This window comes from Lemur catta, chromosome 24 (assembly GCF_020740605.2).
Source record: "Lemur catta isolate mLemCat1 chromosome 24, mLemCat1.pri, whole genome shotgun sequence".
Classification (NCBI taxonomy): domain Eukaryota; kingdom Metazoa; phylum Chordata; class Mammalia; order Primates; family Lemuridae; genus Lemur; species Lemur catta.
The window spans coordinates 1539029-1610142 of record NC_059151.1 but is presented as its reverse complement, the minus strand read 5'-3'; the positions used below and the strand labels follow the sequence as shown (position 1 = coordinate 1610142).

The 71114-nt window shown below is 45.1% G+C and overlaps 1 protein-coding gene and 2 long non-coding RNA genes across 6 annotated transcripts; 1 reads left to right on the top strand and 2 right to left on the bottom strand.

Annotated features, from left to right (window-relative positions):
• Positions 1 to 18590: 18590 nt before the first annotated feature.
• LOC123627377 lies at positions 18591 to 20285 on the bottom strand. Its single transcript, XR_006731258.1, has 2 exons — positions 19465 to 20285; positions 18591 to 18787 (listed from the first exon to the last, which is right to left on the bottom strand). It is a non-coding gene; the product is annotated as an uncharacterized LOC123627377 (long non-coding RNA).
• Positions 20286 to 32255: 11970 nt separating this feature from the next.
• Positions 32256 to 34624, bottom strand: LOC123627376. Its single transcript, XR_006731257.1, has 2 exons — positions 32901 to 34624; positions 32256 to 32764 (listed from the first exon to the last, which is right to left on the bottom strand). It is a non-coding gene; the product is annotated as an uncharacterized LOC123627376 (long non-coding RNA).
• An 876-nt stretch (positions 34625 to 35500) lies between these two features.
• RASGEF1B (RasGEF domain family member 1B) lies at positions 35501 to 67280 on the top strand. 4 transcript variants are annotated; one of them, XM_045536919.1, is made up of 14 exons: positions 35501 to 35615; positions 46942 to 47124; positions 48799 to 48921; positions 49294 to 49431; positions 54646 to 54858; positions 55332 to 55406; positions 56752 to 56847; positions 56965 to 57067; positions 59737 to 59816; positions 60909 to 61004; positions 62707 to 62802; positions 63192 to 63315; positions 64400 to 64472; positions 65869 to 67280. In XM_045536919.1, the coding sequence occupies exons 2-14, from the start codon at positions 46948 to 46950 to the stop codon at positions 65891 to 65893; spliced, it is 1419 nt and encodes a 472-aa protein (XP_045392875.1). In that variant the 5' UTR covers positions 35501 to 35615; positions 46942 to 46947; the 3' UTR covers positions 65894 to 67280. The 4 variants fall into 4 exon arrangements, with proteins under 4 accessions (XP_045392875.1, XP_045392873.1, XP_045392874.1 ...); XM_045536917.1 differs by having other exon boundaries at positions 54643 to 54858; XM_045536918.1 differs by having other exon boundaries at positions 35511 to 35593; positions 54643 to 54858.
• The last annotated feature ends 3834 nt before the right edge of the window (positions 67281 to 71114 follow it).

Below are 71114 nucleotides of genomic sequence, written 5' to 3'. Positions count from 1 at the left end.
TATATAAAAGTGACATCTATTAAAAACATACCAAAAAAGAAAAAAAAAGAAAAGAAAAGAAAGAAAACCCAGCCTCCAGGGTGAAGGTTAACAACTGAACTGTCATTTAGTGTTGGTGATTTGCTTTCCCCCAAGCTCAGAACTTGCAGGGAATTAGTTTATGATCCAGGCAGCTCTCTCGGCGGGGGCGGGGGGCCCGGCTAGCCCTAATTATTGCATTTGTTTCACGTCCCCACTTAAACAGCCAACCTTTCCCTAATGGGTCTGGGCAGCCGCAGCTTGAACTGGCTGAGCTGTTCTTTCTCTCAATGGCCTTTTGTGTGCGGATAATGACCCCACTCTCGTGAACAGGGTTTCTCCCCCCACACGCTGCAGCTAAATGCATCATTGAGAAAAACAAAGCAAAGAGAAACTGCGGTAAAATGGCACATAATGGCCTCCCGGGGTGGGGACAGGCTGGGCTCTCAGACTTTCACACTTTCCTTCTTGGAAAGTTTCATGCAGAATAATATTTTGCGCCCTGTGGGATGTGGGCCGAGCTCTGGTCGTGGTTTGAGAGACAAGCTGTCACAGGGCTGAAAGCTGTCACAGGGCTGAGGGTCGCCTGAGTCTCCAGAGCAGAAACACGGCTCTGCTTCTTCATCCAGTTGATGGATGTGAATTTCTTCTTGGTCGACTCCAGACTCCAGAGGGCCTTTGGCCATTCTTGCCCTTGTGCTACGATTCTGTTGTGATCTCTGAATTTGCCACATTCATGGCGCTGGGGAGCCCTTGTGACACCCATCTCCTGACACCGCTTGGTGTATCAAGATTTAGAATAACTCAAAGAGTGGGACTGGCACGTTCCTAACACGGAGAAACGACAAATGCCTGAGGTGGTGGATACCCCGGTTACCCGGATTTGATTCGTGCACATGGGATGCCTGTATCTAAACATCACGCGTATCCTAAAATATATACAGCTATTATGTAGCCATAATAATTAAAAATGTTTAAAAATTCTGAACTATCAGAATAAATGTTTGTTTCCATAATAATAGCAAGAGTGATGGGCGTCAAAGTTTACAAAACTTTAAGGTGGATTTTGACTCACCTGTTTTACATTTCAAAATAATTAAGGGCGTATCGAGGTATCTCGGTAGTCCCCATGGTTTCTGTTCTCTCCATCTGACTTAAAACAAGGCAATTTTAAGGTCTACAGACCACGTGCGTCCGTGTCAGGCAGCCTCCCTGCCTAGTCTAATTCACATCCGTCCTCAGCTCCTTCTTTTTATTCTCCTCCTTTAGGTGAGAGCACTTTGTAAATTATTAGACGGTCAGTATTTATACAATTTAGTCAGTATTTATACAACGTCTAATAATTGACATACATGATCACTAACCCTTCTCACCTGTACCGAATTCCCTCCACTGCGCCGTATTTACTTGGTCCTGACGAATTCCAGCCATTTCGTTTCTTCTACCTCATCCCCGGGGTATTTTAATAGTTTCCTTTAATGAAGTAATGACCCACAATGGGTTAATAAAGCGCAGTTACGGATGCTGGGTGCAGCTCTTTGAAGATCTGCAAGGTGATTTGTTCAGTCCTCGTTCTGGGTGCCTCATCTTAAAAAAGGGATTAAAAAAAAAACTTATCTTTTTTACTCAAACCCGTGAAGATATAGGTGTGGCATGCGTGTGATGTGTGCGTTGAATATTTGTATGTCCTCTGCACAGCAAGGTAGGAAGGACTGGCACCGCAACACGGACAGAGGAAGCTGAGATTACTTCCGACTAACGACTTTGGAAAGAAAGACAAATATTAGCAATTACTGTATGTCGATTGAACATGAATTGAATACGATCATTTCTGTTTCACTACAAGAAATTTTGAACAGGCCTTAAACGTGTTACGCTTTTAGAAAATGCTGTTCCTTTTAAAAATCAAAGAAAAAATGAAGTTTGGAGCAAATTCAGAAGATCAAACTCATTCCCAAGGAAGGTGTAGGCAGCTGTTTAAATCTACTCCTGGTCTTCCCGGGAAACTTTCGAGGCAAGTGCAGCTTTTCCCCAATAGCTTTAGGCTGGGCTGCTGGAGGAGAGTGGTACCAAAGAAAAATCCTGGCTGACTTATAAAATTTGATTTTGCACATGCACGAAGTGCCTTTTGACTCTGTCGAACTCATAGTTTATATGTGATCTGGTCTCTATGACCCATCTGAGAAGCTGGAAGGTGATGACAGTTTCCAGTGCTAGGAAGGCTGATATGTTTTAGAGTGACATTCCCCTTCCTAAGTGCTCTTTGTTGGTCTATAAATGTGTCACCATAAGTTGAACCATTTGCTAGCGACCGGGATCGATGCAGATAAGCTCGGAATACCTTCAGAGCAAAAGCTATGCTGCCGTGAAGGCTAAAAGAAAGAAGGGTCACGGACGAGGGGTAGCACAGTCACCATCAGATCGTCACCCATGAAATAGTGTCACCGTACATCACTTTACCATGTGGAATTCATTCATTCACGTTTTCACAACTCTTTACTGAGCACCTCTTGTTGGCTAGACATGGTCTTAGGGTCCAGGATATAGAAGACAAACAATACAGGTGATCACTCCCCTTGGGAGGTCCCATTCCAACAGAAGAGATGGAATTGTAAGCAGATGAATTATAAATAACGAAATAATAGCGCTCACCTATTTGTTCCAAGTAAGTTCCCGCCACTGTTCTAAGTGATTTAAATGCATTAGCTCGTTTAAGCTCACAGCAACTCCGTGAGGTATTATTATTATTCCTTTTCTACAAATGATTGAACTAGGGCACAGGGAGATTTTTGTACTTGTACAAGGTAACACAGTAGTTAGTGACGGAGGCGGCATTCAAATCCAGATCCCTGTTCTCCACAACGGCCTCTGACACCATATTCTAAAAGAGAGGTATAAAAAAGGGATCAGGGATCCCTGGGGATGCATTAGCATTGTTTTAAAACCTTTCTTTTATTCTTATCTCCCATAGGTAACTGCTGATAAGAGTTTGGTGACTTGCCTTTTATCTTTGTATACAATGAGTTTTGCTGCTTTAAAAAAAACATAGTTGTGACTATATTGCATAGACACCTTGAACATCCTTAATCCAAAAAGCCAAAATCAGAAATGCTCCAAAATCCCAAACTTTGTGAGTGCCAACATAATGTCACAAGTGGAAAATTCCACCCCTGACCTCATGGGGTCACGGTCGAAATGCAGTCAAAAGTTTGTTTCATGCACAAAATTATTTAAATATTGTATAAAATTACCTTCAGGCTGAGTCTATAAGGTATATGTGAAACATAAATTTTATGCTTAGACTTGGGTTCTATCTTTAAGATATCTCATTATGTATATGCAAACACTACAAAATTCAAAAAAAACCTGAAGTTGGAAGCACTTCTGGTCCCAAGTATTTCAAGGAATATTCGGCCTGTACAATTTTTAACCTGCCATTTTGAAATCTGTCCGTAGGCCTCAAATATTAGTACGTATTGACAGAGAAAGTCCTTGAAAATCATTGCTTAAGGATTCTTCTAGCCCAAGAGATGCTATTTTTTAGGTACATTAAAAATAAGATAAACTCATTGGAGAATTAGTTATTTACTTGTATGAAGTATCTATTATGATAATAAGCAATTTATCTTTAAGAATCACCATGAAGGTTCACTTATGTATTGAAATGACCGCAAGCATCAGATATCAAAATGACATTTAAAACTTCTACATCTTCTTGTTATTTAACTTATGCAAGTTACATTGGTGTGTGAGAGTTGCAAATGCATTTATGATTTTAGAAGTTTCCCCAAATGTTCATCAAGAACTCAGAATAATGCTATTAAGAAAAACTGAGGGGAAGGGTGTAAAATCATAATTAGAGCCAATCTTTCCACAAAGCTTGTGTCTGTTGAAACTTTAATGATGGTGTCAACAGGAGTACACCGCTCCCCGCGGGTTACACGTCTCGCCTATTAAAAAGGCACGAGAAACTCTGGCTGGAAAAGTTAGGAAGTGGGCGGGTAAATTGAGCTTCAGACCCTTAAAATGCAGCTACTGACGTTCCTATCAGAAGCCAGTTCTCACATTTGAAACTCCAACTGATCTGAGTGAATTTTTCAGCTCGCCAACTCATGAGTTTAGAAACGAAGCCCTCCTGTTGTTGCCTGACTTCGTTTCGGCTTCAGTTGTTCTTTCCAACAACACGCTGCCAGAGAAGCGGTTTCCAGAAATGCCCTGGTCGCTAACCTGCAGCTGTGTGTTGCGATCACACGTAGGTGGGCTTCTCTGGTGTCATCTAAAGCCCCCGTGACATCCTGATGTTGTTTAAAGGAGGAAAAATCAATGCCTAAGGAAGGCAGCTTCCTAGCCTGGGCAGACAAACGCAGAGTAAAATTGCACCGTCACGGAATCGTAAGAGGACTAACCCTCATCATGGCCACATTCGTTAAAACCTCGCTCTCACATTGGTTTGAAAATTCTCCAACGTAAGACAAGTTTGCTTAAATCTTTATCCAAGGCAAGCTTTCATAAAAGCAATACTCTCAGATCTAAGCACTTTACTTAGATTATCTCATTGGATCCACACAGCAACACTACGAAGTGGCTACGATAATTTCCTTCGTTTGGTAAATGAGACAGTCGAGGCACAGACATTGAAGTGAGCAGCTCACGTTTATAGTCAAGGAGGGGCAGGGCTGGAACGTGCACACGGGTGGAGCTTCCCACGGCTTTGTGTCTTGCTACTTCCTCATCTAAATTCTTCGATCGCTAATTCACTCTACTAACAGCTTATCCATCCGGCTGACAAAAAAATGAGTCCGCCAGAGTGTATCTTTGGGGAGCAGGGAATGAATGAAAATGTTTTTAAACTAGCTTTACGTTCAGTTCCCCCTGGGGGCTGGTGACTCTGTTTTCTCTCCCACTCCCATATCCACTCTCCACCCCTCCTGCCCTGCTCACCTCAGTGCTTGTCGCTTAGTAGATGCTCAGTAAATATTTGATAACTTGATGAATGACCAGTGAACTGGAATGGCCAATACATTTTCTGATGTCGATTTAATTTTGCAGAATGGGGTTGCCATTAGAGAGGAACTAGATAGGCCGAGTGACTTAACATACGTACGCCTGACTCCTCTTAACAATTACATGTAACTTTCTAAATTATTACGTTGGCTTTTACGAACCAGTCTCTCCTGAGCTTAGTGACTGTGGACCAAACCATCTGCACAGGTAAACTGGTGAGAGCAATGAGCCCATGGCTTGAAACACACACTCCAGAAAGAAGTGTTCAAGAAGCAAAAACAGCTTCACTCCCCGCCAGGCTCGTGACTCTAGCAGAGCTGCTGGCCCTAAACTTTGTCCCGGGTCCACCTGGAGAGCAATGACCTCTGCAAACTTCATTCCCTTTCTCAAGAGCTCAAAGGTCAGATTTTATTACTCAGGATAATATTCAAGGCTCTTCTTCACCTGGTCCCAAGATGCTCTTTTTGAGCCGTTTCCCCCAGTAAAGCTCTCTGCTCCGAGTAGGTCAGTTTATTAAAGACATGAGCTCTGTTCATTTCCACCTTCAAATCTTAAGCTATGTTCTTGCCATGAAAGAAGTTTTCCGGATCTGTTTGTTTTTTTAAGTGGTTTGTTTTGCTTATGCCAGTTAGAATCCTATGTATCAGAAAAGCCTAAATAAAACTCATCTTTCCCATCACCTTTCCTGGCACCTGCGGTTCATGCCGTGACGTCTAACAGCTGGTCTGTGTGTGCACTAACTGCCTCCCGGTTGCATTTTATTTGTACCTCTCGACTCTTTCAAACAGAAGGAATGTTCTTCTGAGACACAGGTGTGGTTTTCTACTCCTTTGTCGTTTCTCGTAATGCCAACCACGGAGCTGGCTGGACTGAGGTGTTCTTAGGCTACCAGGTAAACTAAATCTCCAGAAAGCATTTTCAAATTGGGAGAGTGAACAGAATGAATGCAAAATATCTTCTGTGGTGGGTGTGTGTTTGTTGTCTACAGTAATCCTCACAAAATGCTGCCAGGTGTTCGTTACTAACCTTACCTTTCAGAGACGAACAGACAGAAGTTCACAAAAGTTTAGTGACTTGTCCCGTGGCACGTGGCTGGTGTGTGGCAGAGCTGGAATTTGAAACCCATCTGCTTGATGTCAAAGCTGCTTTCCCCTCTTTTGAGTCAATAGTTTACAATGGTAACCAGCTTTAAGACTGAAGAGTATAAAATGTTAGTGTGCATCCTTAGTGGCTGATTTGATTAAAAAAGCAGTTCTGCCTATAAAATGGCATTGCTATCTTTCTTTTAAGATAAGATTAAAACTGCACAGAAGACAGCTTCTCTTATCAAATACGGTATGGAAACATGAGGGGAATCGTTAGGGGAATGAAGTCAATAGGGAAGTAAAGCCTCCTCTGGCTTCATTAACTCACAAAGAAATCCTGAGTTTAGACAAACTTCAGGCTCCCAGGCTTCTTGCAGAGGGAGCGAGAATATCAAGGTGTATATTTTTACTGCCTGGAAAAGGGTCTTTCAAAGATCCGGATATTTTTCTCCCTTTCTTTGTTGTTTAACTTTAGAAGATAAACTAAGATAGCACAAGTTTGATTTCTAATACATTCCAAAAAAAAAAAAAAAAAAAAATCTAGGCCCAACGTGCCAAGAAGACAAAATGGCAAAAAAGCAGATTTTTAAAATTCTTTTTTTTTTATTTTTTTTTTGAGACAGAGTCTCACTCTGTTGCCCGGGCTAGAGTGAGTGCCGTGGCATCAGCCTCGCTCACAGCAACCTCAAACTCCTGGGCTCAAGCGATCCTCCTGCCTCAGCCTCCCGAGTGGCTGGGACTACAGGCATGCGCCACCATGCCCAGCTAATTTTTTCTATGTATATTTTTAGTTGTCTGACTAATTTCTTTCTATTTTTAGTAGAGACGGGGTCTTGCTCTTGCTCAGGCTGGTCTCGAACTCCTGACCTTGAGCGATCCTCCCGCCTCGGCCTCCCAGAGTGCTGGGATCACAGGCTTGAGCCACCGCGCCCGGCCTAAAATTCTTTATTAAAGCCCAGGTCTTTTTTCCCCTATAAGCCTCAACTGCATTCCCCAGTCTCCCTGCTCCCGGCCCCCACCTGCCCTGGAAAGAGTGTTCCTCTCATCCTTCTTCTCTCTGTTGAGCTTTTCCTTGCTCTTCTGTCTCTCACTGAGTAAGAGGCGCGTGTGCCGTGTAGCAGGCGTGCTGCATACAGGGCCTTCCGTGTGCCCAGAGCTGTGGCCCACGGAAGGGAGGAGTCACCCTGTGTCACAGCAGGACACCCCCCCACCCCCCCCCACCCCGAGCAACCTGCAGGCGCCTTTTGTGAGATGACTACAGAAAAATACATTTTTGTGACATCTTCGTTTCTAGTTATTGCCACCGTTTCTCCTGCCCGTGAGATCCGGAAGCTCACATGCTAGGTCACAGCCCCTCACGTCCTCGAGCTGGCAGACATCATTCTGAGGCTGCTGTTAATAAGAGGAAGAGGAGGGAGGAGGGGGCGTGAAGGGGCTTTTGGGGGGGGCTGAAGCTTGCCTTATGTAGGAAAACCGTTTCCCTTTATTCTAACCCCAGGCTCGTTTTAATTTCAAGCTATTAATTTGAAAGAGCTAATCAGCTGCCACAGGCATACATACACACTTTGCCGGGACTGCAAAATACCTGCCCTTTTCTAATCAGCCCCAAAGTGATCATGATTTATATGTATAATGTGCACTTAGTCTGAAAAGCCCGGGCACTTTCTACGAGATGATTTATGGAGATTGTTCAGTAGAACTTTCTAGTTCATACTCATGGCGAGGAGGCCTTTGGAGGCTTCCCACATTTTCACGATGGAAAAAGAAAGTGAACACGTACATTTTTTTAAAACACATACTCTGGGAAGAGATTTAACAATACAAATGTATTCTGGGTGTTTATTTGGACAAGTATTTTGTTTTGAATGTTTATCATTCTCAAGGGGATACTGGTAGAAATGTCCTAGCAGCCCCTAAAGAGAAGTAAGGTTTACAGAGCATGAGCTCTTATTGCTGCTGTGATACCAAACAGTTACTGGGAAGCAGAATGGGTTTCTTCATTTAAATGAGAATTATTTGGTTTGGCTTAATGAAGCAAGAATTAACTGTTAGCTGTATCACTTAGCCCGCCGCTGTGATCTATCTGTCTTTATTAAGGAACTCTAATACGTTCTTGGCAGGTCACAGCAACCTACACATTTGAGGGGATTGGTAAGAAACAAGACCCCTGATTCCAATTGAAATGACAGCAGGAATTTGAGCAGAATGCAGTAATCTGCGTTGAAATATTGCCGCTATCCCAGTTAGGGTTTGTGTCGTGTCTTCTACCCAACTGGCCAATCAGACCGTCACTGACCTTGCAAAGTGGTGTCTTGAGCACCCCGTTAAATCCCACTCTGGAGGTCCCGTTTCCACAGTGGGGGGCTCTCACGGGAAGACACAACTCCAGCGTCAGAAAGTACCAAACCCAGCCCAGCAACCCCCTGGTGATCTGCCACTCAAGTCCATTGTAGCGTTGACCCAGCTGAGATTGTGAAATACCTTGGGAACATTATAATCCCAGGGACACATGATTGCAAAAATACCAGTTTGTACTTAAACTTGACTCATCTTTTCCAGAAAGCCTTTCTCAAACTGAAGGTATATTGAATACCACCATTGAAATATACTTACCGTCCAAAAAAGTAGATTTCTGTGGTCAAATACTTTTATTACTGAGGCCATTATAATAGAAGAGATAGGGACTCATGAGAAACAGAGGGTGTAGGAAACAACAGCGGTAAAGGAAGATTAGTTTTTCAAACAGGAATTCTGTTTGTGTGCTGCTTCAGAGTCCTGCTATTTGATTTTAGCGCCAACTTCTCTGTGATCTCATTGTACTTTACCAAAAACACCCTCTTATCATTTCTGTGTCTCAGGTTCTAAATTTTGTAACTTCCATACTATGCCTTTTCCCAGTAATAAGAGAGAATCCTCTAATTATTTTTTTTTTTTAGAACAGATCCCTGAAACATCATTTTGGTAGAATAATTTTTTTTGTTCCTTTCTATAGATCCTTATTGCTGTTTCCTAACCTAATAGTTTAACAGGGAAAGAAATCTTGTCTGGGTGTGGTGGCTCACACCTGTAATCCTAGCACTCTGGAGGCCGAGGCTGGAGGATTGCTTGAGGTCAGGAGTTCAAGACAAGCCTGAGCAAGAGTGAGATCCCATCTCTACTAAAAATAGAAAGAAATTAGCTGGACAACTAAAAAATATTTAGAAAAAGTTAGCCGGGCATGGTGGCGCATGCCTGTAGTCCCAGCTACTCTGGAGGCTGAGGCAGGAGGATCGCTGAAGCCCAGGAGTTTGAGGTTGCTGTGAGCGAGGCTGATACCACGGCACTCTAGCCCAGGCAACAGAGTGAGACTCTGTCTAAATAAATAAATAAATTTTATAGTGCCTAGAATAGATAGAAACATGAACATCTTTAAGCCACATCTATTTATGGAATTTGTTTACTATGCCGTATTGGAAATATATGGAAAGATAGGCAGAATACTGAATTAATTTGTGTTACATGTCACTAAAGTTGCCAATTTATAAATTGAATCAGACTTCAGATGCAATATTTGCCCAGTACTGTTTGGATGGTTCTAGTTTGAGCAATTATTTGCTGAAGATACGTCTGCAGAACACACAGATGCCTTGGGCAGAGGGGGTGTCAATAATTTCAACTCCCCCCACCCCCAAGCCAATTCTGAACAAATCCCGTGTGTGTTAAAGGCACGGAGCATGTTCCTTAGAGATGCCCCGTGGTTCTGGTCCAGCATTCTCTGTTCCTGTCACCGCAGCCATAGTAACTCAGGCAGTTCCGTCTTAATGTGCCTGTTCCCCATCAAAATGATGTCACTGTGCATTTCCCCCATGGGAGACCGCGCCTGTGGATAAATGAGGCACATAGATCTGCATTGTCACATGCTCTAGAAATCTCTTGGGTTTTACAAATGCTCCAAATTTACCGTTGCTGGTTTTGCTTTGTGTGAGTGTGTGGGAAGCTGCCAATCAAAACGGGCTTTCACGTTCGCTGTGGCTTTTCATATTGAAATATGATTTCCTTTCTTCCTCTGTACCAAATTCAGAAATGGAGTGGAACAAGTTAATTAAAATACCGGTTGCTTAATACTTTTTCAGCCACTGATGGTTTCCAATCAGCTCTTCTCTGGGGCATCCTTTGTCATCGTGAAGCTAAATCCGGTTCCAGTAGAAAGTTTCTTCCAAAAACAAAATAGTTTCTCCTAAGTGCTTTCTGCCCTCACTTTTAAGATCTGAAGGCGATAATTTCGTGGACTATTCATTAATGCTGTGACCCTTCTATGCTACCGTAGAACATGTGGGGGACATCACATTTTATAAGCACAGCCTAGGAAATAGCTTCATCAGCAGGGATGAACTTGTCTTTACCTCGTTTTTAAGGTTATTTTGGCCCTTGCTATCCTAAAAATAGAAACATACAGGAAGAGATTTATTTGTATGTTGGCTTCTTTGTTCTGTGTGGAATTATTTGAAGAATTTTTTTTTCTTTTTTCTTTTTCTTTTTTTTTTTTTTTGAGACAGTCTCGCTCTGTCGCCCTGGATAGAGTGCAGTGGCATCATCACAGCTCACTGCAACTTCCAACTCCTGGGCTCAAGTGACCCTCCTGCCTCAGCCTTCCCAGTAGCTGAGACTACAGGTGCACACCACCATGACCGGCTGCCTGGCTAATTTTTCTACTTTTTGTAGAAACAGGGTCTCGCTCTTGCTCAGGCTGGTCTCGAACTCCTGAGCTCAAGTAATCCTGCGTCTCAGCCTCCCAGAGTGCTAGGATTACAGGCGTGAGCCACCTCGGCTGACCGATTTGAAGAATTATTTTAAAACTATTTTATTACACAAAGAGGGAGAAAATAATCACGGGATATTCCTCTTCCAGACGTTGCTAACTGGTGGCCCACAGGCCATGTCCAGCCTGCAGTTTGCTTTCTGTTGTCTACTTATTTTTTATTAATTGAATTAGGAGCCACCTGAAAATTTCACACAGAAATATAGATTTGGAGACTCTTAAAAAACAAAATCTGCTAATTCTAGGTCTGCACGATTCCCAGGTAGGAGCTTAGTAACAACTGTCCCCTCTAGATGAGACTCAAGCCTCCAGTAGCCAGCCCCATAGGAGGGGACGGACCCCTTTATCTCGGGCATGAATCCATCATTGTCCCCTTTAGGTAGATGTGGGCCCTCAAGTTTGCCACGGTCCTTCTCCTCTCCCGATGCAAATCCCAAAAGCAAATCCTACAGTCGGCTGACCACAGACATTTGATTTTGTGATCCCTGCTCTTGACAAAGACCGTTTGGATGTCGTGATCTCTGTTAGCAATTACAAAAGAGAAACTATGATAAATGCTCTTTTGAGTTCCTTAAGTAACTTCCTTCCCAAGAAAACCAACTGTCATTGGCAGGCAGGTCCCCACCCCCGTCTCAGTCCCATGTGACCAGCACAACAACAGCCTCACGTAGGTGTTTCACAGACGAGGGGAGGGAGATCTGAGAGACTGAGCAACTTGCCTGAGGACACACAGCGCTTCCTTGGCTGAACCAAATTCTACACCCGCCTGGTTCCAAAGCCCAGCCTGTTCCATGAAACCTCCCAAGGGCTTCAGATGACGCTACGCAAGATCTTCCTCCTTTTACCACGTCCCTGTCGAGAGTAAGGAATCGGGTGGAGAGGCCTGAGAGGAAAAGAGAAATTTCGAATGATTTCCCTCATTTGCTACGTCATCGTTTTCTTCTTAGAACTGCAATAACGTCACCTATTTTGGTTTCTGAAATTGCTTGGGACAAGCCATAAAACCTGCCTTAGGTGTGGCTTCTGTGGACCCTAGGAGGTGGGCGTCCGTGTGGCTGTCACCCTCTCACCGGCTGTGGACGTCCCTCTGCGGTGGCCATACACTGTACGGAGCTCAGTTGGCAATAAAAGTGGTTTAGAGCGAACCACACATCCATAACGGTCTTTGATTCCCCGCTAGGCTTTGAAAATCTTTGTTAATTACCTGCCGGTAGGCTTGAAATTTCTTTGGCAAGTCTATCATCATTTGCTGAAGTGTCTCCAGAGTCCGACTTTGAGAGGAATTTCTCCAGACATGGAGGCTGGCCCCAAGCCCTCCTGCTGAAGAAGGTCAGTGCAGTAATTAAAGGTGACTTAAAACTTACTCCAGCGAGGACGTCCCTTAAGCCAAGGCACTCTGTGCCCACTGTGTAAAAAACGCTGTGAGCATCGGAACACGGAGGCCAAGAAGAGCACGGTACCTGGGGGAGATGACAATTTAATTGAGCCACACCCCTGGCGGGGTGCGGGGCGGAGACTTTCCTTCCGCTCTGTGCACCCCCAGACTCCTGCTTGCCCGACATGCCCGCAGCTCCCCGATGGCTTCATTCATACAGTCTCTCACCTACTCAGCTACCCATTCGGGCCTTCTCGAGCTCCTACGTCAAATGACCCTTCTCCACCCGGCCTGTATCCCTTTGCCAGGCTTGTTCTCACCTTGTCACATTTACCACTGCCCCCTTACATCATGTATTCGATTGTTTTATTTTTTGTTTATGCCTCTCCCCTAAACGCAAGCTCTCTGAGGACAAAGAGCTGGCTGTTTTCCTCACTGCTCCCCCGAACGCCTTGTGCATGGCGCATAGTATGAATTCAATAAATAGAAGTTATTGAATTCCCACTATATACTCAGGATCTGAAAATGAATAATACATGATTCCCACCTTTCAGGCAAAGGCATCCTAGAGTTTTTAGAGAGGCGGATATAGACACAAATGCAACTCGTACTGTAAGAACGTGACTTGTGTTCGTGACTTTAGCAAAAGTGATTTAACTGAGCAGCTGTTGCACTCCTGGCTGTGATGGTTAAGTTTAATCGTCACCCTGACTGCGCCATGGGGTGCCCAGACATTTGGCCAGGCATTGTTCTGGGTGTGGCTGTGGGAATGCTTTTGGGCTAGATGAACATTGGAATCGCGAGGCTGGGGGAGGCAGGCTGTACTCACTAATCTGGGTGGGCCTCACCTAATCTGTTGAAGGCCTGACTAGCACACCAAGGTGGACCCTCCGTGGAGTAGGAGGGGTCTCCCGTCTGACTGCCTTGAGCTGGAACATCCATCTTTCCTCGTCTTCAGAACCAGGTGGAAACACCAGCTCTTCGTGGGTCCTGAGCCTGCTGGCTTGGGGACTGGAGCTACATGTCGGCTCTCCTAGGTCTCTAGCTTGCCGAGTGCAGATGTGGGGACTTGTCAGCTTCCATGATTGCATGGGCCAATTCCTTACACTACACGTGTGTGTGTGTGTGTGTGTGTGTGTGTGTGTGCGTGAGTTTCCTATTGCTTCTGTTTCTCCGAACCCTGGCAAACACAGTGGGCCTGCAGACTTTCAGGAGTGTCAGGCCCTTGCTTCTCCAAGAGGCAGATGCCAAATGGCATTAGATGTGCAAGAGGTCGACTGCGGGAAGAGCCTGTGAAGGATAAAGACTAAAATGAAAAGGAGCAGGAGTAGGTGAGGGGAACCCGCAGCCCGTGCTTCGGTTCGGAGACCTGTGAAGGGAGAGAAGGAAGGAAGGACCGGGTAGGAAGAGCTTCAGACGGAAGCGCAGTTCCGAGAGAGCCGTGGCCGGCCTGGTGGGAAGTCCCTGAGACAAAGGGGCCCGTTGGAGGAAAGCCCCTGTGGGCAGGAAGGGCCCAGCTCCGTCTGGCACCCCCACTGCAGCCAGTCACTGGCTGGGGCGGCCTGGGGAGCATGGCCCGGGAGGGGACGCTGTAGCAGGTCCCAGTCCGGCAGCGGAGACTGTCAATCAGCTACGTGTGTGCAGTAGGCTCTCTGGAAGGGAGATCCGAGCAGGGCACCTTCGTGACCCCAGCCTGGGGGCTGGGGTGTGCTTTCCTAAGTTTTGGCAATCACAGAATCTCTACGTGCAAGGGACAATATGGTTTTAAAGTGGGGTAGGGGATCCCTGGGGACTTAGCTTGATGCACAAGCTCTTACTTAGATCGTGTGTCCACCAAGGCCAATCTTGGAGCCATCTCTGCTGGCGAGCGAGAGTGGGCCAGGCTGGGGAAGGGTGGTGGGAATCTGGGGAAACGAAGGGCGTGGAGGCTGGACTCCGTCAACTCTGCCCAGCCCGGGACATGAGAGTAGCAGGCACCTGGCATCCCAAGTGTGGGAGGAGGACCTGGCTTTTGGAACCGATCACGGGCCAGCTTCGGTCCCCAGACTCCACTGGACAGACCCCATGTGAGACGCTGAGGCTCTCAGCCACGCCCTGGACGCATTTCCGCGGAGCCACGAGGGGTCTGTCGGAGATCAGCTCTGTCTAGCTGAAGCAGAGAATCTCCTGCGGGTGGGCGGGAAAAGACGAGACCGCCTGTTCTTCCAGCAGAACAAATAGTGCTCGTTTAGTTAAGTGATTATAAATCTAGTTCTTTCTTTCATCCCTCCTTCAGGATCAGAATTTACTAGCGATTCAGAATGTCCGTGTGGGCTGGGCTTCCCCCGTAAACATTTCCCTTCTTTAATGTATTTCCCCTGCTCTGCAAATGAAGAGAACTGCCACTTACGGCCTGTGATAAACAACCCTGTCAATTAACTCTGATGGCATCACAGCGAGGAGAGGTTGGCAGGTGCTAGGTGGGAGCTTGGAGGTGCTTTGTTAGCAGGGCTGGACCCGGGGCTGGACCCGGGGCTCTGGCCGTCAGGGCAGGGGTCCGCCCACCACGGCAGCCTCACCTCGGTCTCTGCACCCTGATTTTTATTTTAAGCGCTTTAAGTGAGCCAGAGATTTTTCATCACCCTGCAAAGCATGATTTGCCCTTTTCTAGGAAATCACTTTTTTCTCTGCTAAGAGTTCTGTGACCTAACTTAATTTTAGGAACTAAAAAAAAGCCCCGCTGGGCGGCAGGAGGCTGTAAAAGTGCCATCGCCATGAACACCGACAGCGGCTGAAGCCCGACATAAACCCTGTGAGGAGAGAAAAGGACAGAGGAGTGACGAGCCCGAGTCGCCCAGCTTTGTCACCAGGAGAACTAACACTTGTTCACTGACGTGGAAGGTTCTGGCAGCCGCTTGCGCGTAGACTCGGAGGCTTCTCTGAACTGGAAGGGACCTTGACAACTGTCTAGGAGGAAGCAGACCCCAGGAGGAAGGCGTCCTGTGAGCGTGGTCACAGGGCCCAGGCGGGACCGGAACCCACGCCCTCCCACCCCCGGTCAGCTGGTGCTCTGGGCCAGGACACTTTGGAGAATCCAAGGAGGAAGTGAAGAGAAGCAAGTGCGAATCAGGAAGTCATGTCCCGAGTCAGCGTGCTTTGCCCTGATAGTCACTGCCGAGCTGTCACCCTGCTGCTGTCCCACGGGCTTCACTGAACTCAGCACTTCTTCACGTTGGACTGTCGTCACCTTTCACCAGGCCGTGTCGCAGCCGTGACCCCGAGTCTTGGTGGCCGACAGCACAGAGGCTGTGGGTTGGCTCTGACAGGTGAGGTCGGCTGCAGATGGCTTCTTCCACCCAGCGTCCGGGGTGAGTGAGAAGACCCCATGTGACATATGTCATTCTTGCATCAGACAGGGAAGGGCACATGGCCTGGAAAGCGTTTGCTCGGGGAATGTGTCACTTCCACTCCAGTGCCACTGGGACACAGCAAGTCATACGACAGTAGTGGGGGACAGGACAGGGTACTGAATGTTTGCGTCCCCCCAGAAAGCACAGTTGAAGTCCCAATCCCCAGTGTGGATATTGGAAGGTGGGGCCTTTGGGAGGCAGTTAGGTCACGGGGTGGAGGCCTCGTACGGGGGACTCGTGCTCTTGTTAACGGCCCACAGAGCTCTCTCACCCTCCGTCCGCCACGTCCGGGTGCAGTGAGAAGTCAGCGGTCTGCAACCCACACGAGGGTCCCCGCCAGGGCCCAGCTACGCCGGCCCTGTGACCTTAGACTCCTCCCAGACTCCAGCACGGTGAGACATAAACGTGTGAGCCGCCCCGTGTGTGGTAATCGGTGACAGCAGCCGGAACTCACTGAGATGTGTGTGTGTGTGTGTGTTTAACGTGACAGGTAACAAACCGTTTGAAAGAAAATAGTAACCTACCCCAATGGGAATTGCCATTTCACATGCTCATTCGATCTTCCCAACAAAGCCTAGGAGGCAGGTAGAAATATCCTCTGATGTCCAAAGTTGAGACAGCAAACAAGAGGCAGAGCTGGCGTCTGAACCCAGGCGGTCTGCCTGGAGACCCCCCTGGCCCACGGGCTGCCCTCCCCCGCCCCCACCCAGCGGTAGAGTCGAGTCAGCCTCATGCCCAGCACCAAGACTGCAGCCATCTGCCGTTTTTCCCTGCATTGTCACGTTCATTTATTCATTCAAAAAATAGATATTGGGCATCTGTGGAGATGCCGTGAAATGCAGGCAGAGAGTGGACACAAAGATAAGTCAGAAAGACACGAGGGCTCTGTTCTCATGAACCTAGTGCAGATAGTGTAACTCAGGTGCGTGGCATAAGGTGACACATCGTAGACGCCATGAACCCACAGTGCTAACCATTTGACAAGCCTTAGCTTAGTTAATCCTCACCGTAAGCCTGTAAGAAGATACGGTTATCATGACTATTTTATAAGAGACTGAGATTTAGTTAACTAAACTGAATCCAGCCTAAGCAGCTAGTGGGGGGCAAAACTCAAATTCAGGTCCCCTTGACGCCAAAGCCCACAGTCTTAAAACATTCAGGGTTTGGAGGGGCAAACCCAGAGGTGGCACTTAACTTAGTTTAAGGATTCTAACTCCCTCCACCCACCCAAGCTCAGACACCTCCACACCCACCCCCAGCCTGGGCCCGACTCTCCTTACTGCTTACGGGGAATGAGTTCAGCCTGCAGGGAGCTGCCCGTCTGAGCCCTCTGTGCTTTCTTTCTTTCTTTCTTTCTTTCTTTCTTTCTTTCTTCTTTCCTTTTTTTTTGGATTGCAGCAGATTTTGCTGCTTCTGCTCAGACACTGATCTGTCAGCCGAATCACAGTGACAGGCAGCTCTTTTGGCCCAGGAAGGCCGTCACTGTTCTTCCAGGTTTATTAGACCCTTTCTCCGGTCGGTAATCTTGACCAAGCTTCCCGGAGCTGGGAGTTATGTGATTGCAACGCACCAGTGCAGGGGGGAGGACCCAGGTTGGTTTTGGGGCCTCCACCGCGTACTACCTGTGTCATTTTGGGGAAAGTTCCTGTCCTTTTTGAGCTTCTTTCTCCTCCTCATTTGAAGATCAGAGCTAATGCCCTGAGGCTGAGACCCAGCAACAGTCTGTGGGAGGAATCTCTGTGCAACCACCCACTGCTCCCGATGGCTCTGCCTGTCCCCCCAGTGCCCAGACAGAGGGACGGGAGAGACCTGGGCTCGAAGCCCCTGGAAGACGTCAAGGGAGTCACGAGCCACAGAAAAAGCCCAAGGAAAACGTCTTGCCTGACTCTTTCATTAGACAACCTTGAACTTCTGTAAAACCTAATTCTTCTTCTGTTTCCCAAGTGCACATTGAGTCGTTTTTCACTCGAGAAAAGCGTCCCGTTCTTAAGAAGAACTCTGCCCCTTTTATTTGGATGTGAACGGTAGCCTGACCTACATGGTTTACAGGTTTCTGATCCAAAACCAGCTCTGCTTAGACTGGAATGGAGGCAGCTCTCTGACTCACTTCACAGTTTAATTTCAAGCGTATTAATAGCTTTTCCATTTCTCAGCGAACAGATTCTGGCAACAAAGACTCCCAGGGTGTTCTTTCCTGATCATTTTCTGTAGGCTGATCCGAGAAACTGGCTTTCAAAACTCCACGGCACCAAGATGGCATCGGCCAGCCAGTATCTGGGAAGAATCTGATATTATCAGACAAAAGTGGGATGCACATTGTTCTGTGCCTGAGTCAGGGGAGCCCGAGTTGGCTTCTTATTCTGAGTCAATCCCTTTAAAATATTAACTCATCCCGCTGAGCACAGACCTGTCTTTTTATTAACATTCACTCCTCACTCACACCGCCTCACAAGCGGGCGTGCTCTTGTTTTCCCTTTATCTTCCTTTAATGTACGATCCGGGCCTGTCGAAGGAGACACCAAATGCCAGAGCAGCCAAGCGCAAAATCGGCATTTACCGTGGGCTCTGCCACATTTTCCGACCAGAAGGATGGCGGCATTGCGTGGGGGGGGGGGGGGATCTCTTTGCGTGTGGCTTTGTGCAGCCGGCCTGCCAGGCATTAGGATTCCAGCCCTGATACCTGTGCCAGACTGTTAATGTCTTAATGCTTATTCAAGTGTCAGGGCGTGCTGGCAGATGTCAGGGAGAATGGGGGGCTGTCAATAAGGAAATTACTTACAGTCACAGGGTGATCGCAGTCTGTCAGGTAGCGTTGGAGAGGGTGTCATGCTGAAAAGAAGGTGGCAGAGAGAAAGAGGATGGCAGCAAACAGCGAGGGGGGGTGGGTGGGGGGGAGGTCTTTTAAAAAAATGGTTTGGAGATATTTTATTTTCCTTTTATTCTCAGAGCTAAACTACAGATGCAGCAGTCATAGGTCAAGAAATAAACAAGCAGGTATTTCCTATTCCTGGAGACCTTCAGCGTAAAAGCTGGGTGATGAGGGGGCTTTTGTTTCCTGACAGCAGACAAATAATTCCAGCTCTTTCCCGGGCAGGCGGCCGGAGTCGGTTCCCTGGTCCTGCGGAAACACATACAGTTTTCCGTGCGTGCCATTTTCCATCCGACAACTGCCTACTGTGTGCTAGGCATGCTAAATAACATTTTTAAAACACATTTTTTTTTTTAAAATTCTAGGAAGGAAAAGGTTTTTAAGAGTGAGAATTTGGATGAAGTAGTAGCTCATCTATGCAACTTTAACGGCACCTGCCATCCTCTTTGCTTGCTTGGGGGGGTGGGGGAGGCTTGGAGAAAGAGGCTTCCAGGCAATCTTCCCTTTCAAAGCCTCTCTTCGTTCCGCATTGGTCAGGGTGATTCTATTTATTGACTCCTGATGGCTGCAAAACTCTATTCCTGTCTCATTTTTTTCCCCTGGTCTTTATACTCTCTACCCCATCCCTCTAGGGAGATGCTTCTCAACTTATGAAGGGGTTATGTACTGATTAACCCATCATGAGTCAAAGATATCATAAACAGAGAATGCATTAACACTCTGATAAACCCACTGTAAAGTTGAAAAACTCTAAGTTGACCCATCGTAAGCCGGGGACTGTCTATGTATGCGTGTGCTTGGAAGAGAGGGAGCAAGAATACTGTTCTCATTAGTCGTTAGTCGAAAGTCAGATGCAATGGTCTAATTACAAGAAAAAACGCACGCATAATTACAAGAAAAAATGCACGCATAGTTACAAAACTTACCTTTTAGATGAAAGGTCGGCCCCTCTGAATGACCCTGGGAACATGAGACATCTCCAGTGTTTATCCGTGAGATGAGAAAAACATGCTTACATTTAAAGGGAACATGGCAATTCCATTTGTGGTCAATGGTGGCTTTTTAGGGCTGTCTATTCTTAATGATGTCCCACATCCCCTGTTGTGACACAGCTCCCTTTCATATTTCAGAATTTCTCCCAGAAGGACTCAAAGAGAGGATGTTAGGCACATTTGTTAGTTCGTTTTAGACGAGTCGAGGAAAAGCAAATATTTCACTGATGGAAACTCCAGAGCTAAAGCTGCCCGAGAGTCCAGGGATCAGGGACGGGAACTTTTTCCCAGATTGCAGGAGTTGGGCAGCTCCTGGAAGATGCGGCTGCGGTGCCCTGTGTCCATGGGGACAGAGCCAGCTGGGGCCAGCGGGGGGTGAAAGCTAAAGTGCAGACGTAGCCGGGCCAGGTTGCGGGGGGGGGCCCCTCGCTCACTGCCCTTCCTGTCCTGCAGGGCTCCTCTCTCCTCCCGCAGCTGGACAGGAGGGGATTTTGGGGTCTGGATCAGAACCTGCTGGTGTCCACATCCGCACAGCCCCCTGCCCGGGGGCGTCCTGCCCACCCGCGGGCAGGGCTGTGTGCTCAGGGATTTCCAGGGCCCACACCTCCGCCAGCTTCACACCCAGCAGGGAGGAGCCTCCAGTCTTTTGAAGTATCCTCTGGGCCTTTGAAGTGCTCACCCCAAGGGGGAATAAGCAAATTTCTGGCAGAAAAAAATGTAGCAGGACTTAACTGATCCCCAGGGCAATTCTCTGGAGACGCCTCAGGTTTCAGGAAAAAGTAAATAAGTTTCTATGACGACAGCTCACAAGGCTTTCCTTCTTCTCCTCGCGAAGCTGGAGCAGAGAGCAACCAGGCTGGAAATTCTCTGTGATGCAATGTGGGCTGTGAGGTTTCTTCCTTCCTTGGAGCTGCAGGTTCTCCAGCCCAGTCCCACTGCCCTGGTGCACCAGGGGACAGGAACCCGGCCGGGTCCTATGCTGCAGTGTTAAGCTCTGGGTGAAAGGTGGAGCGTATTCGTCAATCAATCCAGGAATAACACTGACACGAATACTTAAAAACACAGGCAAGCACGCTATCCGTGGACGTAATTAAGATGACAAAATTCGAGAAATGTCAGAAAAACAACAGAGCGTGACGTTCCCCACATGCGTTTATTTTTCCCACTTGGTTATTCACAACATATTGCTCATTTCACTGAATAACTCAATTTTTTAAAAAATGAAAACCCTTTGGAATCACTCTTTTTTACACATGAAAATAGTATTTTCAAAATATCTTCTTTTCCTTCTCATCCTTTCTCACGTTATGATTGCTGTTATTCTCAGTCTTCTTCTTTCTTTTGTCTTGTTCTCTAACTGGGTACTGGCCAAGGGGCGATGAGAAAAAATAATATAATCTATATAAATAGCAAAAATATATTCCTATATAAATATAAAAATAAAATGTATATAACAAAGCCAATGATTATCATTTATTAAGTACTTATGAAGTGCTGGGATAACCTCTTTGCATTTATTATTTTACCAAGACTTTATGACAGTCCATTGGCCTTATTTTATAGGTAGGGATTGAGGTTTAGCAATGTTAACCAACTCAAGAGCCCTGGATTAGTAATTCCAGTTCAAAGGTCACTTCCTCAGGCATTACCACCCGCAATTAGGACATATACTTCTTTAAATGCTCTTATAATCCTATCATATTTAACATCCTGTACCTTTCCTTCATAGTTCTTGTGAGTTATAATTCTACATTCATTTGTAATTATTTGATTTAAGTGTATCTCCCCACTATACTGTAAGTTCTAGGATCACAGAAACCTGTTTATGTTTCGCGATCTCTGTGCTTGTTACATAGTAGCATTATTGAATGAATGTACACATTGAATGAATGAATGGTGCAATGATTTAATTAATAAATGAAGCCTTATCTGTCCAGCTTCAGAATTTGAGAGTTGTGGTTTAGCCAGCAAAGTTGCTTTTTAAGCTAAATCTTACATGAGGGAATATGCAAAGTTATGTATATAATAATCTGTATAAATAACAAACTAACGTATTGTATATATAAATACAGAAATAGTATATATATAACAAAGCCAACGTGTACAAAGTCGTATGTGTGACATTAGTGCTAGCTGAGCTAGTGGGGTCTGAATCCAGCTCCACCACCTTTTAGCTGTTTGATCTTGGACATGTGATTTAACGTTTCTGTGTCTCAGTGTGTTCATTTGCAGAATAAAGATAACAATAGAACCCAGTTCACGCAGTTATGAGGGTTGAATGCATGGGCAACCTCACAGAACAGCGCATGGGTACTTAGAATGTTCTGTGTGTATGTTATTATCATTATTCAGAAACTTCGTTGGGACAGAGAAATAAAAGTCATAGGCTAATGTCATTCAAAGAGTCCCATGGGATAGCACATATTCATGGACTCTGTTCTGGTCCTCAAGGTGTCTGTCTTAAAGAAGTGGTCCCATCTTTTTACACCCAAATGGAAAACACCCAGTGTGAATCCATTTTGAAATTTTTGCTAATATTTGATCCTACACGTTCAGAAAGGAAATATTTAGGGGAACACAATGTGCTTAAATTTTGGACGTATATTACAAATATTCCCTAAAAAAAAAACCTCTATAACACTCTCCCATTGGGCTCACATCCTCTCCGATCTTTATCAAGAACTGTGAGGCCGGGCACCGTGGCTCACGCCTGTCATCCTAGCACTCTGGGAGGCCGAGGCAGGTGGATCGCTCGAGGTCAGGAGTTCGAGACCAGCCTGAGCAAGAGCGAGACCCTGTCTCTACTAAAAATAGAAAGAACTTATCTGGCCAACTAAAATGTATATAGAAAAAATTAGCCGGGCATGGTGGCGCATGCCAGTAGTCCCAGCTACTCGGGAGGCTGAGGCAGGAGGATTGCTTGAGCCCAGGAGTCTGAGGTTGCTGTGAGCTAGGCTGACGCCACAACACTCACTCTAGCCCGGGCAACAAAGTGACACTCTGTCTCAAAAAAAAAAAAAAAAAAAAAAAAAAAAGAACTGTGGAATGAGGTGGCATGACAGAGGTGCCTGACTAGAGCCACCCAGTCCGAGAGGTGGTCACAGCTCTGCCACCTGTGAGCTGTTTCTCCTCTTGTTTCCCCAACCAGAAAGTGACGGCATCCATGAGACTGAAGGTTAAATGAGAGGAAGCTCTAAGGCCGCTGGTGCATCCTCCCTGCTTACAGTCCTTCTGACAACTGTCCCAACCAGGACGGGACCTGCACTCTGCTGTCCTTTTGTGCCTTCTCTGACCACTTCCTCAGTGTCCCTCCAGTCTTCCCGTGACCAGAGACCTCAGGCTGGCCCTCCTCCTCCTCCTCCTCCACATTTTCCACGAGCTCTCAAGGCCGGAGTAGGCACAGCGAAGCAGAAGAAAAATGAGACATTCAGTCAAAACATCGGCGTAGAATTTGTCTTACTTCTGCTTCCAACTGGCTACTTGATTGTGAGCAAGTGACTCACCCGGGCCAGGTCCAATCACCTGTAAAGTGCTCCTCTGTAGAAGTGGGACTCCATGAAGCACGTTTTGGAATCATGTTTTGCTCCCTCTGCCCTCTTTATATCGTTACTGCTGTTATGACATAATCGCTGTAGTGCTATTTTGAATGTATGCTTTCCAAAACCTTTTACATTTATTGTGGTATTTGGTCACCGTGTCAAAATGGCGAGGGACTCAAGTTAGGCTCTGTCCCTCCACTTCCAGATGAGAAAATTGAGTTAAGACAGAGAGGGGATGTTAGACTTGGCAAAATCACAGAGTTATTGTGTCTGTTAGACGTGAATGGTCCACCTATTGTACGCGTTGCACCAGGCGAAGTGCCAATGCTACGGCGACAGGCTCATACTTTTTGTAATAGAACACACACAAAGGTAAGTGATAACCCAAAATAGTAGATGCTCAGAGACAAATACAATTACTTTTTACTGTATTGATTTGTCTGTGAAGAAGGAATACCCCCTTTTTTTTTCTTAAGTGGAGTTTCCCCATCCTTGTGTAAGATACCTTCCGCTTCTCTGGCGGCTCCCCTGGAGAGCTCAGTGGGAGAAAAAGGTGAATTTTACTCTGACCCTGTTCCATCAGTGTTAGGTAAGCACAAGCCTCGGGGTGGGCATCTTCAATGATCTGTTTGGGCTTCCTAAGTAGTACGTGTTTCAATGTAATCTAAAACTGTGACATTCTGTAGAACCACAAAAATCAAGACTGGAAATTATCACGGGAAGTTTTCTTCTGAATTTTTTTTTTCCTGAGTCCTTCCTTGTTTCAGGACTGGGGTGTAGGAGAAGTATGCAGGTTTCAGTTTCATTTGTAGTGAAACTGGGAAGGCATAGAATTGATTCTGAAACTCCACAGTAAGAATAAGGGCTATGAGAATCTCTGGAATGGTTTCTACTTAAAAAAAAAAAAACAAAAAAAAAAACATTTCCAAGGACTTTTGATAGGGCTTTTACAAAATATTTAAATTTTTAAATATGTGCTGTATTCACACAGTTCAAATGTGATAAAGCGTGAATGGTGCCTGGTGAAGTTTCCTTCCTCTCTTTCTCACCGGCTGTCTTCCACCAACCACGGTTCCACCCCCTCTCCCAAGTAGCTAACCACTGACCAGTTCCTTGTTCATCTGCCCCAATTTTTTTATGTATAAAATAATACAGTATAAATATATATTCCTTCTTGTTTCCTTCTTTGACATATATCGTAGCCTACTCTACATAATATTTTGCATCTTTTTTCACTGAGCAATATATGAGCATTCCATATCAGAACACAGTTTCCTTATTAGTTTCTATTATATCTGCAAAGCGTTTGATTCTTGACTGTATCAAAATTTGTTTACCCAGCTCTCTAAAGAGAGATATTTAGTTGTTTGTAATCTTTTACCACGAGGAAATGAGTAACTTTGTTCATGTGTTCTTTCACATAATGAATGGAGTGTATCCCTGGGGTAATTTTCCGTAGCTGGCATTGCTTAATCAAAACATGTGTACATTTGTAATCCTCCACAATACAGCAGATTTTCACCAATCTCAGGAGTTAAAGAAAAATATATTTCAGAATAGTTTTAATTTACAATTTTGTTATTATGAGTGAGAGTGACCACTTTTCATCTGGATAAAAGCCTTTTTCAGATACAAACTGAGCTAATATAGTTCTGTTGGATTATTCATGATTTTCACTCAGTAGCAGTACAGTAAATAAGCATATATTCACCATTTCCTGCGTTTGCTATGGTTTAGGCTTCTGTTTTAGGAGAAAGCAGCCATTCTTATCTCCTTTTTATTTGGACTTACAGGGTGGCCAAGTGTCCTTTTTATTCTGTTTTTAAGATGTGGCCAGAGTTGAACTCGAACAAGTAGAAGCACAACCGTACCCCAAGTCCTACTCTTTCAGTAGCCCTTCTCCTCCTTGGTTGAAGTTTGCTCGGCGCCTGTGAAAGAAACAACAATCACAACTAAGACAAACTCCCAATCTTTCTTCCTCCTTAAGTAATCCCGGAATCATTTTACTAGTCATTAGAATAAGAACTGGAAGAACTGGTCAGGTGAAAAGAGAATTGTCCACAACAGAATGAATCTAACGCCATAACTAAATGATCGTTCCCTTTCTTCTTTCTTAGAAGTTTGAAAGTGATTCTTTTTCCATGGATACGCAGTTTTCAGAAATTTGGAAAATAGTGGCCTATCGTGATTTCTTTCCGTGAGCATGCTATGAAATTAACCTGTCGGTTTCCTAGCAACACCATTTAGTAAAAGAGTAAATGTCAGAGTGTGAACGGAGGATGAGGTGGCCTATCTGCTGAATGTTAGTTAATTAACAATTAATTAATTTGACATGTATCATTGAGCAGTAGTTATGAGCCAGACGTCTGCTTAACACGGAGAATACACAGCAGTGAATAAAAAAGCCGTGCCCTTTGCCCTCTCAGAGTTTGTGTTCTAACCCAGCCACTCTTTACCCTAGTTACATAGGAGAGTTACCTGGGGCGCTTTATAAAAATACCAAAGCCTTTGCCCAGGCCAAGAATCCCTAGGGGTATAACTCAGGAACAAACACTTTTCGAAACTCCCCAGATGGTTCCAAGTGAAGCCAGAATTGAAATCACCGGTCCAGCCGTGCCCCAGAGACAGTGAGGAAACCACAAAATATTTCAAAGAGGAAGTGGTCATGGAAATTTTGAAATGATGTCACACGAACCACACAGTACTGACTTTGAAGCATTTTTGCTACTATGTTTAACTGAAAAGCAACCATGGCTTAAGATCGGCATTCCAGTTTCTAGGGAACAAAAAGGATAGAGGAAGAGGCTAAATGGCACCTTGAGGGGAAATGCCAGACAAACCCAGAAACCGGTACTTTCTCCAAGGCGGATGGACTGGTTTCTTCCAAAAGGGCAAAGTCAAGAACAGCAGAAAAGGGTCGGTAGTGGGGTGGGGGTGGATGTAGGTGAAAAGATAATAGAGAAATACCAACAAAATAGAACACGTTAATCTTGATTGCATCCTGGTTCAAAATATCCTTGGGGGCAATTTAGGAAATTTAAATAGGTACTAGAAATGAGATAATATGAGGGAATATTGTTGATTTTTCTTGGGTGATAATGCATCATCTGCGTATAAGAATATCCTTATTTGTAGGGGACGTTGAAGGCGGGTATCTGCAACTTTCACATGGTTTTCGGCAACACTAAATGAAGTCACTCATGTAGATAAGCAAATACAGTCACACTTTTTACAGGAGTCTGAAAGAGGCTGAGGTATTAAGGATAAAAGAGGATCCCGAACAGTGATGATAATTATATTTAATTAACTACCATTTACTGAGCGAGTTCTGTGTTCCAGATATTGTGTTAATGACTTTCTATGCATGATTTAATTTCATTTTTAAACCAAGCATTATTATTTTAATCTTACAAATGAGAAAACTGAAGCTCAGACTGATGAAACAACTTGTTCAAGTTCACACCGAGCTGGGATTTGAACCCAGTTCTTCCTGTTTCTAGTGTGGATGACCTTGATCATGATGAAGCCTTGTTTCACTCATTTATTTATCCTGAAGATCAGTATGATAACACAGACATTGAGCTCCGGAGAAAAGATGCCCACGGTCTCTGACGTCACGGAGTTGGGGCAAGTCTGTCCCTTCTGCGCCTCCCCAAGCCTCGTGGCTACTGAGGTGTCCGGAGGGAGCCAGTCTAAAAACTAACCATTAAAAACAATCCTAATACGAAGTAGCATGTGACAACTAGAAGACAGCTCTAAAACCATGTGTTCATAGCCCAATACCTCCACTGTGCAGAACACGAAGAATTTCAGATGTCACCTTCTCCCCCGACAAGCCAGCGTCACATGATCCTATTTATTTGTCCCAGCACTGACTGAGTCCCTGTGAAACAGTGTCTCTCCACAGGTGAGACAATGAGTCCCTCCCATTGTTTGCTCTCAACAGGTTGTCCTGCTTGGCTTTCCCTCCCCCCTTCTGTGCTCTGGAGTGAGTTCTGCTGGCCTTTTTGCAAATGCCCTATTTCAATATGCTGTTTGCTTCTCTGTAAAAGAATTACGGTTTATCGGGTTCAAACTTTCCCTTTTCCCTGACGTATCGGCTGTTACTCCTAGACTTGCAGCGAAAATTTTTACCATTATGTAGTTTGCAGATCTTAAAAGAGAAAGGAAGGAAGGAGGGAGGGAGGAAGGGAGGACCCAGAAACTTCTGTAGAAATGTATGAGGCCTAAGAGGCACCTTGACAGATGAGATGTTCTTTGAATTTATGTCACTGTGATAAACTTTTAAGGCCTTGTTCTGCCGGTATATAGGTTTTGTTTTGTTTTGTTTCTCACCAATGGAAAGACACAGAACTAATTCACGTTCATTGTTATTTTGTTGTGTATTCTGAATCAAAAGACGGCGATGTGTCTGCCATTAGCCTTCGTGTGAGAGCAGGGACCAACCCAAATCGCTTCTATTTAGTGACGTTTTCAAACAGTATGTCCTAGTTTTGGGGGGAAAAATACAGCTTGGTAGTGTTTCGGAATTTAGAAACGTTAAGTTCCTGACTGCCTTTTGTAACAGCTGGTGTTTGACTTTGGAACTTAGGAAGGTAGGACATTTAAAAACGAGTCTGTTGTGAGTTCTTAAAAATACAACAAAAAGAACTCAGGACAAATGTTTTATTTATCCGTGGAACTGTATCCAGATTGAGACATTTTATTTTGCCCTTGGCTGTAGATTTCTTGCCGTGAGAGGTGTTAAATGCATACATACCTCTGTAGAGAAAGCATCCGTCTCTCTTAGACTTGTTTCCTCACGTACTGAGGGGATAACCTCTTAAATCATCGAGTAATAAATAGTCTAGGTCAGAGAGTTTCTCTTCTCTCCACCACTGCAAGCAACATCTCCCCACCCAAACACATGCCCAGATGTGCTCCTTGACGCTCACGGCAGACCCAGAGAGGATGGACCACAGGGAGACACGTCGGACATTCAGCCTCTGTTTCCTTTTAGGGCTTGACCGCTCTCCGGAGACGGCTAACTGGAGACACTTAGGTGGATAATTGCAGATTCTAAAATTATCACCGGTTCATTCCAGGCCCTGGAAACATCGATCCCAGGCTAATGGTGTTAGTCTGTGGGAGACTGGACTTTGAAGCAGGTTTCAGTCGAGCATCAAAGCTCATTTGTGTAACCACCACGTACAGTCCTCTGGACTGTTGATTGATAACTACACTTTATAAATGTGATTAATCATTGAGAAGAAAAAGGTAAAGCATAACATTATCAGTACATATTGCCTTAAAATGTAACCTTTAAATATAGAAGCTTACGGTTATATAGTTTAGGTATATGGAAATATCCAATTTTAAGTAAAAATTTCTTTTTTTAAAAAATAAATATACAAAAAAAAATTTACAAAAAAAAAAAAAAGTATATAGGCTGGGCACAGTGGCTCACATCTGGAATCCCAGCACTTTGGGAGATTGAGGGGAGGATCACATGCAACATATTGAGACTCTGTCTCTACAAAAAAATAAAAATTTAGCCAGGCATGGTGGTGCATGCCTGTAGTCCCAACTACTCAGGAGGCTGAGGCAGGAGAATGGCTTGAACCCAGGAGTTCAAGGCTACAGTGAGCTGTAATTGAGTCACTGCACTCCAGCCTGGGTGACAGAGTAAGGCCCTGTCTTTAAAAAAAAAAAAAAAGTATAAACACCTGACTACCCACCACCTACCACAGATGATAATAATGAACATTTTGTCCTATCTGTTTTATGTCTGTCTTTATGAAAAAAATAAAATACTACGATAAAGTTGAAGTCCCTTTGTCTCCCATTCCCTGTCCCACCCCTGCCCCTTCCCAGAGACAGAGAGAGCCATTCTAATTCTCTGCAGAAATACGGTTACATTAGATGATCTGTTCCATTTGTTTTTGTGCAAAAAATATATTTGGCATTATGCTTTTTCATAACCATATCTAACCCTAACCCTAACCCTTAGGTACATGCTTGCATGATGAAAGTGGTAAATACTAATTAGAGAAGTTTCCTTGATTCACATAATTTCTTGAATATAATTTATAAAATCTGATTAATAGTCTAGACTATGGTTACTTTAATGATAAAGCAACTAAAAGGTTTACTATGTTACTACCTTGAATATTACATAAGATAATAAATAGTATTAGCAACATTTAGAGAATTCTAATAAAACACATTAGTAATATCTGGAGAATTCTCCTTGATTATTTCATCAAGAGGTATTTAAGAGAGAACATTTGTCATCAATATTTGAAAACAAATTGTGCTTCTGTAATGTCAAAGCGGCACTATGGATCCATGCCTGCAGGAATAATTAGGAAGTAAAATCATGTAGTGTTTGAAATACTGGGCTTATTATCTGGGCTCTTTGGTTAGTGTAACTTTGCCATTACCTTGTTGGTTCAGGATAGATTATTTACTATCTCTGGGACTCAATTTCCTCATTTCAAAAATGCTTTGGTTGGTGGCATGGGGGTGGGGAAAGATTAAAAGAGATGATCATTAATATTTTTCCCAGCTCTAAAATTTTATTATTCTATTATTCAATTTCTCCTTTCTCTATTCCTACTCAATGTGTTAGACATAGATTAGCAATTTGTCAAAACCGAGGGGATCGTCTATGAAAGTAATCGCACTTAACATCAAAGGCTATACGAGTCTGAAATAGGAAAACCTGTTCTTAATTCATTATAAGATCAACTCGTTTGGAAGAAGCCAGACAAAAACTACTAGAGAGAGAAAGATTACAAATAGAGAAATATACTTACATTTACTATAAGGATATTACAGGAGGAAGAATATTTATCTAAATAAATTCAGGTTAAACATAAATTTTTACTCAAAAAATGATACTTCTAATCAAATTGATGCATGTTTAATATTGCTAAATATTTCTGTTAGTGCAGACAAGTGACTATGAACTGCATAATCAATGACAAGGACGACTGTCTCGTGACCTTGTGATCAGCCCAAGTCATCATATTTCTCATTATCAGTATTCTTCCTGAGGATGTTGCACATAATTACTTTGTAAGAGTAAATAAGTATTGACAAATGAGTAAAATAATAATGCTTCTTAAAGGAAAAATAATAAAGCTGCCTCTCAACAGCTCTTGTCTATAAATGAAGACTTAGTAATTTTTTACGTCTTCTTAGGGGACTTTCAAACCTCCTACATCCATGGTGGAATTTCCCGTGCAGTCGTTATATTCTTTTGTACAACTTTGGGGCCGGGGAGATAAAAAGTGACAGTGACAAAGAGTCACATGGACATGTGAAAGAGACTTCCTGAAATTATCTTCTCCAGTCAGTCCCCTTCTATTTAGGAGGATCTTCTCAGCGAGCTTAAATGGATGGCTGTCTGTGCTATTTTTAGTGATCCCAGAAGAGGAAAACATATGACTTCTGTAATGACCACTGTCAGAATTGCATGACCCTCCCAGACCCAATGTTCTCCCTAAATGAGATAATGGATGTGAAAGAACATTGTAAACTATAACAAATGGCGGCATTATTATGGAAATGACCATTCCAACGGTGACCCAATCATTTGTTTTACCACAGAGACTCCTTCTACGTGGCAGGGTTCATTTTATAGTGATGAAGGGGACTGATGGCATCGAGCAGGAGGAACTCAGGGTCTTGAATATCTAAACCTGTATGTCCTGCCTTGGTCATTCTTCTCATCGGGTTTCAGGGACATGTATGTCCAGAGGCGGACGCCAAACACGCACACACTTTGTATTACTATGAAGTTCCAACATGGTGCCCTAGTAAGCTGGATGGGCCCACGGGCAGACTTCTACTCAGGCTAGAAGCAGGAAGAGGGTGTGAAACCAAAGCGCGCCAAGAGGTCTCCTTCCCACTTTCGCTCTTGGCCCTCAGACGATGAGGAAAGGGAAGTCAAGAAAAAGCAGAGTCAAGAGCAAGCGGAAAATAAGGGATTTTCTCTAAGGTCTGGAGCTGGGCTGGTCCAAGTGGCCTAAGACCCCACTGTTTTGTCCAGCTACTAGAGAGGCAGTGTGCATCGTACTTATCCAAAGTGGGCTTATTCCTTGGCCTTGAAGGTAAGAGGGCCTACGCTGTGGTCCGGATCAGCTGTTGCTAGGTAACGTGACCCAGGCCTTTGCTTTCTTCCATTTACAAACGGGGGCTAAGATTGCATGTCCTCAAACTGCCCGCCTCCATATTCCAGAGTGGCATTGAGGAAATACATGGAAGAGAAAATAGGGAAGTGTTTTGGGGAGTTATTTGGCCATTTCACAAAGCCCTTTGAGATTCAGAAAGAGGGACTTCAATGCTGAGAAAGGCCGCCATTCCACTTTGGACATCTTCAGTGTTTTTCTTACATTGAAGCTGTGATCCATTCCCTTATACTTTTCCCTCCTTAGACCTATCTGGCGTCTGGTGCCTCCTTCCTCTTTAATATGATAAGTTTTACATATTGGAAGACAGTTATGCTTTGTGAGATTTTCATGTGAGTATCAAGTATTTTAAGGAAATTATAAACCATAAATAATAGTATTAAACTTGTGTCTTTAAAAAAAAAAAAAAACTTGTGTCTTTGAGACAAATAACATTGCTTTGCAAGGATACAACCGGCCTCTAGTTTAATTTAAATACACACATCTACTAGTTTTAAACATTATTTCGGAAATGTTACAGTGAGCGATTGAATCAATTTTATGAGGTAGGACGACAGGAGAATTGGAATCAGAGATATATGGGTTTAATTCATAGCTTCTCCAGCTGAGTGACCTTCGCAAGTTATTTACCTTCCCAAACCTCATTTCATCATCTCAGAAATGGAAATAATAGTGCTAAACTCTCAGGGTTTTGTTTAGGATTAAAGATAATGCAAGTCAAAAATGTAACACAGATGATGGTGAAACACTCAACCGTGGGTAAAAAGAGTGAACGACATCAACATACATCAACAGGGATAGACGGTCAAAAGCATAAGCTGGAGGGAAAACAGAGAGACACAGAATGAGACAGGTTACACAATAACATTTGGGTAAATACACTCATGCAGCGCTCACAGAAAACAATGCCATCATTGTTCACGAAAGGTGCACTGAAAACCTCACGCCAAATGCTGTGTGGTGAAAACTGGAATTTTAGGTGGTTTTTTTTTTTTTTTTTTTTTTTTTTTTAGCATTAGTAACTTTTTATTCTCAAATTGATAAAAGCATTTAACATATACTTTACAGTATACTTTACAAATTAAGTGATATACATTTTGCTTATAAAGTGACTTAAAGTATTTCAAGCATTATATAATTCAATTTGTACAAAAAGTAAATTTCCAAATAAAGCTTTGGTTAGTAGAACTGATTATGTACTGTCAAATCCATTTTCCAAAGTTGTTCAAGAAAAAAACCCCATCCATTAGCATAGGTATTTCTCGTACAATCAAAGCTTTTTACTATTTAGAAAGGGGAAATATTACAATAATTAATTTTAATTTTCAAGTCTGGATCAGCCTTTTTTCTTCTCATTAATATGTGGTTGCAGGGTAGCACACCATCACTTTTGAAAAACAAATTATGTACAAAATCATTTTTTACTTTATTCTTAGGAGGGAATAAAATAAAAGAAAGAGGGTGTTACGTGGATCAGTCATGACGATTGCTCTAATTTCGTGCACCTGAGCTACAAGAGGGCTGGAAAAGAAAAATAATGCTTAGCACAGATACTGCCACATAGCACAAATGCAAGACGGGGGCTACTGTTTGATACTGGGGTGAGGAACTACCTAGCAAGGCTGCATTTGCACCAGCTTGGCGTCATTGAACTTACCAACATTTACAGAGATAAACATTGAGCCAATGGAGTCGGGAGACAATAAAGCAACTATGAAAAGTAGAAAACGGAAAGAATATTTTTTCATGATAGAGAATAATTCAGACATGACAGTAACAGCAGGTATTTACTGAGTGCTTACCACGGGCTGGGCATTCATTCATTCATTCATTCAACCAACACAGATTTATTTAGAGCTTATTGTGTGTCGGACACCATGGTACCCGTCGTAAATGCAGCGGGAAAACAACTACAGTGACAACAGCAGCGAACTCTGCTCTTGTGTAACTTACACTCCAGTGGGGGGAGGAGCAATAATAAGTGAAATATACAGTATGTCGAGTGGCGATAAGTCCTACGGAGGAAACAACAATGAAGCAGCGAAGGGCTACAGGGAGTGGAGGCGACTGCGGTTTTAAATACGGAGGTCGGAGGAGCCTTCTCTGAGGGACATTGTTTCCAACTCATGTCATGTATCATCTTTTGGTCTTTTCAATACACTATGAAGAAGTTACTTTGATTAACTGTGATGCTGGTGTTCAGATGAGTAAACTGCCCGGAGTTCTTCAGTGTCTTTTCTAAGGTTTTCTAGGTGGCTACGTGACAGAGACAGGATTGGGGTTTGGGATGCCTGGCTGCAGAGTTGTCCCTTTATGTGACAATACTGCTCATACAGGGAGCTAGAAAGGGCCCCGAGGGACCTGCCAGAACAGGGAGTGGAAATGTGGTTTGGAAGAGCATTGGATCAAAGCATATTATCATGGTATCCATTCTACATCTTGAGAATCTAAAATAAACGTCCTCTTTGGCAGATGTAGGGGGGCAATACTTTAGAAAGTAAACCTGGGCAAAATCTTCTGGGCTGGTGTGTACATCCAGAGGTTACAAAGGATATGTCAGGTATTTCCATTAAGAAATCTTGATTTAATCCCACCCTTTTAATTTCTTGCGACAAGAGCAGAACCTCAAGAGCATAAGTCACTTGCCCAACATCATGTGGTTTGTTTGTTACAGAACCGGGATGGAAAACTGAGTTTGAAACCCCCCCCCAATCAGCACAACCACAACAGCTAGGCTGCCCCCACCAAGCTCCCTTGGTTTGTGGCTTCTCACTGAAAGTGCAGAGAAGCTAAGCTTAAGCCAAAGGCTCAAATCGCTTAGAGTGAATTACAGAGCCGGGGAAGTCCCGTTGATAGAAGGGAAGGAGGGAGTATGGTAAAGAGGAAGAATAGGAAGGAAATGAGAGGAGGAATCAGCTAAGAATAGGCAAAGTGAGCTTCAAGGTGACTCCACCCCAGAAGGGAGGTGAGCGGTAAAGGCCAGGAACCAAAAAGATTCCTCCCTCTCAATAATCCTAATTACAGTCCTATAGGACAGGTATGAACAGTGTTGTTTTCTACATGAGAAAACTGAAGCTCAGAAAAGCCACTTTACCTACTCAAGGCCACACAGCCGGCCAGAGAGCCTCCTGGCTAGACATTTTTTCTTTCCATGAGCGTCTTCTTTTCCTTATTGGCTTCCATCATTTCTTCCCTCCAGCCTTTATGTGTACCAGGTGAACCACTGAGGTTTTTACCTTCTTTCTAAAACAGGGGTCGAGCATCCCAGAGAGGATGAGTCTGTGGTTGCCACGACAACACAGCCCTGACTGGGGACTCACGGGCCTCCCTGTCCTGCCTCCAGAATGACATTCCGTAGAACAGCTTCCTCCCCTTCGCGCGCCTTCTGAAATCCATCATTTTACGTTTTGCTGGAGTGATGATGTGCTGGACGTTTGTCCTCCACGAGGCCGCGAGCTTCCTGACGGCAGGGCCAGCCTCCTGTGCCACCGGTGTGCCCCGGCGTGTCGCACGAGGCCTGGCCCCCGGCTCTCGCAGGGTTCGCCGAGCAGGTGTTCCCGGCTCCTCTCGGCCCCTTCTGAGAGTCCCCCGGGCAGCCCTTTAGCGCGTCACGCCAGTGGATGCTGCGTACCGAGTCGGGCCGGTCTGCACAGGTAGCACGCAGGTGTGTGCACACGCACACGTGACCGCACCGCAGCCCGGCAGGTGCACGCAGGGGACGCGCCCAGCCCTGCACCGGCCTCCGCAGCGGGGGCGGGCACCGGGCGGGCGGGCGCGCTGCGGGGTCCCCGGGCCGCAGGGACCTGCGCGGGCGTCTCGGGCGGGGGCGGGGCGGGGAGAGGGGGGCGGGGCGTTCCGGGAGGGGGGGCGGGGGACAAGGGGGCGGGGCGTCCTGGGCGGCGGGGGAGGAGCGGGGAGAGGGGGGCGGGGCGTTCCGGGAGGGGGGGCGGGGGACAAGGGGGCGGGGCGTCCTGGGCGGCGGGGGAGGAGCGGGGAGAGGGGGGCGGGGGAGAAGGGGGCGGGGCGTCCTGAGCGGCGGGGGAGGGGCAGGGAGAAGGGGGCGGGGGCCCTTCCGGGCGGCGGGGGAGGAGCGGGGAGAAGGGGGCGGGGCGTCCCAGGCGGCGGGGCGGGGCGGGGCCGCGAGCTGCGCGGCGATTGGTCCGCGCCCGCGGGTGGGCGTGGCCGGGGCGGGGCGGCGCTCGCGGCCGGGGTGTGCGCGGCGCCGCGGCCGGACTTCAGTATAAACAAGGCGCCGGGCGGGCGGCGGCGGCCGCGCTCTTCTTCCTGCTTCCCGCGCGCTCGGCTCCCCGTCCCGCGGGCGCGTTCGTGGGGCGCGGCAGACGCCGGGAGGTGAGGACCTGGGCCGTCCGCGGTAGGTGCCCCCGGCCGGGCAGTGGTGCCGGGAGGGACCCGGAGCCGCGCGGGACCGAGCCGGGCTCCAGGCTGCGCCGCCTGCGGTGCGCTCCGGGCCGGCGGAGACCCGAGCGGCGGCGGTGAGCGCCCGCGGAGAGCCGGGTGACGCCGGGCCCGGGGACGTCCCCGGCTCCCCAGGTGCGGGGCCGCGCTGCGGGGACCGGGCGGGGCAGGCTGGGGGTCCCCCATCCCGCGGCCCGGCCTTGCGTTGGGGGAGCTCGGTAGCTTGGTAGGATCTGTCCGAGTTCTGACAGATCGTCCTTTCCCGTCTTTGCTTCCCTCTCTGTGCGTGCGTGGGTCGTTTGCTTCCACTCTGGACTGGTTGTCGCGCGTGTGTGTGTGTGTGTGTGTTGGGGGTTGTTGTGTCGTCGGCGCCGCGTGGCCTAAGGTCTGACTCTTAGGAAGGGACAAGGGAACAGAGTCCCGCGCTCACCGCCGACGAGGTGATGTTCTGTCACCTGGCAAACCTGGGAGACACCGAGTCGCCTGGCTTTGTGCCCGAGCTCAGGTGAGTCGCCTCAGGCCTCCCGCGCGGGTGAAACTGACACGAGCCTTGCGAAAGGTCGGCGCGAAGGGGGCTCCTCTTTCCGGGGGGCCTTGGGGACAGCTGTGCGGGAGAGCAGGGCCGAACGCGGGGCTGGGTGCACCCGTGTGCGTGCGTGTGTGCGTGTGCGTATGTGTGTGTGTGTGTGTGTGTGCGTGTGTGTGCATGCGTGTGTGTGCGTGCGTGTGTGCGTGTGCATGTGTGTGTGTGCGTGTGTGTGTGCGTGTGTGTGTGCGTGTGTGTGCGTGTGCGTGTGTGTGCATGTGTGTGTGCATGTGTGTGTGCATGCGTGTGTGCGTGTGCATGTGTGTGTGTGCGTGTGTGTGTGTGTGCCATTTAAGTATTGCTGCCCACCTGACCCCAACCAAACCGGCGCAGTTATAGCGAAAGTCAGGTACCCAAGTCCCCTGACAGCGCAGAGCGCGCCGCAGCGTGGGGACCTGCGCGGGAAGTCGGTCAGGGCAGCGGTTGTCTCCTCGCACCGCATTAATAGCATGTCCATCTGCGCCGATGAACTCCGTGGACAAAGTGTGTATAAATGAACATGCACAGAAATCTGTGTGTGTGTGTTTGGGCCGAAAGCGTCTCCAGGGAGTCCTTCGTCAGCAGCGCCATGTGATGACTGTCAGGAACTGCCGGGGTGTGCGGGTCTATATTTAGCCCGGGTGACCGCTCATGGCCGTGGGAGGGTCTCTGAACTGGGCGCTAAAGGGGAAGAGTCCAGAGATCGGGATGTTGCCCTCCTGAACAATGTCTGGGACAGTCAGACTCAGATGGGGTGAATAATTGTTCTTTCCTCCTGAAAGCAGTGGCCAGTGCTTGGCCCGGGATGGCTACGAGGACGATTACAGTTAAGCAGAGTCTAGACCTGATTGGAGATTTGGCAGGAAATAACTGGTCAAGTGAGGTTTAGTGCACATACAAAATTGATTTCTAAAAAAAAGGAACGAAAATAAAAATTCTTGACTGTTGAGGTTTTCATAACAGAAAAAAAGAATGACAGCTTGCTAAACCCTGTCATTAATGGTAATTTTATTTTTTAAGGGGGGAGGGGCAGTGGTGGAACCAATGAAGAGTTAGGGCCATTTTGACAGAAATCAGGATTTATAAAGAGTGTGATATTATGCCTTTCAAGCAGATTTTCTGGTGAAAATGGGAAGATCAGCCACTGATGAGCAAGTTTCTTGTTGGCATTCTTCCTGTGCCTATGGGGCAGTCCTTTGTTTTCATGGAGGTCACAACATTTCTGGCTACTGAGTATACTTGGCCTTGTACGTTGCAGTTGTCTGGTGGAGTGTTGAATTCTTAGGATTTATTTCTCCCATGGTGCATTTTAGGTCTTGCTCCATTTTATGTGCTCCACTAGACATTTTATTGGATACTACCACACCTGATACTTGGGGATCCTACTATCTTTTGGAGGAATCACCAGAAAGCATTTACATTGTCTCCCTTTTTCTAGCTTAGCATCATATATAGATATACATACATATATTTCTAAGTATTTGTTGTTTATCATAACAATACATATTTCTTATGCTATTATTAATGTTTCATTATTATGATCTAAAATTGACTTATGGTTAATTTTAGTGGAGTACAATAGGCCAGATTAACCCAGTTGATAACACCTGTCAAGGGGAAAGAGAAAGGGTAAGAAAATTGAAGGGTGAAGTTGGGGCAGGTGCCTGTGCGTTCTAGGTAAGACCCCTTGGTCTGGCACAGGAAGTCATGGGATCAGCTTTGTCTGTCTCCAAAGGCTGTCTGGAAGAAGGGACTCGGGAGGAACTTCTAGATAGCTCCAAGGAGAGCCCCTCCTTGGGAAGCAGGTGGGGAAAGGAAGGTCTTCTCCCTTACTTGGGAGAAGGATCCCCTGAAGTAGGACCAGAGAATCTTGATTCTGATGCCACCAATAATAAATGGAAAAGCTCTGAAAACATGTCGTGGTGTCTTACAGTGGCAGATGGTACTGTTGAAAATGCTGGTTGAGATTCTTGGAGTTTTTATGGTCAGTGGTGAAATTCAGGTATTGCCTTTCCACCCCTTTCACTTTTCCAGAACTGTAGTTGTCCTTTCTCTGGTTCTCCAGGTAAATCTACAAAAAGTAGATCTGTGCAACCTTTGCTTAGCCTAAAATAGCAGATGTGGTGGCCTAGAAGCTGCCCTAGAAAATGAGGAGACCTGGGTTCTGGCTCATCTGGAGCCCCAGCCAGTCCTTATTCTCTCCCTAGACCTGCGCTGTCTGTAAAGTGGACGTGGGCAGTTGAGCTAGATGATGTGTGGGTCCCTTTTAGCTCTGTGATAACTGCTTTCCTTGCTGTACTCTCACTTCATGCATTGGCACCCTGTCGCAGGAGTGGGCAAATGCAAGATAAAATGAACTGCAGTTAGATTTTCAGCTACTTTCTGGGTACATGGAAACAGACAAGAGTGAAATTTCTTTTAATGTTTGCATTTGTGTAGAGATTGAATATTTTCTTGAATTGGTTTTTGGTTTTGTTTTTCTCAGTATATTAAAAATTATTATTTCAAGGTATATCTATATCTAGAAATCATTCAACTGATTCAGATTTTATTAGGAAACCCTGATGTGAAAATTAGTTTAGCACAGAGAAAGTACAAATTACCCTCGCAGGAAAAGCAAACACTTTATAGACTACCAACATCTTTGTATTGATCTGAAAGAGAATAGAGGCAGAGGAATGGAAGAATAAGCACAGTTTTTTAAAAATTGCAGCCAAAAACTAAAATTATCCAAGTAATCATATTATATAATAAAACATAAATAGAAAACCCTACTTTTTAAATAAACGTCCTCATTAAGTATCCTTTCATTCATGCTGAGATGAATTGGGTGTAGAAAAATAAAGCCTTTTAGTAAAGAATGTTCCCCACATGATATTCTATAGTTTGGCTTGAGGTCTGTCATGTAGAAATGATGATTCAGCTGCTAATAGCTGTGTTGTTCAGTATGATAACCACTAGCCACATGGGGATATTTAGATTTAAGGTTTTTTTTAAATTAAGCAAAATTAAAAATTTAGTTTCTCAGTTGCACCAGCCGCATTGCAAGCGCTCAGTAGTCACTAGTGGCTGGCAGCTACTGTATTGGATAGTGCAAAAGAGAAACATTTGCAGTATCCCAGAAAGTTCCCTTTGACAGCACTTAATTAGATGAGGATGATTTTGACTATTCAGAAGATCATTTTCATTCCTCTGGGAAAAGGAAATACTTAATTCTCATCATAGAGGGATACCTAAGACATAAGGAAATACGACAGAGTGGCTTTTTATAAGCTAGGCTATGTCTTCCCCTGTTCAGGCATGAGCAGTGCTGCTTTCTAAGATCAATAATACGCCAAAATCACAGTCACCAGTTTCTCAGTCTTGTTTCCCCCCCAAACCCTAGCTGCCCCTCTTTGCTTTCCTAGACCCGCACCAGCTGTTTGCAAGACCAGGCCCGAGGCGCCATCTGCTGTTAACACTCAGAAACTGCATGGAAGTTGTCGATGATAAAAGAGTGTCACCATGTGCCCAGCCCATAAAGATTTCTCTCCTAGAAAAGATTTAAATGACCCTCCAGGTCATGTACTGAAGTGTCCTTTTGTGTTTTAATAAACTGCTAACAGCAGATTCCCCAAGACAAAAGATGACAAATCTTACCTTTGTTTTTCTTCCAGAGAAACCAAAGATAGTAACTATTTGAGTCACAGTCCCCTTCCTCCTTCCGTTAGGAATTCGTGAAGAATTTTTAAAGTAGCTTTCGGGACAAATCAAGCAAAATGTGAATTCGTTTTTGTATGGAGGACTGGAACTCCATTTCATCGTGGAGGGAAATAGGATCTTCCTTCCTCAAGAATACTGGGGGTTTGTTCTCCCTTAACTCTGAAATCTACTAAGCATTTGGGACTCAGTTCCAAAGAATGTACTTATCTTGGAGTTACTTACTATCTGTCCGCATGCCAAAGAAGTGACTTGATCCTGAGTTGTCTATGTGGGTTGCCCTCTCAACACAATACCTCTTTCTTCAAGGTTAGCAAACGTGTCACATTTCTACAGTTTCCAGAGATGCTGTTAGGAATCTCTGCCTTGAGGACTTGCCCTGAGCGAGGAAAGAAATGAAAAGACAATCTTCTAGACATTTTCAAGCTCGAAATAAGCCATGTTTTATATAGTATCAGGAACTTGATTTTTGCATTCACCTGGGCTCCATCAAATCCATAGTCAGATACACCCAGCGAGGATGCAGTCAGTAACTCAAACACAGTCTGCCGTTTGTATTCTAAGTACCAAAAGGAGGCTCGCAGTACTTGATATACCAGCTGAAGTAGAGCTGAAATATGTGAACTCGCTCTAATTCCGATCTATACCACTTCACATGAAAAAAGAAACAAACAAGTTGTTGAAGATGCATCTTACCGAAGTGCAAAGTTTCTTTAGAATGTAGAGAGAACTGAGAAACCGGTCATTCTAGGATATTAAATTAAACCTCTCCCCACTAAACAAATATGCTTTCAAAGTTCAGCTGTTACAGGAAGGCCTACCTCCACTTCATTTTGTTTTTAAACCGGGACACATGCCCAATATGTGAACAGAAGCTAAAATATTATGGTCAACGTAAAGGCATTGGATTTATTAAATATTTTGCCAAAGCACTCTGATGAAATAGGGATTTTAAAAAACCTTTTCTTTCCTTTGACGCCTACACTTTCTATCTCCTTGTCTTGGGCGTAAAGGAAGAGCTGACTCGAGATTCTGGAAGAGATTTACAGAGTCCTGTAGCTGAGGATAGCTTTTGATTTAGTTCCCACCCCCATGCTTTTTTCCCCCTCAGCTTCTTTTCCAATTTGAATCGTCACCTGAAACCACCTTGTCCCGGTGCACCTGCTTCGTCGTAAATAACAGTGTGCAAAAGCAGTCGCTAATTCAAACACAGTCTGTTTAGAAAAAGGCGGCTTTTCATCTGGTGCTTAGTTGGGTTGGGACCATTAGACACGCCTTTCAAACCCATTCACCCCGCAGATCACCCAGAGCTGCCTCGGTGCTGCCGGATCAATGTCAGGCTGAACTTTTCCAGGGTCCTTGGAAGGACATGATCTATCTCTGCGACCAAACTAGCTGCCCCTGTAAGATGTCTTCTCCGTCAACTAACTTTTCAGCTTACCGAATTCATGTTGAGAAGGAGCATTCGTCTTGTGTACCTGAGTTAGGCGTATCTGTACTTCCTGGTGGAAAAGTTTCCAGCAGAACCTGTAATCTGTACGCTAATTCTGGTGGCTGTAAACTTTTTTTTTTTTTTTTTTAGCCTAGTTCATTGTTTTAAAAACCAAAATCTGTTTCCCATTGTCTCACTGCCTCTCCACCTACTCCAAAATGCTGACTCAATGTAGGAAAAAAATAATTTTAAAAACCGTATTTCAACAGTTCCACCCGAACCAAAATAATTATTTATTTTTTAACTCATTTTGATTTGCACTGAAGCATTCTTTTATTTCTGAAGAGCCAGTCTTAAATGTGTCAGCCCAGAGTTCCCTTAGAGCCACCATGCTCTCCTCGTTTGGAGTGGAGAAATAGTGTCTAGATTCTGTACAGGTTAGCACATGGGCTTCTTCACTTGGGGGTCTGTGAAGCCCCTGAAAGTATATGCAAACTTGTTGGTATGTTTTTCTGGGGGCAGTGGGGGGAAAGAGATTTGTGATCTCCCTAAAAACTTAAGAGCCACTGGCTGAGTAGAATATATTTTATGTTGTGAAGAACTGGCTTAGAAATGAAATTTTGTGGTCTGAGAATTTGCTTGTGAGATTAACCTGCCCTCTGCTGTGTGTGTGATTGGTAGGGTTTGAATAAAGCCATATCAGCTTTTTCACGTGTCTCATACAAATCTCTCTTTTTCCAAAGGAATTAACTGCTTTGAAGTTTGACTTAACGGCAAATTAATGCCAGTATTTAACTTGCTGCACTGTCACAGGTTCTAGTTTTGGAAAAGAGTCAGTTTTTCCTAAACAAGGGAAAACTGGCAGGTTCCTGTTAACAGGTATATTGGGCTGGGCAAACTCCGTGCTGATGAAGGATGGTGGACAGTGGAGAGGCTGGTACTAATGTTCTGTTGGGAAGTGTAGACAGGAGTAAATTGAGAGTTTACTGGACCCCAGAGGCAGAAAATATTAGCTGTGGAAGCTGAAAGAAGGTTTGCTGCAGATAAGGAAGCATCAGAACTGCATGGATAGGAAAAAAAGAATGGAAGCTCTGAGTTCCCCAAGTGATTCCTAAAGTTAACAGTACCCGGGAGAAATGTTTCTCTGGATTCTCACATCCAGTACTCTGGGTATTGGATTTATTTTCTTAACAAGAACGAAGGCAATATTTAATCTTCTGGGCCTCACTTTTCAATTCCAGAACTGAAGCAGGTAGAACTAAAGACCTAGACGTCAAATCTGAGTAATACTGAACAAGTAGTAGCTCTTGATGTGGGTAATAAGAGAGAAGATACTTAAGAGAAAACAAACTACAATGTTTCTCTTCTTAGGTATTTAAAATTATGTCTCACAAACTACTTTTGGTACCATTCTGCTGACTTTTCCTCGCGTGTATCAAATGTATCTATTACTTAGGCATTTGATCCTTCAGAAAAGAGCTAGACTGGCCACTAGTTAGAGATTGTGCAGAGATGAGTGATGAATACTATGACCCATGACTTTTCTTTTGGTCATTTGTCTTATGAAATTTTTTCCTGGAAATCTGTAAAGTGCATATGAGAAAATATTACTGTATTTCATTACATCTAAGATGCCATTCATTGTAAGATACTCTGTTATCTCTTATCTCTTTTAAAAGACTGTTAATTAAACGTTTTTAATCACTCCCTTGTTTACATGCATCCCAGTTTTAAAGATACTAAAATATTTTTTAAAGTGCACATTAGAATCTCTGCAATCTCTTTGTCTAGATGGGACTTTGCTTTTTGATGGCAAAGGTCAGTAGCTTAAACATTGCTGTTGACACTCTGACTTTTTAATAAGAGTAATTAATGGTGTTAATATGTCTTTGGAGCAAGGATTTATGTAGAACATGTAAAACACATAAATTATTCTAATAGCCTACAAGTCAGGACAGACTGTCAAGATTTTCATTTTATGATTAAATATTAGAAGTTGAAAGCAGACCATTTGCAGTATAAATGAAGTAGTGTCATAAATTTTTAACCTGAAATCTGAAGACCTAACTTTGAAACCCTACCCTGTCTGTCCCCTGCTCCACGTGTAACCCCAAGCAAGTTATTGTAGTTTTTCTGAACCTCAGCTTCTTATGTGGTCAGAAAAGGATGAGCGTGTCTGTCCGGTGAGCTGGTTGTAGACTCCAGAAAGGCATTTGTAGTCAGCAAACCACTGTGCAAACAGGAGCCAGTGGAATCTTCAGAGCTTTCCACATCGTGGGTCTCAGGAGAGGGACCTTGAGGGGGATGCGGAGAGAAGCATTTTCAACCAACCAAGGGAGCAGGGCCTAAGGAATTGGAAAGAGTAGAGGGTAAGGCAGAAAAATATGGCCATTGTGCATGAGTAAGGGGTCGGGGTCTCTTGGAGCGACTTGAATCTCCGCAGGTGGTTGTTGCCGTGAGTTCAGTAACCAAGGTGGCTCATGGGAAAATGAAATCAGCGAATTTGCAACGTAACTTTGGGCTAATCCGAAGGCAGAAAATGGCCTGTGATAAACGCTTTCCTTACAGTTGATTTTTAAGAACAGTCAGCTATAACCTCTCTTGATTTATCTTGATTTGGTGCCCATGGCTATTGGCATTATCTTCGTTTGGTGCCTCATTGAAGGGAGTTTTCTAAGTGCTAATATTTTGCGCCTCCTCAGAGAAGTCCTGTGGGTCCTACATTTCCAGAGAATAATACAAAAGCCTTGTGCCATTGCTCTCATAGTAATTGGCTCTGAGAAGAATTTTGCTATAAAGAAGATAGGTAGTTTCGTTATGATTTAGGATTTCAGAAGGGGTGAGCAAAATTGGAAAGAACAGATGGAAACATGGCTGAGGGTGGAGGGGAGTGACTTCTAAAGCTATTCACAGCTATTACATGCCCAAACTGGGACTTCATTAAATCTGAATCCTTGCCCGGATCTCGTCCTTGTCCTCTTTGCAGGAGTAAATCATTAAGAAGTACAAACACCTGGTAGCTTCTGGTGCTGATTCCTTGGAAGGGAACTCTGACCCCATGGCCATTTTAGGGTCAGAGCTTACTGCTAAAAAGCACAAGGCAGGAGAGGTGCAGGATTCAGGGAGTCATGGGCTATAGCCACGTTGCTGCATCATCGTAGCCTGGTCATTTCACTCCCCTGGGTCTGTGTGTCCACGTTTATAAAAATCGGAGATTGGACCAGAGTCTGGTGGCACATGGGCTTTGGCTTCTTCCGTGACTGTGTTGCATCATTGCTGATCACTTAGGACATACCTTCTCCCACTGAGGTACAGCCTCCAAATCCTTTTCGCTCATTCTCAGGCCCCTAGACGACCAGCTCTAATCGATTGCAGTTAGGAAGGGAAATGAAATCTGTCTTCCATATCCCGGACAAGATGATTTCTATAGTCCCGTTGAATATTTATCATTTTCTGACTTTCTCGAATTCCCAGATTTTGGCCAACTATCTCCCAAAATAACTGTGAGCATGATTTCAACAGCAACGAATAAGTGTTTGTAATCAAGGAAAATTCCTGGTTCCTAACAGAAAAAAAACCCCCAACTCCGAGGGCGTGACAGAGTGAGCTCCCCCCTCATCCTGTAAGAGAAGGGCGCCGTGTAGCTGTAACCGTCTAACGCTTCTACGACAGAGGCGACTACATCCAGACAGGTGACCGCCGTCGAGGGTGTCAGACATAATTACTAGGAGCTTCTCATTTCAGGTCCCCGCCTCCCAGTTTGGGGACATTCTGAGTTTCGCAGGGCAAGGGCCGATGGGCTCTTTTTCTTCCCACCATGGACAGCCAGTTTGCCATGATTATGCTGTGCGTGAATTAAGCTCCCAGAAGCCCGGCAATTTGAAGAGGAAAAAATGTACTCTGTCCATGGCATTGTCCGTACCATGTTGACATCGAGTTACTTATTTATATAACCGCAGTTCCTACGTGTGGGTCTCACCAACCGAAGGGGTGCGCAGAGCATTTGTCCCAGCATCACATCCCATAGTCTTGGTCCTTTGGCTCCGATGACCGTGTGCTACCTAAGGCAGAGGCATGGCAACAGCCACGTGGTGGTGACAAACCTCCCTGGATAGGGTGGTGCTCAGTGATCACTTTCTCCCCATTTATGGCTAATTTCCGTGGGTCTCTGCACATGCTCCCTCAGCCCTGGTTTCTGGGTGCAACAGAGTGCACAGAAATGAAGCTTTTTCTCCAATTTATTTTTCTTGATGGTTCTTTTCCTAAATGCCACTTCCACCTGCCAAGTTGGCTTTTTAAAGGATGTGTTTTCCCAACACTCCACCCCTGGTTGTGTCGTGCCGAGGGACGTGGTGCACAGGTTGTGACGTTCTGTGCCCCCGGCCCCCCCATCAGCTGTAGCGGGGACAGATGCTCCTGCAGTGACGGATGGGACTTCGCAGACTGGGCCCCCCACCCCTCCCCCATTCGGATGAAATATCTTTTGTCATCTTGAAAAGAAAGATGAGGCCAGGTTGTGTCCTCCTGCTGCCTGCGCACCCCTGTCCCTGCCAGTGCAAGGCCTGGAGCTTGGCGTGTCCTCATTGTTTGCCTCCCGAAACCCCCAGTCCCGGCAGCTCCTGAATGGCCTCCATTGTCCAGACGGGCTGCCAGACACCAGGAGTCTGTTCCCGGGGCCCCCTGCGTCTCCCTAGGAAGCCAAGTAATAACTTAATAGCCTCTGGCCTCGATAGAGCACCGTCTGACAAGGGCTTTGTGACTTGCAAAACACACAGATGGAGACAGCCACTCAGCTCTGCACCGTCACGGGACTCCTGATTCGCAAACCAGGTGCCTGCCCAGCCGCGTGGTCAGTGAGAACCGAGGCTTTATCAATACCCCCCACCCACCCAGCCCCGCCAGGAGGATTTGACACAAGGAGGTGAAAGTCAACAGCATCTGATCTGCAGTGAGAGCCGGGAGTCAGCGTTAAATCTCTTGTACATACCTCCGTACACACACACACACACACACACACACACACACACACACACACACGCGCGCGCACGCACGCACACGCACACGCACACGCACACGCACACGCACACACACACGCACACACGCACACACACACCAGGTACTTTAAGTCCAGGCCTCTTTTGCAAGTTAGTCTTTTCAGCTTCGGTTCCGGTTGTCTCCCAGTGTGTTTATGCTGGTCGGGTGGCTCTCAGATGTCCCCAGTGTCACGTGACTCTTCCCAGCCAGATTCGAAGGCTGACGCATTTCCACCTCACGAAGATACTTGACTCAGTGGCGTAAAGCAATCCAAGCTCAGTCCCCTGCCCCGAGACAGCAGCCGAATGGGAAGCAGTGATACCCAAATACGACAGCCAGATCACGTCCCTGGGTCTGAGCATCGTATCGTATTTGATTGAGAGAGGTTGGGACTCGGAAGTGTGCATACGTGTGCTACTCAAAGGGCAGTTTTGGTTCTTGATGGGCTCTGATGTCGGGTCAGAACCTAAACTGTGTTTTACATTACTTGTTCCTTCATTTTCGTACCATGTGTTGCTGACACCGTGTTTTCTTGTTTTTTGGTGCTTTTAGGAAAGCATGCCTCAGACGCCTCCCTTCTCAGCAATGTTTGACAGCAGCGGCTACAACCGGAACCTCTATCAGTCCGCAGAGGACAGCTGTGGGGGGTTGTATTACCATGACAACAACCTTCTCTCCGGATCCCTGGAAGCGCTCATCCAGCACTTGGTCCCTAACGTGGATTACTATCCGGATGTAGGTATTCACGCTCCTCGGACACACGTCCTCACCCTTGGGCAGAGATTATGCACAGTAGGCAGGGGCCAGAGATGTTACAGAATTATATCTGGGTTGCTGAGAATTTTCCTAGTAAGAAATTGCCTATTGATTATTGAGCGCTTTGGGATCAAACTGAGCCTGGGTATGGGTCAGATTTTGGTGCAGTCTGCACGTCGGTTTCTTGCATTGTAGGCAGTGTGCGATCCTCTAAATGAAGTGTCTGTAGGCTTGCCTCGGGCATACACACTTGGTCCTTAAGTAGAAACGTCAGGAAACATTGGATGCTCCCAGAATATTTAATGCCTTTTTTGTTTCCAAGACCATCACTATGCTGAGAAAAGCGAATGTAGCCAGGGAAAGTCCATGGAAGAGATTTATGCTCAAGATGCAATTCTTTACAGACTGGACATCAGATGACATGTTTGCTTTTGTTTTACCTTGGTAACCTGTGTTTGTATAGATGGTACTTTCACATCTAGGGAATTTGTTGTATATTTTCTCAATCTCTACAGTAATTCCAAGAGAGTAGGGAGGAGGAAACTGAAATTCAGAGTGTTGAATGTTTGTTCCCGGTCTCACTGCCAGCATCAGCAATGAAACACAGGTTTTCTTTCTGGGGCAAGTGAACTTTCCCCCTTCCGTGGTGCTACATACAGCTGCCCCTTTGGAGCTGAGCTCAGTAGTGCAGTGAGATTTACTAAGCAGCTGCTTATTGAAATATCTAGAGACTGAATTCATTTTTATACGCTTAAGAATAACTTTGGTGTGCAAAGGATAGTTTGTGCTTGTCACTGAAATGCACCATACTGTTTCTCACTGAGCTCGCTCTCTCTGTGTGATTTGCTACATAGCATTTTCAGATAGGTTGCTCAGAAGTAAAAGGAATCCCTTGTTCAGCTCTGCAAGTGTTTATGAGCTAATAAAGGCGCCTAAGGAAAAAAGAAACAAACAAACAAACGGCATGTCTCTTTTCACTGGGAGTCTGAAACTATTACAATAAATAAGCACGACCTCGTTACTGGCTTCTTGGGAGACAATGTGGTTAAAGAAAAGGATATAGTGTTACATTGTCTCAGTCGAATTGCTTAGCCGCTGAGCGAGTAAATAGGGCACTTGCGAGCCTGCCTGTAAATGTTCTGACACAAACACTTCAGTGTGACGTGCTAGACACGCTGGAGAGTTCTTGAGTGGTGGGTTGGGTGGGTGGGTTTTGGGGGATTTTGTTGTTGTTATTGTTTCCATTGAATTACCATAATATTTGGACACAGAATCATATTCTCCATGGGTGGCATATTTAAGTTAGATTTCTCTCTATAGGCTGAATTTCATTCTCCTTTGCTAGAGTGACTGATGTGTCCTGGTGTCCTGGCTCCCTGAGGACAGGTGTGCAGGTGTGCTCTGAATAATTTCGGGAGCCAAACTCACCCTGCACATCTGTTATTTTTAGTGTGTTTTAAGGGAAAAGATAGATCAGAAAGTAAAGGAGAAACCCGTCATACACTGTTTTTTACTGGTAGTTGGCATTACTTTAGAAACTGTAGCATGTTAACTTGATCAAGAGAACTTAACGAAATAAGATGCATAGTATATGGGGAAAAAGGTTCATTTGGAAGAGAATGTAACCATGATGACTTTTCTCTCTTGCCGCAGAGAACGTACATATTTACCTTCCTGCTCAGCTCTCGGCTGTTCATGCATCCGTACGAGCTGATGGCCAAAGTTTGTCACTTGTGTGTAGAGCACCAGAGACTAAGTGATCCTGAAGGTGATAAGGTAATGATGCTTTGAACTTCACAATTTTTAAATTAGACTTGATAACTCTGTGGCTTAGGCTTTGTAGAGTTGGTTTCCTTAAGTAGCCCTAGCTTGTGCCCAGGCTGAAGCGTATAAGTGGCCTCATGGCTATGCAGGGAGGATTGTGAGTGACACAAAAACACAGTGTAAATGGAAGGCCATGGAAGATCCCGAGGTCCCACCTTAAGTTGGTGGCACTCGGCATTCATGCAGAGGGAGGAGCCTAGAGCTGCTTCTTCAAACCCAAAAACTCTGCACTGGAAGTTCATCAGGGGCACCGTTCGTAATTATTTATTTGATGTAGTCCATGGTGATGAACCTCACTGAACTAGTTTTGCTTTTTCTCCCCAGAACCAGATAAGAAAAATTGCACCCAAAATCCTTCAGCTCCTGACGGAATGGACAGAAACATTCCCTTATGATTTTCGGGATGAAAGAATGATGAGAAACTTAAAAGATCTGGCTCACCGAATAGCCAGCGGCGAGGAGGTTGGTCACCGGAATTTAGCACGTCCTCTGGAATTCCCAGGCACAGCCTGGGTGGGAAATGGTGCTGTTTATGCATCAGAATCCCCACTGCCTCCTTTCTGCTTTGTCTCTGGGCAAACCCCCTACTGTTTCGTGTGTCAAATGGGAATGATTATACCATCCCACTTCAAAGGGATACAGTCTAGAGTTTGATGTGATTAATTTGGGCCTATGTTCATGTCAGGTCATGCACAGAATTCATGTTGCCATGTGTTTTAATTTTACTTATACCTTTCTTCCTTCCAGAAAGGTTTGACACAGCTAGATACTAAATGGCATATTAATAGATATAAACACTAAAAGATACAAAGTCAATAACATATTAGTATATTAACAGATTCTGGGTAGTAGGTTAATAATTCATAAATAGAAATAGACCATCTTGGCTGGGTGCGGTGGCTCATGCCTGTAATCCTAGCACTCTGGGAGGCTGAGGCGGGAGGATCGCTCGAGGTCAGGAATTTGAGACCAGCCTGAGCAAGAGCGAGACCCCGTCTCTACTAAAAATAGAAAGAAATTATCTGGCCAATTAAAATATATATAGAAAAAATTAGCCAGGCATGGTGGCACATGCCTGTAGTCCTGGCTACTTGGGAGGCTGAGGCAGGAGGATTGCTTAAGCCCAGGAGTCTGAGGTTGCTGTGAGCTAGGCTGACGCCACAGCACTCTAGCCTGGAAACAGAGTGACACTCTGTCTCAAAAAAAAAAAAAAAAAAAAGAAATAGACCATCTTGAGCATGGAAAGGAGAAAACAAATGCCAATGTTAGGAGCCAGGAGAGTACGAGAGGACTGCTGTGGCTTGAGTTGAAGTTCCAGGCAAAAGGACAATACAGCAGGGCATATAATTTTCACTGTTAGAAAAAGGAAAGCACATTAATTCTTCAGGGCATTAAATGAAAATTTTGTAAACTTTTTTTATAAGGGACTTGGCATAGGGGACAAACAATGAGATCATGGAAACTTCTCTTTATGGTGTTTACAACAGATGCTCCTTGATAAAAGCCGAGGCTACGGATTAATGTGTAAATTAGCACAGGTAATTCCCGGGGGAACAGAAGAAAGCTGAGAAAATGAGGCACATCTTCTGGTGCTTGGAAGGTGACTCAGGCTAGGAGCTAGTATAGGTGGAGATTAAAGGCTCTTAGATAATCTCCCATAAATATCACTTCCCTCAACAGAGCCTTTGGTAAGAGTTAACTAGCTGTGACAAATTCACCGGTTATCCTCCTTGAAGCAGGCCCAGAGGGCTGGTGTTCTGTGTTGAGGCTTGTTGGGTTAGGATGTCCTTCTAGTTGCTATGTTGCTTGCTAAGCTTTTGGGAACGAGACACTTAGGCTCAGATGCAGCATTTTCATGGAAAAAACAGAGGAAGCATGTGGCATTTGCAGGGATGTCTTGTTTCATTCGTCCTAAAATGCATTTTCCCGTTATGAATAGCCTTTCTTGGGAACGGGTCCCTTCAGTGGTATGCTGCAAAGATAACGTGACAAGACACCTCATCTATTCTGTCTAGTTCTTGTGAATACATTCGAGTGCCATTTCTGCCCCCCCAAAATCAGACTAAAATTATATAATATTAAAACTTGCAATGTCCGTGCTTGGCTTCTCTGCATGACGTTCTCGTGAAAATGGAGTTAACCCTTTCCCTGTTACTTCATGGCATTATGTGGAACCCTGGTGCTCTGGGCAGCTGTCATGGCTGCAAGCCTGAATGAGTCGTCTCCTGAGTCATTTTGTAAGTTATGACGGTTACGATCATTTTGCCAATTTGCTGTTAGGGCTCCAGCCAGCTAGGAATTAATGGTTCCCTCTCTCACAAAGGCAGAAGTTAAGCATCGCAGTGCGGTTTTGTAGTAAATCTCTTGGTAGAGGGGTTAGCTGTTGAGTTACTTGGCAGGGTCAATGCTGGCTCAGTGACCTTGGTTGGTGACAAGCTGCTCGAAAGATTAGTGGCATCATAAGGACTTTTTCTTGTATGAAGGCTGAGACCCGAGTCAGACAGTTTTTCATTTCGGTTAAGTTGTGTGTAGCTACTTAATATTATGTGTCAATCATCCCGCCTTCCCTCTATTGCTTTTCTAAAAGATGGAAATTGGCTGGGCGGGGTGCTCATGCCTGTAATCCCAGCACTTTGGGAGGTTGAGGAGGGAGAAGAGCTTGAGCCGAGGAGTTTGAGGCTGCAGTGGGCTATGGTCACACCATTGCATTCCAGCCTGCAATAGAGCAAGACCCTGTCTCTAAAATAAAAATAAAAATAGATAAAAGATAGAAGTTATAGCTTGGTTCTTTCCAAAAGGAACACCTTAAAAATCTTTTTGCTTTTTCAGACAAAATGTTAGTGGTTTGAAAATGACAAATGAATGGCTTTTGATCCTCCTTGTCGTGGGAGTCAAGGACAGAGGTCACTTCTATTTGTGTGGGCCAGATGAGATCTGGTCTGTTTTTAACAGCATCAAGAGTTGGGCAGATCTAAGAAAAGGGCCAAACAGCCTAGTCTGGCTTCTTACCAGCACTGCAGTGTTAATAACATATTCTTGATATAAACCTTGACAAGTCGTCCCGGTGGGTTTGAGCATGAAAAGAGGATATAATATAGGCCAAGTCTCACCGAGGAATTGATTAACTAAGGGTGGGGTGGAGAGACGTCACCTGCCTGGATCAGGTTGGGTTTTACAGGGAGTTGGTTGTTTTTTCTTTGGCCGCTTCTGTCCAGTATTCAAAAATCGGGTCCCCATGTTGACTCGAGTGTGCTTTGGCAAGTCCCTGAAATTCCTTGCTACTTCCTCACCTCTGTAAATCATGGAGGTAACTGCCCTGTGCTACTGTCCCTTTCGGCTCTAACAGTGTGTGACGAATGTCCTTTCCCAGTTCCTGCCCGGCAGGCTCCTCACCTGCCATGTGTCTCTGCCCAGAGACCTTCCCGGGCCACCCAACTGCGGTCACACCCCCTCCCTTGCTGCCTTTCCCCACTTTCCTTCATAGCACGGCGCAGCACCCGAGACTGGTGGTTATGGTCTGTCCTCTGTACCTGTGGGCTCCACATCCATGCATTCAACCAACCTCAGATCGAAAGTATTTAGAACACAAAATTGCGTTGGTACAGAACATGTGCAGAATTTTTTCTTGTCATTATTCCCTAAACAATACAACCAGTATTTGCAGAGCATTTACATTGTATGAGGTATTGTGTGGAATTTAGAGATGATTTAAGGGCTACAGGAGCATGCAGATACTGTGGCATTTCTTTCAGGGACTTGAACATCCTCGGATTTTGGTATCCGGGGAAGTCCTAGAATCAGTCCTCCCCGGATCGGAGGGAGGACCGTACTTATATTTTTATCGCTTGTTTTCCTCGCTGGACTCCACACTGTGCCTCTGTTCACCATGCCATCCTCAGCTCCTAGCTCAGGACCTGCATGTGGTAGGATGCATGAATGAACAAACAAATCAATTACTGGAATAGGAAAAATTATTTTCCCCACTGAAAGGAGTGTGGGTTTGGGTTGAGACTTGTTGCTTCTTGCCTGGGAGTTTAGGGATTTTTTTTGTTTTGTTTTTTCTGGCAGTCAGCAAATCCAGGTGTGCCCTGTATATAATGGAGTCAGGTTCTTCTGCATCTGCCAGGACAGTTCCAAATAATTTGGCTTAATATGTTTCCCCCCTGGGGATTTTCCCAAAATGAAGTGGTTTATTAGGACTTGCCTGGAAGGAACATGAAGTGAGACTAATGATTGAATTACATGACAAATGACCAGAGTGGGGAGAATGCAATTTTCTCTTCCTTAAGGGGCTGGTCTTTATAATAAGAACTTCTATCTTTATTTGCCAGGTAATTACGGTCACTGGCATTTGAAGTTGTAAAAAAGAATAAGTACATATTTAGCAATTCATGACTCAGTGAGGAACCATACTCAACAACACAAAGCTTCATCTCTCAAATGGAATCAGACGGCAGCAGGAAACTTAAAAGGGGTCACATATATATATATATACATTCTCTGTCTCGCATACGTACTCTCTCTCACACGCTAGTTATTTAATAGCTTTTCCCCTGTATCCTACTATGCACGTTTTTTCTCTTACATTTTGCTGCTGCTTTCTGCTCGCTCACAACCTGGCTGTACATTCCTCTACCTCTTCCCTAAAAAAATTTGTGTGAGGTGCAGAATAAAAATCTCTCAGCAGACTTGCTACCAGAGCATCCCCTGGGGGCCGTGGACAGCCGGCTGTTCAGATTCAGCTCAGGGCAAGTCAGTCAGAGTCTCTGGGGACGGGACCCAAGGTGCAGGCTGTCCCCGGTCGGTTGTGCCATGTGCTCAGTGCTTCTCACTGGGACCCTCCTGTGGCACCTGGAGAGAAGTGGCAATTCCTGACTCAAGTATTTTTGGTGGCGATCCCGGCCAGGGGGAGCATGATGGAGGGCTGATGACATGCATGGAACAGCTGCTGAGATATGAGGGGTACGTCAAAATGAGGCGTTGGTGCCTTTTTTGAGTGAAAAGAACTTTCTGACACACGTCTCAAACCTATGTTACCTACGAAATCTTATTCTGTGGGGAAGTTTTAAAATTTTTTTTTAATAAATCAAATAATATAGGAACGCATTCTCATGATTTAAAATAAAAAAATTCCCACGAAAGGTACTAAAAATTTCCATCCATCCTACTTCTCTCTTAAAACTGTTACTGGTTTTGTGCGTGTCCCTCCGGAGCTGCTTCTGTGCACGCATGCACCCGTGCACACGTGTGCACACTGCCGTGGGAGTGGCGTGTGCGGCGTCTGTCGCTGTGTGTGTTTCTCCAGTGTTCATCCTGTGTTTGTCGTCCAGTGGCACGTCTTAGAAAGCTTCCCGGGTCGCTGCAGACGGCTGCGTCTCCTTCCCACCCTCCGCACAGTAGTCGAGCGTATAATAGCGTCATGATCATTTCTTTTTAAAAACTATTCTGTCGGGGGAAAAAAGTAAAATTTTTCATGCACAAAATTCAGGAGTTTTCTCAGAAAGACTCAGCCTGGAGGATAAGTCCCCCGTTCACATCAAACGGTGTTTAGCAAAGTAGTAACGGTGAATCCAACGTCAAGGTAAACTCAGTCACGGGAGGAGGCGGTCTCTGCACGTGCACGGGGCTGAAAGGGACGTGCAGAGCGAGGACGTGTCCCCCGTCCCTTCCCAGCAGACGTACCGGAAGAACGTGCAGCAGATGATGCAGTGTCTGATCCGCAAACTCGCCGCCCTCAGCCAGTATGAGGAGGTGCTGGCAAAGGTCGGCTCCACGTCCGCGGACCGGCTCACGGTGCTCAAGACCAAGCCGCAGTCCTTACAGAGGGACGTCACCACCGTCTGCAGCGACCCCTACACGCTGGCCCAGCAGCTGACCCACATAGAGCTGGTAAGGCCGCGACATCCTTGCCCTTTGTTTGCTTTGGCAGCCAGACAACACGTTTGCCAGCAGTCATGTCACCGGGAGAGGTCAGAATAATCCACGTGGGGAACCATCTGCGGAATTAGCCGAAGCATGCGCTGTTTAGACCTTTGGACGTGAATGCTTCTGACACCCTGGGAATCCGCTTGTCAATAAATATCAAACAGGTCGAAAGAGCAGAGAGCTTATTGACCTTCCTCATCTTCTGCCTCTAATCAGTTTCCCCATAACTCAGTCTTGCATTGGCATTTGGAATATCGGCCTCCAGGGAATGTTGCCTCTGTTCAAACCTTGAAGATGACGAAAGCGTTTGGGGTGGAAGGTTTATTTTGTAATCTGCATTAAAAAATGCGGGTGGTGCCGCACGTCGATAGAGGGGGTTGGGAGCCCGGTTCTTTCCGTTTTCGTTAACGCTGTCGACCTGCTGGATTCCGTTCCAGGAGCGGCTCAACTACATCGGGCCAGAGGAGTTCGTCCAGGCGTTCGTGCAGAAGGACCCTTTGGACAATGACAAGGTAAGCGGTCTACCCAGAGCCCAGCCCCGAAGCCAGAGATAGAATTCCTTAGTCTGTGGCAGCGGGTATAAACGGCAGAATCTGAAACCATTCCGTTTTAGGTTTTAAAATCAGAAAGGCGGTTTTTCATTAGCAACGTCTGATTCATGGCCGTCTTTCTTGAGCTGGGTCTCCAAGTACCTTTGCAATATTCTTACCCCCTCGTTAAGCTGCTTCTTCCTCTTTACTGGGACAGTTAATAAGACTTTTAGAGCAGGTAGGTGCAGGCGTTTGTGGTGATGCAGGTAGGAGATAAAAGGATAATGGTTGTGGCAGATTAAAGAGAAAGAATATAGAAGGATGCTTCGCTCCTGATTCAACGGTAGCGAGGGCAGGAGAGACAGGATGCTCATCCCGCCGGCTGAGCGGGCGAGGGCTGCACCGCTTGGCCTCGTGTTCTGGGGCGAATCCCTCCTGACAGGTTCAGTGCCTGGGTGAAGCCTGCATGTGAAGACGATGACACTGGGCCTGGACTGCAAAGTCAGGGCACGCATGTGGGAAACTCCCCCCCCCAGTGACTCGGAAGCTCCTGACTTGGTGGGCGGAGACTGCGTCACCTGCCGATGAAAGCCCCGGTCCGGGAATAGGAGCAACAGCTGTTTTCCGGCCTTAAAATAGTCCGTCCCAGCACAGGAAGCGAAGAATAGGTTTTCCAGTAGAAGGCTGGTGGGCTTTTTTGTTTCTTTTGGAAGGAAGGAAAGAGGGGTGTCATTAGCCTCTTCAAGCTGGCCTTGAACTCCAAGGTGAGATTAACTTCTTTTGCTTTTGAACAATGTGTCACTCACCCTGCTAAACACCATGACAGTACTGACTTCCATTTATCTACCTTGGAAGGTATTATCTTATGACATCATGCTCCAAAGCTTTGTCCTGCAACCTAACTGTAAGAGAAAGTTTTCTAGTCCTCTGCACTCTTAGCCTCTCCTTGCCCGGTGGATAGTAATTGGTATTTGCACCCATTAATCAGTCAGGGTTGTTTTAGAGCACAGCTAAAATCCTTCCGTTGCCTTGTGCTTCTGAGTTTCCTGGGAACACAGGGAAGGGGCACTTGTATGGATGGATCAGAGCACAGTTCTAGAGCTCAGGTGTCTCACTGGACTATCCTGAAAGATGTTGATACTTACGTAAGGATAAGGAGAATGTTAGTGAGTCGTTCTCTGTCTCTCTCTCTCCCTCTCTTCCCCCGCCCAAAACTTTTCTAATCCATAAACCTGAGAACAAAGGCCTGTTTTAGACAAAACGAGAGTGCAATATATTCTTTTGTCCTCTAACTCATCTGTTTATTAATACTTTGCTTTCTCGGTAGAGTTGCTACACGGAACGTAAGAAAACACGGAATCTGGAAGCTTACGTGGAATGGTTCAATCGCCTCAGCTACTTGGTAGCTACAGAAATCTGCATGGTGAGAAATTGAACTTTTCCTGCCTCCTGGCCCTCGACATTATTTTTTCGTACGATTTTAGAACTGACGGGCCTACGTGTTGCATGACCGCCCTCTGTTGTTTTCGGTCTGTACTAGCCGGTCAAGAAGAAACACCGAGCGAGGATGATCGAGTATTTCATCGACGTCGCCCGGGAGTGTTTTAACATCGGCAACTTCAATTCCCTGATGGCCATAATCTGTGAGTGTTTTCTGGAGGACACACGTGCCTCTTTATGGGTCCTGTGAAATAACCGACTGAAAATTTGCACATAGTACAGTTTGTTAATAAACACTGTACTTTTTAATCCTCAGTTATTTCAGAATGTTCAGAGTGCTTTGCATAGCCCAATGGGTGCTATTACGAACATGTGTAATCTTTCTTAAGTATGCAGGAATTAATGGAATGCTTTAAGTTTATTTATCCTCGGCTAAATATTCATCTGTAAAAGCTTTTAAGTGACATCTTTGTCTAAATAAAGAGTTTTTACAAGAATTTGGGAAGCTTGTATATCTAGCATTATAGAAGTACATGCTATGAGACTACATGACATGGTTCCATTAGCGAGGACAAGAGGGTGGCCCAAGAAACCGGAACATTTCCTGAGTGTTCATGCTCCAAGTATTTATTATTCCTGCCGCAGAACTTGCTATCCTAGTGCACAGACTCACTCTGCTATGCCAGGGGGATTTTGACACCAGAGACCAGTTTTCTTTCCATTCATTCTAAAGACATAAGGTGTGCGGTAACGAAATGTCCTCGTCCCAGTTTATACCTGTGGTCTTGCCATAATTGTTGGCAATAGCTCTTTCATTACAAAGTGTCCTAGTTTATATGACAAACTATATGGCCATCCTATAAATTCCAGGTTCTCAGTAAATATTTGAATGAAAAAATAAAGGAAAGAGTTGGGGTCTTTTTGAAAGGCCAGTTTGAAGCTAAAGAACCTAGCAAATTTAATTCAGTGATCTTGGCCCTAATAAAACCTCTCCCTTTCACCAATTCCTTTTCCATTTTGTCGGCATGTCATTTCCTCTTTGTCTCCCCGGTAAAAACACTGGCCGAGTTTCAGCTCATTATTTATCTGACTCACTCTGTGAAAACAGTGAACAGAAAGACCGTCTAAATCAAAGACCTGAAAAGTCCACAGATAATAGATTACTTAATTTCCTTCTTATACTGTTAAGAAAATGTCAAGGCAAGCCGTAGCGTGGGAGGAAATATTTGTAATACATACAGCTGGCAAATAACTTGTACCCGGAATCTGTAAAGAACCCTACAAATCAATAAGAAGACAAATAACCCAATGACAAAAAGGGCAAAAGACTCGAGCAGATACTTCCCACGAGAAGATTCTGTATCCTAATGGATGGCAAGCATAGGGAATGGTGTTCCACATCAGTAGCCTTCAGAGAAATGCTGATTAAAGTTACAGTGAAACACCATTGCACACGCTGGAGTGGCTGAAATTAAAAAGACTGCTCACACCAAATGCTGTTGAGGACATGGAGCAAGTGGGACTTTCAAACGTTTTTGGTGGGAGCATAAAATAGTACTACCATTTTGGAAAACTGTTTGGCAGTTTCTTATAGTTAAGCATAATCCTGAACATAACCCTACCCCGTATTTACGGAATAAATACCTAGCTGAATACCCACCTACGTATTCATCCCGTAAACATGCAAGCACATATCCATGGCAAGATTTGTAAAAGAATGTGTATAAGCAGCTTTGTTCATAGTAGACCAAAACTGAAAACAACCCAAAGGCCCACTTACAAGTAAATGGCTAAATAAATTGTGGTATATTCATATAGTGAAATACTATTCAGCCATAAAAATGAACAGCTGGTATACATACAAATAATATGGGTAAATTTCAAAATCGTTACGTTGAGCAAAAGAAGCCAGACCACGAGAGTATATACTGTACGATTCCATTTATATGAAGTTTCTAGAACAGACAAAACTGATCTGTGGTGAGAGGCAGCCACTGCTCTGATTTCTGTACCATCTTTTAGGCTGGTGTGTGGGTTCCTTTCTCTAAAAATGGCTACTGTAACTTTTTCCAAGTAGCTACAGTCACAAAGTATCAGTCCGGGGAGGCATTGTGGTGTGTGGGTCATGGAGTCAGATCACCGTGAGCTGTGGTCTCTGCTACTTACTAACCGGATCACCCTGAGAAAATTGCGTGTCCCCTGGGACTCTAGCTTATTCCTGCAGGGATGTCGAGGGGACATATGAGAGACTATTCACAGAGCTTGGATGACACGACACATAGGCTCTGGGTCAGGGGTCAGCAAACTACATCCTGGGGGTCAGATCTGGCCCACCACTGTTTTCTTTATGGTCCGTGAACTCAGAATGGTTTTTATATTTTTCAATGATTGAAAAAAAAAATCAAAAGGAGAATACTATTTCTAACACATGTGACCATAATATAAATTCAAGTTTCAGTGCCCATAAGTAAAGTTTCATTGGAACACGGCCACGCTCATTTGTTTATGTCGTTATCTGCGTAACTAGATCGTGGCTGTTTCTGCCGCAGTGTGACAGTGTTTGGCAGCTGTGACACAGAACACATGGACTGCAAGGTCTAAAATGCCTACTGTCTTTCCCCTTACCGAAAAAAATTCACTTATCCCTGCTCAACGCAAATGGTCATAATTATACTGTTTCTGGACTCAGGAGAATTTGCAAGAAAGAAAAAATTATGAAATTGGAGTTTATTGCTTACTAATAATTTGTAGGACTCTTGCTTACAAGTAGTAATGAATACTTTTTTTTTAAGAGTAGACATTAAAATGGCTTTTCTTATTTCTCTGTTTCAATTTCCCTTTTTTTCCTCCCCCTTCCGTTTTCAATGGGAAGCTGGCATGAACATGAGCCCCGTCTCCCGGCTAAAAAAAACTTGGGCCAAAGTAAAGACCGCGAAGTTTGACGTTCTTGAGGTATGTGAAGCTGGTGTGTTCCTGTTAAGTAGCATTTTACACCTGTGATGTGGAAGTCCTCTATGTAACGTCGCCTCTTGATCAGACAGGACGGTGAAGGGAAACGCCCATGTAGCCTTAACCTCCCCAGGGGAAGGAAAGGGCTGATAATTGAAAGGGGAGGAAATAAATCAGGTTGTGGACTTGGCCTTTTATAGATAGAGGTGTCCATTTTGGGGTTAATTGACAGACAAATGGTGACCTGTCCCTCACGTCACCTTGGGTGCCAGAATAGAACTTGGGTTCTAAGAGTTGAGAGTTTTACTTCCCTGCGAGCTACTAGCTTCGTTTATCTGCAGTGTCTGGGGGGAGGGGTCCCCACCCCTAGAGAACATTCATTCATCTTCCTTCCAGCAGATTTAGCTGCCGTGTGAAAAGGCCGTTCCCATGTAATTCTGAGGATAATGAGAATTGTGCACAAGGGTTTGTGGGTTTGACTCATGCTCATCTCAGTAGTACCCTGGTGGGTTGGTGCTTTGAACACTATCTTTGGAGAAAAAAAGAATGTTCTTTCCTAAGTTTTCCGCCAAATTGGGAATTATTACTAGATGTACTATATGCTGTTCTATTCATACTATCAAATAAATTTCCATTCCTTCTTGCAAAATGGCGAGCTTCATTTACTTGCGAATGACTTGGAACCAAATGCAAAGACCAGGGTCACTACCACGTTTTGGATCACTGTACGTGGCTAGGTGTCACCTGGCCCGTTGACCTTATATGAAACCAGGAAATTGTTCTAATGTTAATGTTTGACTCTTATCCGTTTTAGGTCTAATCTCAACAATTAGGCTAGAAAGAACGTGGTTTAGGTTTAACGTTACTGAAGCTACATCAGTTTATGAAACTCAACCAAACCTCAGGAAAGAAAACATTTGTTTTAATGTGTTTCATGTACCTGTGGGTGTGTCTATAAGAGGGACACATCGTATTGCTACTGAGCTCCCTGACTTATTTTGAATTTTTTTTTGTATAGCTAAATGTGTGATGCTGTAAACTTCTTACAGGTGAGAAATAAATAGTTAATATTCTTCTTCTCTCTTTTACCTGCAGCATCAGATGGACCCTTCCAGCAACTTCTATAATTACCGAACAGCTCTCCGCGGGGCAGCACAACGGTCTCTAACCGCCCACAGCAGCAGAGAAAAGGTGTGTACTTAAAGCAGTGGGTGATTCGTGGTGACGTTGCCACGTCGCCCACTGAACTGCCGTGAGGACCACCACCCTGGGCTTTTTCCACTGGTTCAGATCTAGGGAAGAGGGGTGTGTACTGCAGAAATGCCACCACGTGCCACACAGGGAAGGGGACTGTGGACAGGGAAAGCGACCGGCGTAGAACTCTGCAGGTGTATATCTCTGTGTTGTTGCCACGGTACTGAAATGATTACTCTTCAGCGCATCTTTGTGGTGTTTCAAGCAATAAATTAAGTCACGTTAAGATGACTAATAATAGCGTTAGAGAGTCATTTGGTTTAATGGGAAACAGACGTTTAAGCTCTGCACACGGTAGCTGACTTAACGTAACCTTTTCTCTTTAAAGCATTAGCTTCCCTCCCGTGGTTAAGTCATTTATTTTCAGAAAGTGGGTTAGTGGCTATAGCATTAGGCCGGCTGTCGCTAATTGGATTATGTGGGTGGCAGAAAAAGTGCAGGGGTGATGTCTGAGAAACGAACGATCCTCACTCCCGCCAGCCTACACTGAAACTAGTTAGTGGCATCTGGATCCGCCACACTCTTCACGGCGAGGGTCCTTTCCGGGCACATTTCAGGGTCCCATTTCCTGATACAGGCTAGAGTGCCGTGGCGTCAGCCTCGCTCCCTGCAGGGCACATCTGTCTGCCGCGTATTGTGCGAGTATATCGTAGGGGATCCCCCGAGAGCCAGTGCCGGCTTGTTCCATCACACACGGGCCAGGTTTACTCAACGATGGCCTCAAGCCTTGAGCTCTCACGTTGTCTTGAGCGATGTCTTCAAGGCAAAAATGAAATGTTCATCTAAAAAAAGTTCATCTGAAATGTAGACATCTGATGATACAGCCATACGGAGTCTCGCAGGGAGATGGGTCACACATCTTACAATCTTGGTCCCCGCAGTGATAGGAATTCTATTAATATTTTGCCAAGGGGTTGTTAAATGAAAAGCAGGAGTACTTTTAGGTATTTTTTTTTTCTTTCATCATAGCTAGACTTTTCAGATTTTTATTGTGTGCTACTGCATTGAGAAAAATAGGAAAAAATGGTAGGAAGACCACTAAGCTATCCACTTCCCAGCACCACTTGTCCTTGCCGTGTTTTGGTTATTAAGAGCATTTGCATTTTAAACTTATGTAAGGGAGGAAAATGGTGTCATGTAAAACACAAAACACTGGCCGGGCACGGTGGCTCACACCTGTAATCCTAGCACTCTGAGAGGCTGAGGTGGGAGGATCGCTGGAGGTCAGGAGTTCGAGACCAGCCTGAGCAAGAGCGAGACCCCGTCTCTACTAAAAATAGAAAGAAATTATCTGGACAACTAAAAATATATATATAAAAAATTAGCCAGGCATGGTGGCGCATGCCTGTAGTCCCAGCTACTTGGGAGGCTGAGGCAGGAGGATCGCTTGAGCCCAGGAGTTTGAGGTTGCTGTGAGCTAGGCTGATACCACGGCACTCTAGCCCGGGCAACAAAGCGAGACTGTGTCTCAAAAAACAAAGAAACAAACAAACAAAAAAAAAAAAACAACACTGTACCTTAATTCCTTGTGGCTTTCATGTAACCCAAAGTTAATGTTGCTCATTGATCTCTTGTATCGTTTGATGAGAGGCTAAGTGTTGATCTGTCCAGACAAACCAGAATGTTTTGTTTTCTCTAGATCGTGATACCCTTCTTCAGTCTCTTAATCAAAGATATTTATTTCCTCAACGAGGGCTGTGCCAACCGCCTCCCAAATGGCCATGTCAATTTCGAGGTGAGTTTTATAGAGTCGGAGGCGAAAATCTGAGCCCAGGGAGAGGGGCAGGGGCTCCCGCACTGCAACCCAGGCAGCCAAAGCTGCTTCTGCGGATGGAGATCGGATTTTCTCTTTCCTACGATTGTGTAGGAAATCAACAATACCAAGTAGAATGGAGTAGCTGCACTATTATTGATTATTATTATCATCATCATTCTTGTTATTATCTGAGGGAGCCTGAGTCAATGTTTACCTCTATCTAGCAAATTTAGTTTTTATTAAATTAAGACAGGTATATAATTCAGAAGATTAAAAACCAGAAGGAAGCGTTTTACATGAAATTCTCTCTTCCAAGCTCGTAATTGTCGGTGACTGCCTTTACATTCTTTCCTTTTCTTCTTTTCCAGAAATTCTGGGAACTGGCCAAGCAAGTGAGTGAGTTCATGACGTGGAAGCAGGTGGAGTGTCCGTTCGAGAGGGACCGGAAGATCTTGCAGTATCTGCTCACGGTGCCGGTCTTCAGTGAAGACGGTGAGGCCAGTGTGCTGGGCCTGCCCAGCTGTGTTTGGAACTCGGTGTGGAAATACCCGAGCTTGGTCCCTCGGCCAGTGTGAGGCCCGTCCTCCCATCTGTTGCATCTTAAGAGCTCTCCTGGTTCACAGAAGACCTTAGGATTTATCCCTAAAGTATCTGCGCTTAATGGTCACCCATAAACAGTGTGTTTCTGTGTTTAGACATTCTTGATAATACCAGATCTTTGGGCACAAATGGAGTTATTGGAGGATTTTTTTTCTTTTTCCCCGTTTGAGCCTCCATCAATGGAGAGAAAGGTGTTTTGTAGCATGTTGATCATCGCGATAATTTGGGGGGACAAAGACCCAGAACAGTAAATTGCTACCCGCTGCTGTTCAGAAAAAGTAGTAAAAAGTCTTGACCTGTTAAAACATTAGGGAACTTGGGATAGAAAAGTGATTGACTAGGTACAGAAAAAACTCACCAGAAGAGAGTCAGAGTTCATCAAAGATTTGGGGATTTATTCTACTGATTAATCCTGATGTAATAGGACTCAGTAGCGCCTATTAACTAACAATTTCTCACAGTAGATTGATACTGTTTCCAATAATGACTAAAGAACGTTTTGCATTAGTATTACCTATTCCAGAAGGGGGCTTGATTCAGGTTTTTAATCTCTATAAATGGGATTAATAACAAACTTTTAAATTTTTGGATGAAGAGTCTTTCTGATTTAAATTACCTACTACGTGCTTTTTAAACACCAAGGCTACCAGGAAAGAACCCGCACCCCTTTCTCTGTAAAGAACAGAAATCGGAGTGTGTGACATCATTATTTGGCTTGCATTTTGTGAGCTTTCTGGCCTCCTAATTTCTTAGTGAATTAAATGCCTTTCTGGCCCCGAGGCTGTGGGGTTTCTGTTGGGGTGGTCAACCAGAGGCAGAGCGATATTCTGTGTTTCTCGTGCAGCTTCTTGGTCACGATTTGACAGTTTCAAGGGTGTGTTTTGCTGTTGGCTTTGCCTCGAGTTGCACAAGGGACGGAGCAGGTAAGACGTAAGAAGGCTTCAATGTTCATGCACTTTCTTTTGGTTGCTTGTAGCTCTCTACCTGGCTTCTTACGAGAGCGAAGGACCCGAGAATCACGTAGAGAAAGACAGATGGAAGTCTTTGAGGTGGGTCTCGGTGCTGCTCGGTGCTGGACGGGTCTAAGCAAATGCCGGTTTACTTGACAAAGCCACGGCTTTCCGCGGGAAGTCACCGCTTCCTGTTCTGAGTCGTCTGCGCTTTATTTCCTTTTAACTGAATCTCTGTGGCTTAGAATTTTTATGACCATTATTCAGTTTTATTACCTTTCTTTTCTTTTTTTTTGCATGGACAGATATACAATGACTCTTTTCTTTTTCGGAACTGAAACTACCCCATAGTATGTTGTTTTTTTTTTTAATTGACTAATTTTCTTTGTCTAAAATTTAGGTCAGAAGTTCAGACTTTATTTCTGAGGAGTTCTAATATTAGAAGTTTATTTGACCTGAGATAAAAAAAGAACTCAGTACCAGCTGGCTTGGTGAAGTTGGGCTTGTCACTTGCCAACAAGATCTCAGTCCCCTCTTTAGTTGGAGAGAGAGTTGGGACTATGAATGTGATCTGGAGTTTTTTCCAAATTTAAAAATTTTGCTATTCTATTAGTATTTTTCAAACAAAACTAGGATAGGGCTAAATTTGTATTTTAAACGTGTGAGATGCTTTAGTAGGCAAAAGTGCCTAGAATATAGCATAATATAATCAAGATTGCTATCATTTCGACTAAGAAACTCAGGGACTGATACCTTTTTGTACTGGGTTTGACAAATGCATGTGTTTGTCTTCGTCCCGTGGTCCCTGAGCCATTCGGGTCCCTTCATGATACTTGGTGCTAGGCCGGATTTCATGAACCGAGATACCTCACATTTACTTGGTTTTGTGTGATTCTGTTTTTCTCAAAGGAAAATCTAGGCCTTCTTTGTACCTCTCAACGACAAGGGCTGAGGTATGGAGCCATTATTGGTGTCATTAACCTTAGGACAAGGCTTGGTGATAGAGCCACTCATTGCAGACACTCAGATTCATCAATAGCGATGACAAACCCACCTCTGAGGGCAGACACCCTTCTTGTCACTACCGTTTAAACATTCCCAAGGCTCACGGAACGTGCCCTCAAGGTGCTCATATGCACTAAGTCAACCTGTCTGTGATAAGACCAGCTTTTAGGGGAAAAAAGCTCTTTATCATTACTGATCTTTGGTTTTCTGTTTGTATTATCATATAAACCCACTCAAGACACAGATTTCTCTATACACAAAGCTTTTGCCATCTGCATTAACATTTGTTTTGAAGGGACTAGCAGTTTTCCCAAAGAACCAGGAAAGACTTCAAAGCTTGATTTTTTTTTTTTTCCCCCTTCCTGGCTTTAATTCTGTAAAATCACCCTTAAAACATAGGAAAGGCACAGTTAGTATCAGGCAAGGCATTTGGATCCTGGTTCAAATAGTCCGCCACGTTCTGTCTGACGCCGATTTCTTTATTGTCCAGGTCAAGCCTCTTGGGCAGAGTTTAGCGTGTGGGATGTGATCGCTGCCGCCCCCGCCCCACCGCACACCATCGAGGAGCTGGCCCTTGTTTTCTGGCATCTAGGACTAGGACAAATCACGGAGACCCCGCAGTCACCGGAGGGCCCCCGGCCGGCTACGCGAGCAGCTCGCTCAGGAGCAGATGGGAACTCGAGTCCCACGGCCGAAGGACTGACTGAGACTTCGTGAGGCTGAAATGGTCACTGAAGCCCACGGGAGACAGAAGCCTCTGACAGTCCCGGCCCTGCACATGACTCATCCCCTGGCATTTCCGCGTGAATCACAGCTCTGCACCTGGATGGAGTTTTCTTTTGCGTGTGTGTTTTTGTTATCTGGTTGAACATTTGCTGCTAATGGGACTTGCCCAGCTTGGAGCCCTGGCTCTTCGGAAGCCCATGTTTTCTTTGTTAACTTAAATGAAAAAGGGAGAGGGGGGAGGGGGTCTAAAACCCTCCACGTGGATCCCAAACCGCAGCTCGGTGTCGCCAGGGAGGGTGAGGCTGGCTGGACGCTGAGCGTGGACTTTGTTTCCCTGTAGCACGTGCTGTGTTGTAAACGCCTCTCCCCCCTCTTCCTGCAAGGTCTTGAGTTGGCTGCTGGTTAGCAAACTCCTTTTTACCCAAATAAGTTATTTAATATAATAATGAAGCTCAACACTGTGGTAGGAAAATAGCCACTAGGGGGAAAAAAAAAAACAAAAAAAGCAGAGTTTGTCCTTGGACTGCTGAACGTGCTAGAAGGACTTTTTCCCTGCCCTTCTAAGCTGTTTACAACTGACCACTGTGTGTTCTACAGATGTATTTTTCAGTAGTTTTTTGTTATTTAGTTTTCCACGAAGCCTATTTTTTTTTTTCCCCCCTCTTGTAAATTTAAATGATCTGACTTTCAGGGTCTTGGGGATAAACCCAGGGCATAATTACAGTTTGATTTTTTTTTTTTTAACCGACTGTTATTTTTCATTCCTTTTCGGAGTCTGTTGGGGACTAAACATGTCAACAAAGAATCAATTGGCGACGTGACCACCCACCCTCCACGACAGCAGTGAACGGAACACATGAAAACACCTCCCTGTTCACGGTTGATCTAACTGTGAAATAGTCCAGCTTGTTAAACATCTGAATAAGCCTGTCGTCGCTCTGCAAACAGCCAGTGTATTTATTCACTCTAGGAGAAACTGTAGAGTAGACATCCATGCTAATGGAAAAAAAAAAACAAGAACAAAACACTATGTTCAAAACAGAGATGTATTTGAAAACTTACTTGGTTCCAAAAAGCAGAGCACGTGTGTGTGCTACACGCTGTCTCAGCAGACCCGAAGTGTCTCCAAGCTGTCCCTTTACGATCATCAATATATTCCACACTTTGTGGCCAGGAGTCGTGGCATCGTTCTTTCCTTCCTCGGGTGGAATGGTCGGGCGGGTGGGCTGGAGTCACAGTGGATCAGCTCCAGTGACCCCCCCGAAATGTGCCTGTCCCAGAGGGAGTTCCCTTAGGACTATGTGCACGGGCCTTTACTTTCTAAAAGTGAATAACAGCAAGCGTTTAGTAAATATGACCTGCCAGGCACTTTCTATGTGTTTAGCATAGACCATGTCATCGTCATGCCCTAGATTATAATAATAATAATAATAATTTGTCCAAAGCTACCTAGCTAATGAGAGGCACGAAGAGTCGAACTAGGCCTGCTAATTTCAGAGCCCGGGCTTCAAACCACAGCATCAAATTATCTCAGATTTCAACCTCCTTGCACATGACATGGGGGTCTTGTTTACCTGCAGGTTTTGACTCTGGGGGTCTGGGCTGGAGCCCGGGGGATGCTGAAGCTGCCCTTGCCGACATGGCACAGAGCACGGTAGCGAGGCTTCTGTCGCATTCATTGGTAGCAGGAGATTTTAAGTTACGGGAGTAGCTGAGTGATGACACAGAGAGGCCGATGCCACCGGAAGGTTATTGCTCACATTTCCTGAGAGCGGGGACCCCAGGGGAAGCACAGGGTCGGTCAGGGGGCCGAAGCCTGGGCCGCGGCCTGGCCGAGTTCCCCGCAGGAGAGGCAGGGCCGGCCTGCGTCGTTCCCGTGGGCTCGGGGCTGCGGGGGGCTCTGCTTGGCTGGCAGCTGGCCCTCGATGGTTTAGGGCCATTTCTATATTTCCGTGGTGTGTGAGTTCGATGCTAAGGGGAGGGCGGGGGGTGTGTTGTCATCATTTGCTGGGGGGACTCCTGGCCCGGCCCTTCGCTGTCCTCAGAATTAGCCCTGGGGGCTCAGTCTCTCCTCTAATGGCGAGATCTTGGAGAGGTCAGAACATCACAAGATACGGGAAATTAAAAAAAAACATGATTAATATGAATACAACCCCACAATATTGCCTTTCCCCAAATTCTGTGTCACTTTAGTTGTCACCGTGACAGCTGCAACATTTATCATTCACCCGTCTGCCTCAGGGGTCAGCAAACTACGGGGCTGGCAGCCACATCGAGCCAGCGTCTTGCTTTGCTTGGCCCACGAGGTAACAATGACTGTAAAACATCAAAAGAAGAAGAAGATTTCATGACGCGAAAATTTTTGTGAACTTCAGATTTCCACGTCCATGAATCAAGTTTTATTGGAACGTGGGCCACACTCATCTATTCGTGTGTTTTCTTGTGGCTGTTTTCTGCTACGGCTGCAGAGTCTTAGGTTTGTGACCAAGACCACATGGCTCACGAAGCCTCAGATGTTTACTCTCTGGCACTTCATGGAAAGTTTACTGACCCTCCTGCCTAAGTGGGGTTTTTCTGAGCATTCGGAAGATAGTTTACAAAAATGCTACGAGATGCCTATTGTTGGCGTTAGATACCCAAGTGTGGCTGCTGAGAAAATTCCCTAAAGTGTGTTACTTTGCACGGAGCGAGTTACGATCGTCATATTCTCATACACACCGTCTCCTTTTCATGTCAGATGAGCCGGAGGTTTAAACCCTTACTAATCTATCTGTGCAAGCATTTAATTTAAATTTAAATTTAATTTAAATTCTCCCTTCTGTGGCATGTGTATTTGGATTGCCCCGTGGGTGGACGGATGCATTTATAACGCATGTGGCTGGGCGGACAAGCGTGACCGGCGCGGGGCCACGTCAGTCCGTGGCTGACTCGAGCCGTGTCCTGTCCCGACACGCCGTGTTCCCATGCTGAGCCTTTCAGAGCTGCAGGCTCAGAGCTGGGGCTCGGAGGAGGCCTCAGGGCAAGTCGGGCTCCGCAAAATGAAAAGATGGCGACCTTCTACACTCCCTGAAGCATCCCTTGGTTTTGAGGACACAGGCCTGGGTTCCCAGGGGTGGCCGACTTTTCATGAATCGTAATAAAGACAACAGAAATGGGAGACTGGTCGTCTTGCCTGTGTCGTCGGAGGTTTTTTGCTTTACTTCTTCACTTCTCCTGACTCTGACACCTCTGCCGTGTCCTCGTGTCCTTTTCTTCTAGCATACTTTTGCGCTTTTGGGGGGGGCTTTCCTTCTCTAACTGCTGTTCACACACCTCCTGTGTGTAGAGTCTCGAGAAAACACAGCCGACCAGTGGAAGCTGAGTTGCTGAACTGTATAAAAGTTTTTGAGCTGCAGACTATTAACATCCATCCTCTGCCTGTCACTTGGGTGCTTTTTGTCTATGCGGTGGTCTCAGCGAAGACAATGCCTGCCTCTATTCCAAACTGTCTCGCTATTCCGATGGAGAATGCACAACTGGGAATTAGAAAAGAGGCTTCGACTAATTCTCTAAAGGTTCAAAGGAATTCCTGAATTCGTTTCCTGGAAAAAAAACGTAGTTAGTGATCTGGAAACTACTAACTAAACCTATAAAACTCAAAGATATTCTGATGGCGACTCTATTAGCTTTACCCTTAAGACATTTGAAAAAGAAAGACTTTTGTCAGACTTGAGCTCCTAGAGTTTTAATAGAAAATCCAGGCTCTTTCTGGATAATTCAAGCCAAAGGCGTTTTTTGGTTGTTTGTGTTTTCTTTGTTTTTTCCAGGTTTGAATGATTGGATAATTGCCTCATTTCTCTGCTTTGTGTCGTTGAGATCACTTGACTCTTCTCAATGCTAATGAAGAGATGTTGGGGTTCAGGGGTTATGTTTCCAAATTTTACAGATTGGAGACCTGTCATTCAAAACCGCAAACACGGCTAGTCTTGTGCAAAATAGACGACTGCCGTAATTTTGTACTTAAGAACCAACTCCTTTTAAAGGATGCATTTTTTAACTTAATGCAGTGAGAAAATTCCCAGGTAGCCAATTTTCTTTACACTGCTAGCAACCTTCAGCCGGCTTAAATTCTGCTCCGCAAGCTTGAAACCCTGCTTCAGTTCTCGGAAATTCTAACGCAAGTTGAAGCATACAAATGTGTGATCCCATTCTGGACAGTAGGAGGCAGCTGGCTCAGACTAGTGTTAACTGTTAGCATCCTGAAGTTTGTGGGCACAGATCCAGGTTAGGATTTCTGGGTAATAATTGGTAGCTCATAATTTAGGGAATTAAAGTGGAGGCAGGGAACTGGTATTTCTTAGAAGAAAGAAAGAAAATTAAGTACTTTCTGATGAGTGCCAAACCAGTGGGTTTTCTACCGTGGAACAAAGTTTGTTTTCTTCCCCTCTTCCCACCTACGCTGCTTGGAGAAAATGAAAGTTAGCATGAAATCATCTCTCTCCGGATGAATCACTGTGGGAAAGTCAGCTTAGAAGAATGTGTTATCAAGTCGGTTGAGACATGGCGGCCGGAAGACATGAGCGTTGTTAAAGTTTTTGCAACGCAATTATGAACAAAGGTGATGGTGGTAGTTAATGTTGAATGTGTGAGCAAGGCGACTGTCCGTCTGCTTATCATTCAGGGTTCACAGGGTTCACTTTACATGGCTGAGTAAATTTCAAATGCACCCCGAAAACATCTGGATTTTGAAAATAAGTATAAACTTAAGTGAGTCCAACCCATTGTCATGGGTGGCACTATTCTCAGAAATCAACAAAGAAAATCTCAACCATTGAGAGTTTTTTAAAAAATATATGATTATTAGATTGTTAACACTCCCCTGTGTTTACTAATTAGTACCAATAATCAAGACAATGAATCCATCTTTAATAATATAAAAATCCATCATTAAGAAAAAACTGGGATCAACATGGTTTAGGGTCATGGGGTAGATTTGAAATATACTCTGTGGGGACTTTAGTCTAAGAATAT

Bases quoted from the DNA above. Each gene is read 5' to 3' on its own strand.
- RASGEF1B (XM_045536917.1), top strand. From the start codon at position 46,948: ATGCCTCAGACGCCTCCCTTCTCAGCAATGTTTGACAGCAGCGGCTAC. The intron at 49,432-54,642 runs GTTGGTCACCGG...GTCCCTTCCCAG, and splicing joins GAATAGCCAGCGGCGAGGAG to CAGACGTACCGGAAGAACGT. The intron at 55,407-56,751 runs GTAAGCGGTCTA...CTTTCTCGGTAG, and splicing joins ACCCTTTGGACAATGACAAG to AGTTGCTACACGGAACGTAA.